This window comes from Nicotiana tabacum, chromosome 19 (genome assembly GCF_000715075.1).
Source record: "Nicotiana tabacum cultivar K326 chromosome 19, ASM71507v2, whole genome shotgun sequence".
NCBI lineage: Eukaryota > Viridiplantae > Streptophyta > Magnoliopsida > Solanales > Solanaceae > Nicotiana > Nicotiana tabacum.
In genome coordinates, this window is record NC_134098.1 from 48,829,012 (window position 1) to 48,899,961 (window position 70,950).

At 38.5% G+C, this 70,950-nt stretch overlaps 5 protein-coding genes and 1 pseudogene across 8 annotated transcripts; 2 read left to right on the top strand and 4 right to left on the bottom strand.

Annotated features, from left to right (window-relative positions):
- The first annotated feature begins 5,718 nt into the window (after positions 1 to 5,718).
- Positions 5,719 to 16,274, top strand: LOC107803771 (WD repeat-containing protein WDS homolog). 2 transcript variants are annotated; one of them, XM_075237724.1, is made up of 6 exons: positions 5,719 to 6,805; positions 7,327 to 8,060; positions 8,988 to 9,089; positions 14,868 to 15,011; positions 15,105 to 15,503; positions 15,825 to 16,274. In XM_075237724.1, the coding sequence occupies exons 2-6, from the start codon at positions 7,413 to 7,415 to the stop codon at positions 15,990 to 15,992; spliced, it is 1,461 nt and encodes a 486-aa protein (XP_075093825.1). In that variant the 5' UTR covers positions 5,719 to 6,805; positions 7,327 to 7,412; the 3' UTR covers positions 15,993 to 16,274. The 2 variants fall into 2 exon arrangements, with proteins under 2 accessions (XP_075093825.1, XP_075093824.1); XM_075237723.1 differs by having other exon boundaries at positions 14,868 to 15,503.
- Positions 16,275 to 17,063: 789 nt separating this feature from the next.
- LOC107791839 (uncharacterized) lies at positions 17,064 to 17,520 on the bottom strand. The gene is made up of 2 exons (XM_016613977.2): positions 17,405 to 17,520; positions 17,064 to 17,286 (listed from the first exon to the last, which is right to left on the bottom strand). The coding sequence occupies exons 1-2, from the start codon at positions 17,518 to 17,520 to the stop codon at positions 17,064 to 17,066; spliced, it is 339 nt and encodes a 112-aa protein (XP_016469463.1).
- Positions 17,521 to 27,928: 10,408 nt separating this feature from the next.
- Positions 27,929 to 32,635, top strand: LOC107791841 (alcohol dehydrogenase class-3). Its single transcript, XM_016613980.2, has 9 exons — positions 27,929 to 28,161; positions 28,363 to 28,499; positions 29,180 to 29,226; positions 29,342 to 29,667; positions 30,566 to 30,648; positions 30,730 to 30,805; positions 31,597 to 31,754; positions 32,015 to 32,176; positions 32,279 to 32,635. Exons 1-9 carry the CDS (start codon positions 28,128 to 28,130, stop codon positions 32,393 to 32,395), a joined length of 1,140 nt encoding a protein of 379 aa, XP_016469466.1. The 5' UTR covers positions 27,929 to 28,127; the 3' UTR covers positions 32,396 to 32,635.
- Positions 32,636 to 33,430: 795 nt separating this feature from the next.
- On the bottom strand, positions 33,431 to 35,408 carry LOC107791842 (ammonium transporter 1 member 4-like; annotated as a pseudogene).
- Positions 34,616 to 44,379, bottom strand: LOC107791843 (uncharacterized). Of its 3 annotated transcripts, none has more exons than XM_016613982.2 (9): positions 44,099 to 44,379; positions 39,368 to 39,580; positions 39,073 to 39,264; positions 38,791 to 38,991; positions 38,536 to 38,616; positions 37,314 to 37,452; positions 36,397 to 36,486; positions 36,196 to 36,303; positions 34,616 to 34,753 (listed from the first exon to the last, which is right to left on the bottom strand). In XM_016613982.2, the coding sequence occupies exons 1-8, from the start codon at positions 44,201 to 44,203 to the stop codon at positions 36,224 to 36,226; spliced, it is 1,101 nt and encodes a 366-aa protein (XP_016469468.1). In that variant the 5' UTR covers positions 44,204 to 44,379; the 3' UTR covers positions 34,616 to 34,753; positions 36,196 to 36,223. The 3 variants fall into 3 exon arrangements, with proteins under 3 accessions (XP_016469468.1, XP_016469469.1, XP_016469467.1); XM_016613983.2 differs by lacking the exon at positions 34,616 to 34,753 and adding an exon at positions 34,779 to 34,850; XM_016613981.2 differs by lacking the exon at positions 34,616 to 34,753 and having other exon boundaries at positions 35,831 to 36,303.
- A 1,789-nt stretch (positions 44,380 to 46,168) lies between these two features.
- LOC107791845 (uncharacterized) lies at positions 46,169 to 54,796 on the bottom strand. Its single transcript, XM_075237725.1, has 3 exons — positions 54,096 to 54,796; positions 48,361 to 48,447; positions 46,169 to 48,284 (listed from the first exon to the last, which is right to left on the bottom strand). The coding sequence occupies exons 1-3, from the start codon at positions 54,453 to 54,455 to the stop codon at positions 46,524 to 46,526; spliced, it is 2,208 nt and encodes a 735-aa protein (XP_075093826.1). The 5' UTR covers positions 54,456 to 54,796; the 3' UTR covers positions 46,169 to 46,523.
- Between the last annotated feature and the right edge of the window lie 16,154 nt (positions 54,797 to 70,950).

Consider the following 70,950-nt stretch of genomic DNA (forward strand, 5'->3'; position numbering starts at 1 on the left):
TGATGGCTCTCAGAGTTTTCTAAGTCACCCAGCACAATGTTCTTATCCCCCTCATCATTTAGGAGTTTATGGAAGTACGTTTGTCATCTCTGTCGAATCAAAGCCTGGTCCAACAACACTCTACCTTCCTCATCTTTGATGAACTTCACTTGGTCCAAGTCACGGTCCTTTTTCTCTCGCACATTGGCTAACCTGTATAACTTTTTATCCCCCTGTCTCTAAGTTCTTTATACAAGTGCTCAAATGTAGCGGTCTTGGCAGCAGTAACTCCTAACTTTACTTCCTTCTCAGCCACCTTGTACCGCTCCTTGTTCGTCTCCTTCTCCTCCTCGCCTATGCTTTCCCCAAGCTTCAGATAAGCCATTTTCTTGATTTCACTTTACCTTGGACCTCAGTGCTCCACCATCAGTCCCCTTTGCGACCCACTAGAAAGGCCCTTCGAGACCCAAAACACCTCCCTAATGCAATTCGCAGTCGCGGTCCACATACCACTCGCGTCCCCACTGCTGAAAGATATTTCAAATTAGTGTTTGGTTATATATTTAATATGAATTTTTTAAGACGAGTTTCAAAATTTTCTGAAGATGCATTTCAAATTTGAAAATGTGGTTTTTACCACTTTTTAAAGTAAAAATTTTTTTTTTTTTGCAAAACTATAATATTTTTTCAAGTGAATTGCATTCAAACTATAAACTTTAGGTCGCAAGTTAGTATCTGTCAAAGCCTGACTTCACATTCAGAGATCTGAAGTTTGAAAATTTAGACCAACGATTGGAAATTCAGAGCCAAACTCTAAAATTTTCGGTTATTCTTTCTTCTTTAAAGAGAAATATACATGAATGAGCACTTTTTTAAAAATATTTAAGAAAATATTAGCAATCTTTATTTATTACATAAATGAAAGATTTATTTACATTTAGAGCATATCTTAAAGATAAGCAAATAATTAATGACCATGGAAAAAGGCACAAATCATGGGATATTTGGCATTTTTACACTTCTCTCATCGTCAAAAGAAATCAGATCTCTCCTCTCTTCGTATTATCTCCTTCTCTCATCTTATTTTCTCCAATCACTCCATCTATCACAATATGCAATCAATTAGGCATGTATATTTCTCTCAATCATTTCACAATATTAAAACATATGAATTTTTGGAATTCGCTCAATTATTCAAAACAATCACGAAGATTTTGCTCAATCATTCCGAAAATTCACAGAGATTTCGCTCCCCTCTTCTTATCCTTTCGCTTAATTGTTTGGGATTTCGCTTAATTTTGAAGAATATTCACAGAGATTTCGTCCATGATTTCATCCATTTGCTCAATCAATCCCTCCAAATAAATCTACAATCCGTAGAAATATATATATTTTTAAATTATTTCTATTAGGCTTTCCAAGTGTTTTTTCATAGAATCTGCAATAATGGCAAAGTTAAAACAAGAACCGAAGACAAATTTGAAGAACAATTTGGGTAGTAGTTCAAAATTGGATGTCCCAGCTGTTAAGGCTATTAGGGTTACCTACTCTGATTCTACATCAGACAATGATGGAGATATCATGCCTCTTACTCATTCCAGTTTTGAGTTGTTGCATGAAACTCCTACAAGGAATGCGAACCAAAGGCGACTGAGAACAAAGTGTTCATTTGAGAAAAATTGTTGAGCGACGGGAGGAGCGCGTGGCAGATTTTTCTAAAAGAATTCCATATTTCACTCTAAGAAATTATAATCAAGTTGCAAAAGAGAATGTTGTTGCATTGGATACAAAGAAGCATAAAATGATAAGAAAGTTTAAGAAGAAGAAACGGAAAAAAGATATAGAAGATGAATTTGAGGATATAGAATCTCCCTCTGTGAGGCACAAAAAAAGTAGAAAGGTTGATGAGGCTAGAGAACCGACACTGAATCTGAAAGTATTATATGTTTGTATTACAAATTGATTAAACATTATTTATACTTGGTATATTTATCGAACGTATTTCTAGTAGGTTCGCACTTGGCATGCTTGTATATCGGCTGTATTTCTATGTTGTTCCCAACCATAGAGAGTAATCACTTATTGACATCTAGAATATATACCGGTACATGGTATTGGATAAATTGTGATTACTATGTCTACCAACATAGTAATAAGTATGATAATATAGATTTATTTCATGTATAATTATTTGTGATGTATAACGTATATAAATTAGGGAAAAGGTCCAAAATTGCCCCTATACTATACTATATTATTTACTTCTACTACCTGTTATACTATTCGTCCAATCTAGCCCATACCGTTAATCAACTTTTAAAAATTGCCCCTAACCGTAATGGATCTACACCGTGGTAGCTAACCCCCTCAATTTTTTCCATGCCAGCTGCCAAGTCACTCGACCCCATCAAATTAACCCCCACCCCCAACCAAACCATTCGTATGACAAGATGTAAAAATAAGAAATTCTCCCATATAATTCTTAATAAACATCCTTAATCTCATGAAATCTCGAATTATCCAAGGCCCAATTTGTGAAACCTCAAACCACATAACTTTGGTTGGCACAATCAACAAGAAAATTATAGAAATCGAAGTTAGAACAATTGGGCAATCGGATTATAATAGCACAATTGAGAGCAACCCCGAAAATGCTTGCGCATTTGGCGTAGAAAAAATTCGGATTGACGATTAAACGAATCATTGTTTGAGTTGCATCCGTAGGATCAAAATGTTGTCTGGTGAGTTGTGCAACACACTAAGTTGAGAAGCTTTAGGGAGAACCTAAAATTCGAAAACTCTATAACAACCATTAACGAACCTTGAAGCTCCGAATCCAATAATCAGATTTCCGCAAATCGAAGTTATTTCGATTGGATATTATTCCAAATAATCAAAAATATTTTGTAGAGTTCATATCCATATTTTGGAGCTGATTCGTGAAGATTTAGACCATTTTTGAGCTGAAAATTCAGCAGTTCGACAAAATTGCACTTGCAACTTCAGTTCGTTAGTTCCAAACTTTATATTATGGTTGGTAAAATTGAATGGCTATATTACATATTTATTTTTGAGAATCGATTTGTGTTCTAACTGAAATGAGATTTGAATTCGTCAACTATAGTGAATTTTGGGAACTTACGTTGTTGGGTGTTCGAAAGTTCACATCTGTTGGTTTAAAATTTAAAGTTGCAGACCAAATTGCTGTTAAATTTCTTTGTAGTTCACTTTGTGGAGCTGGGGGTGCCGCCGGAACAGTGCTCCATTCTTCAAAGCTTGATTCGACCAATTGTGGCATTCAAAATTATTAGAAACTTTGATAGGAGGGGATTATGATACTTGACACATTTTTTGGCATTGGTCATTCTGGCCAGAAGTCGTCAGAGGCCGATTTCGCCGAAAACTCGATGGTTGTAATACATATATTTCTCTTAGATATATTTTCGTAGGCACATGTTTCTTCACATAGGGATGGAGATAAATAATTATAATTTTGCAAAGTGTGTTCGGAACCACCTTGAACGGCGACCAACTTCGACTTGGAGGTTTTGGAGTGAGTAGGTCTGTGAGTTAAGATTTAAGAGAGGGAGAATAAGATGAGAATATTTTAATAAGAAAGGGGTAGGTTAATTAGTGGGACTTGCTGACTTGGCCGATGACATGGATAAATATTAGAAGGGCTGGGTGCCACAGTGGAGGAAGTTAGGGTTGTGGGTAATTATGCAAACTTTGTTAACGGTACAGATATATTTGGACGAAAAGTATAGCAGGGGACAAATTTAAACCATATACCATATTAGAAAGGCAATTTTGGACATTTTTTCTATAAATTATACCCTCAATAATTAGACTATTTTAATGGTATAATAGCTTTACCTACATTTTATATGAGTGGAGATAAATTATACACTCAATAACATGGTATAACAACTTTACATATATTTCACATGACTACCGATATTGGAAACCTTCATACTAAACCCAATTTAAACCAAAACATTGGATACAAGCCTATATAAATATCTTAGTGAATTTCATGTTGGATATCTATTTGTTTTGCCTCTAATTCAGTATAATAGTTTTTCTAATATATATTTGTTTAAGCTGTAAAACAGTTATACGACTATTAAATGAATAATTTTTTTATATTATTATTTATTGCAGGTTTGGAATTTTTATTCCAAATCACAAGATCATTCTAAATTGAAGACTGGTGCTAACAACAATATTTGCATTGTTCAAACATTAATGAAATATCTGAATTCGAGACAATTTGCAATGTTCAAAGAAACTTGTTTTGGATACTTCCTTGATTTGCCAATTGTAGCTATGCAATCCCGTTTGATTCACCTCTACTATTGAGGGAGGTTGTTTATGATAATAGAGATGAACTGTGGCTCTACTTGAATGATAGTAATATATTGTTAACCATTGGCAAATCTGAAAAAGATTGGAGTTTGACTTGTTTACAACCAGATTTGAGCATGTACCGTCGTTACCCTGCTCTTTAAATGTTATACACAATGAATAATAAGTGAAAGATACTTTTTTCCTTTTCAACTCCACGTACAAGCTTAAACTCTAGTCGTCGTATATTTTTCATGGATGGAAAATACTCTTTCACGGAATATCCAATATCCATCATATAAATGTTCGCGTAAACTCCAAGTATCTTTGATATCTCCGAACGAATCGTTTTAAAATCCCAATCCATATCAATCAACATCCCATCAACGCTAAAATTCTTAAACTTGTGTTGTATATCCCATTCACCGCTATGTTGAACCAAAATTATGATTCTGTTATCCATGGCAGAAGAAATATACGTGATATTTCAGCTGTTTGCTTCCTATTAGTTGCTTTTTACCTCTTTATATAATAATATATGGCATATGAAATATATGGAATACGACCGTTACGAATAAGAAGATTGTCCGACACTAAGGATGTTAATTATCTTAATTAAGGAGAAGTAGCGTAACTGAAACTTTGACTGATGCGTGATTTAAGGTACAATGGTAAAAGAATTTTGGCTAGGAATATAAATATTTAGCTGCCATGTGTGTAAAAGACCTAATGCTGCTACATCACCGAAATTTTTTCTATAATTTTGCCTAATTATGTTTTTTGCTATAATCTTTAAATATGGGCATAAAAAGGGTTATTTGTGCATTGAGAAAACTACCCTCTATAGCCCCTCAAAATTTTAATAGCCCATGTTTTCCCCCCGTTGACACGAAATGGCTATCCGGCCCAAACATATTACATCTAATAGCCCAAAATATTTATTTTATATATTTTTTTGTATAGTGACCGTCTATTTTATATATTTTTTGTATAGTGATAGTATATATTGTATATTTTTTGTATAGTCACAGTCTATTTTGTATATTTTTTGTATAGTGACAATCTATTTAGTATATATTTTATATAGTGACAGTCTATTTAGTATACTTTTTGTATAGTGACAGTCTATTTTGTATATTTTTTATATAGTGACAGTCTATTTTGTATAATTTTTATATAGCGACAGTCTATTTAGTATATATTTTGTATAGTGATAGTCTATTTTGTATATATTTTGTATAGTGATAGTCTATTGTATATAAATTGTAAGTGGCAGTCTATTTAGTATATTTAAGTATAGTGATAGTCTATTTTGTATAGTGACACTTAAAAAATCCACTGTCACTCTTTACAAAATATATACAAAAATTATACAAAATAGACTGTTACTATACAATTTATATACAATAGACTTGTTATTCCAAATTTAATTTAAGTGCGTTACTATTTTTAAATTTTCAGAGCAAAATCTGAAATCACTTTGCATAGTTCTAGGATAAATCTGAAACAAAGCCCTAGCATCACTGTATCGGTCGGCACGATACATAGCACCGATGATAGCATTACACGTGAATACAGTCGACCGTGTGTTTGAGAAAACGACGTGACGAGCAACGACAGTTGCGGATTCCAAATCCCCGATGCGAATAATAGACTATAAGGCGATTGTGAAGGCTAAGCCGGTGGGCGCTCAGTGCCGACGTGGTGTCGGGAAGGCGGGAACGAGGGTTGTTAGGTGAAGGCGGTCCCCTCGGGAGTGGATCACGACAGAGGGCGTTGATTGGTGGTTCAATACGGAGGCGGCGCTTGCGACGGCGGCGTTCGGCATTGGTTTCTTCGGCTGAGAAAAATATGTATGATCGCTGAGGGAGAAGGAAGTCGGGGTTTTGAGGAGGTGGTGGTTGTGGTGTTGGGTGAGGATGAACGGATAATGTGATTTGAATTCTGACAGCGGCGGAGGAACGACGGAGAGAGCGGAGGAGGATGCCATAGAGAGGGGGAAGAGTGGCAGTGGTCTTGGGCTGGCCCTTTAATTAGTTTTAGGTTATTAATTGTATGATTTATTTTGTGGCTACCTATTGTCATTAATTTTTCCCGGATAGTTACAAATGAAGTTTGCTCTTGTGCATTCGCCCTCCACCTTCTTGTTTATGGCCCACTTGAAGTCGGTCCAAGAAGTAGTAGCATGGCCCCATGTCTGAGAGGTCCAATGGACGGCCAGTGAGTCCCGTAAAACCAAAAAGTATATAACGACGTCGTTGACAGACTCTGGAAGTAGCTACCATCCATCCACGTGTTCCCCTGCTTAAGTGATCTTTTGTCTTTGCTGCCTTGTTTTGTCTTCAATACAATTACGATTTAATCTTTTCGATCCTCTCTCTACATTCACTAGACTAGATTCCCCATTCTTAGCCTGTTATTCTTAATACCGTCATTACTGATTCCAGTTAAGCAGTTGCACTTTTTGAATTTTCATCAGGTACATATTTTATTTTCTTTGCCCCCTTCAGTTTTTTTTTTTTGATGAAGTAATCTTTGCCCCCTTCAGTATGCCCATTTCTTCGGTGTTAATTATTTGCAAATCAGTATTTTCTTCGATTTCAACAACTTAGACATACTAAGTTGGAAATGTCTTCGTTTACTTTATTTTTTAATTGGTTTCGTAAAATGGTGGGCGGAAGTTCTTTTCATAATGGGTTTGCAGCTGGTCTACAAGTGAAAAAAGGGTAGCTTTAGAAATTGGGTGTTAGTTAATTGTAAATCAACCTTGTTCTGTTCTTTCCGTTACTTATTACGCTTTTCTGCATCTTCTTGTAGTGCTTCTGAGTGTTTCTTGTATTGCTGGATCATATATTCTTGTTCTTGGATGAACTTAACCTCAGTTGCTATTCAACAATTTGATGGCATACTTAGTTGAAGATTCTTTGTTTACCTTATTCCATTTATCTCTGGCTAACTTTAGTGGTTCATTTCTGATTTGGGTTTCTAAATTGGTGGCAGCACATTTTCTCGAGTTTTCAGTGGGTTACAAGTGGAAAATAGGGTAGTCTTTTAGAATGTAACTGGTTGTTGAGGCTGTTCCAATCATGGAGAATCCGTTGGAGAATCTTGGGTCAAAACACCTAATAAAGAAGCATGAATTTGTGAGGATCATTATTCAGTGTCTCTATTCTTTAGGCTACAGAAAGTCTGCTGTTTCTTTGGAATCAGAATCTGGGATTGCCTACAAATCTGATGAACTTGAGTCCCTCGAGTCGCATATTCTTGATGCTAATTGGGATGCGTGTATTGACTGCCTTAATAGACTTAATGGCTTGACCAATGAGACAAGAGCGTCGGCTTTGTTTCTTGTTCTCAAACAGTGTTTGTTAGAGTATTTGAATCGTGGGGACGACTCTTCAGCTTTGGAAATCTTACAGAAACAGATATCTGGTTTACAAGTGGCGAAAGAGAAGGTTCATAAGCTTGCTTTTGGATTTCTCTCCTTGAAGGAGTTGGGGTTGGGTAAGGTAGATCTTGATGTTATTTCTAATTTGCGAAATTTTTTGCTGATGGAACTTGAAAAAGTACTGCCGCCACCCATTACATTGCCCGAACGAAGATTAGAGTACTTGGTTGAAATGGCTGTATGGTCGAAGATAGATAACTGTGTGTATCATAATTCAGTTGATGCAATTTCACTCTACGAAGATCACCATTGTGATGGAAGTCAGTTTCCAACAAAGACCACTCAGGTGAGCACTGAGAGGACCATGTATTGCCATAGTTTTTGAAGATTGCATCTGATCTTAAAAGTATAATGTTATCTTAAGTTACTTTCATTTTGATCCATTAATATTTTTGCTCAATAGGATATCAGATTGTCACGCTTATTGACTTACAGTTCAATAGCTTAATTTTTACTTGCCATTTTAACCCTGAAAGTAAACCTTCAATAGCTCAAAAGTGGTTCTACTGCTACCTTATTGCTAATCTTGGAAAAATTGTTTTGCAGAATACCAAAATTGAAAAGGAAAGTAGGACGGTTATATGGGATAATTTCATTAATTCCCAAGTGATACACTAGGATATTTGAACTAGTTTGCCCTACTTTTGGGCTCCTTTCTCTGTTGACCTGAAAGGGCTTGACAGAGGGCTAACACAGTGTATCTAAGATGTAACTTAGCTCGTAATGAAGTTCTTTTTCCAGTGCTATAATTTGTTATTTTAGATAAGTTTGGAAAGATCCAAGACTAAAGAAGCCACATTCCCAGCAGTGCTGTGTATCCTGAAAAGGCCATTTACTTATTTCATTAATTTTACTATCTTTTGTTGTGAATGTCGGATCATGGTCTCAAATAAACTTCCGACATATAGGCAAATTTGTAGAATGTTAGTAGCCTCGCAATTCTGTGGCAAATATTGCTTTATGACTTGCTAATTATCTAGTCACAATGAAATTGCGAATGCTATTAATGGTTTTCTATTATAGTTTTTTTTAAAAATTTATTTGATAAGGAATGGTTTTCTATTCTAGAATCGCTTAATCTGTGTGGAGTTAATGAAGATTGGACTTATCACACCGTGATCATGAGTAGTTTCTCTCATTACTAAATTGTTGTCATTGTTCGTCTAGCTTCTCTCTAGGAGAGACGTGTTTAATGTCTTTATCACTGTTGCAGATTCTGACTAACCACAGGAATGAAGTCTGGTATGTGCAGTTCTCGAACAATGGAAACTACTTGGCATCATCATCAAGTGACTGCACGGCCATCATATGGAAGGTGTGTTTCATAATATCACAATTAAGTTTGCTATGCTAGTCTTAAAACTCCAGGAGTTTACTCCTACTGCCAATTTGGGTTATTCCTGTAAATTGCTTAGTTGTGCTGTTGAAAAACTAAACCTAAATCATGGATAGAGGATATACTTGTTAAGGATCACTCCCCTGCAGCTTTGAAACTCCATAAGCTAGGAATTTGTCGAGTTAACCTATTTACGTTGTTTGAGTAAGTGCTTTCATGGAATAAGCAGGAGAAATTTATTCATGTCTTTTTGCAAGATGAATTAGAATTAGAGTAATAAGATTGAATGAAACCAAATTAAACAGAAAAAGTTACTTATTCTGCTTTCTAGATAAATGCTACCAAGAAATCCATGTCTTAGTTGCAGGTCCTTTATGCATTCTTAAAAGCCTATATAAGAAACTTTTTTTTCTTTGGTCAATTGAATCTTTTATCAAGAAATTGTACTCTGAGTGAATTTAGGTTGTTCACTTGACTGTTACTAGCAGGAAATAATCTAGTCAAGATTCTTTTTCTGAGGAGAAAGGTAGGGAAGTGGTTTCCTAGGTTGCGCGGACTTTTCAAGATGCTGTCGCACCCGTGTTAGATCGTCCAAAAATACACTACTTTTGAAGGATCCGACACGCACCCGACACCATCTTTGGAGAGTCCGAGCAACATAGGACTGGTTTCCAGGTTTATGCTTCGGCTAAAGAATTTACCTGTCCTCCGCTATAATTCTTTTTAAAAAAATTATAGCCGCAAAATCCTAAATGAACACCATCTATCAAAAAGAAGTTAGTTCTCTCTCTCTCTCTGTGTGTGTGTGTGTGTGGGGGGGGTGAATTTAGGTTGTTCACTTGACTGTTACTAGCAGGAAATAATCTAGTCAAGATTCTTTTTCTGAGGAGAAAGGTAGGGAAGTGGTTTCCTAGGTTGCGCGGACTTTTCAAAATGCTGTCGCACCCGTGTCAGATCGTTCAAAAATACACTACTTTTGATGGATCCGACACGCACCCGACAACATCTTTGGAGAGTCCGAGCAACATAGGACTGGTTTCCAGGTTTATGCTTCGGCTGAAGAATTTACCTGTCCTCTGCTATAATTCTTTTAAAAAAAATTATAGCCGCAAAATCCTAAATGAACACCATCTATCAAAAAGAAGTTAGTTCTCTCTCTCTCTCTGTGTGTGTGTGTGTTTGATAGATGGTGTTCATTTAGGATTTTGCAGCTATAACTTTCTTATAAAGAAAATAAAGCCTTATTTCTTTAGTAGCTTAATGGACCGGGGATGTGAATATGTTGGAGTGGTTATTCCATACCCCAGCTTCAAATTGAATGATGATTTATGATGGCTAAGTACAAAATTAAAGAGACTGAAGTTGGAAGACTGAATACGTATAACTAAAGAAAAAGATTACGTACTCATTTACTTAGCAATTATCACCGGAAAATGAGAGTATCATCTATCTTCGATATAGCCTTAAAACTATCAAGTAGGATGAAAATCCAAAGTTGGTAGTTATCAGCAAACATAGGCTTATAATTTGACTATTCCACCTATTACCTCCTATCTCCCACCGACACAGGTACCTAGTACTCTACTTACCAAGGTTTATGTATATGAGAAGAAATCATACCTAGCATTTTTTTATCAGGTAAGATGGAATTCCACTAAAATTGCATCCAGTAGGTGCTGAACATTACATGTTGGTGAACCACCAAAAAGAAGAGTTAGCTCCTGAACAATGATATTATACCTAGCGTTTTTTGCCTCTGCTAGGATTTGGACCCTGGTTCCCTATAGTTTATATTCCACATTATTGACCGCTAGATCACAATCTTGGGTGCACATAGTTTTATAACTAAATCTCAGGAGGGAGAGGGGAAGTTCTCAATCCTGCGTTGGATAATAGGTTCAGTGTAATCCAATCTAAAGGTAGTTGCCACAATTTAGTTTCCCACTTAGCTAAATGTTAAAGTCTGACTTGCAAATTTTGCTAGCATACTCATGAGGAAATATTTTAGAGAACACGTAAATGATACTTGGCAATAAATTTTTAATTGTATGTCTCCTTAGAACTTATTTCTTTCGATAAAGATTCTTTTGTGTTTTTTTTGGAGGGGGGGGGGGTTAAGCTGCATCTCATAGGTGTATCTTGAATTGCGACGACTAAGTTGCAGAATTAACATTTTGTCAAGCAATAAAGTGCAACTTTTCCAGCAAATTCGTGCTCTCAAGTTGCCTAAATAGGGCTACATTGGTGCACTCATAGACGAGGATGGCAAAGTATTGATGGACGAGGCACTTATTAGGAGAAGATGGGAGACATACTTCCATAAACTGTTGAACGAGGAGGGGGATAGACGCATTGTGTTGGGTGAGTTGGAGCACTCCAAGAGTCGGCGGGATTTTGGGTACTGTAGACGGATTACGGTAGAGGAGGTGGAAGGGGCGATGCATAAGATGTGCAGGGGCAGAGCGACGGGGCCAGACGAAATTCCGGTGGAATTCTGGAAGAGCGCGGGGCGAGCAAGTTTGGAGTGGCTCACTGGGCTGTTTAATGTTATTTTTAAGACGAAGAAGATGCCCGAAGAATGGAGGTGGAGTACGATGGTTCCGCTTTAGAAGAACAAGGGTGATATCCAAAATTGCAACAATTATAGGGGTATCAAGCTGTTGAGTCACATTATGAAGGTTTGGGAGAGGGTGGTGGAGGCCAGGGTGAGGAGGTGCGTGTCTATTTCCGAGAATCAGTTTGGATTCATGTCGGGGCGTTCGACTACGGAAGCGATTCATCTGGTAAGGAGATTAGTGGAGCAGTACATGGAGAGGAAGAGGGATTTGCATATGGTGTTTATTGACCTTGAGAAAGCGTACGATAAAGTCCCGAGGGAGGTCCTGTGGAGGTGTTTGGAGGTTAGCGGCGTTCCGTTAGCGTACATCAGGGTGATTAAGGAAATGTATGATGATGCTAAGACTCGGGTAAAGACTGTGGGTGGTGACTCAAAGCATTTCCCTGTGGTGATGGGGTTGCACCAGGGATCGACTCTTAGCCCGTTTTTATTTGCCTTGGCGATGGATGTACTGTCGCGACATATCCAAGGGGAGGTGCCTTGGTGTATGCTATTTGCCGATGATATAGTGTTGATTGACGAGACGCGAAGCGGAGTTAACGTCAGGTTGGAGGTTTGGAGACAGACCTTGGAGTCTAAAGGTTTCAAACTGAGTAGAACCAAGACAGAATACTTGGAGTGCAAATTCAGTGACGGGACCCATGAAGCAGACGTAGAGGTAAAGCTTGATGCTCAAGTTATCCCCAAGAGAGCGAGTTTTAAGTATCTCGGGTCTATTATCCAAGGTAACGGGGAGATTGACGAAGATGTCGCACATCGCATCGGAGCGGGATGGATGAAGTGAAGGCTCACTTCCGGTGTTTTATGTGATAAGAATGTGCCGCCAAGACTTAAGAGTAAGTTTTATAGAGTGGTGGTTCGATCGGCTATGCTGTATGGGGCTGAGTGTTGGCCAGTCAAGAACTCCCACGTGCAGAAGATGAAAGTAGCAGAGATGAGGATGTTGAGATGGATGTGTGGGTGTACCGGGAGAGATAAGATTAAGAATGAAGCTAGAGTGGGAGTAGCATCCGTGGAGGACAAGATGCGGGAGTCGAGGCTGAGATGGTTTGGACATGTTAAGAGAAGAAGCATTGATGCTCCTGTTAGGAGGTGTGAGAGGTTGGCCATGGAGAGTTTGAGAAGAGGTCGAGGTAGGCCTAAGAAGTACTGGGGAGAGGTGATTAGACAGGACATGGCGTTGCTTCAGCTCACTGAGGACATGACCCTTGATAGGAGGGTGTGGAGGTCGAGGATTAAGGTAGAAGGTTAGTGAGCAGTTTTTAGTTGTTCACCGATAATCTTAAAAAACGCACGTCCCTTCATATTCTTAGATTTTTATTACGTTATGTGGTTTTGTTTGCCTCAGGTATTGTATTCCCTGTTGCTATTATTTGGCACTCCCTTCGTTCCAATTTATGTGAACCTGTTTGATTGGGCACGGAGTTTAAGAAAAAAATGAAGACTTTTGAAATTTGTGGTCCTAAACAATTCAAAAAGGGGCCCAGAATATTTGTGTGGTTATAAAAGCTTCTCATTAAGGATAGAATTGTAAGTTTAAGCAAAATTGTTTCCAAATTTAGAAAGGGGTCATTCTTTTTGGAACGGACCAAAAAGGAAATAGGTTCGCATAAACTGGACCGGAGGTAGTTCTACTTATCCTTTATCTCTCCCTTTTTCTTTTCTCTTCCTTCTTTCTTCCTTCCTTGCTTTCCTCTTCTTTTTCTTACCCTTCCTGAGCCGAGGGTCTATTGGAAACAACCTCTCTACCTGCATTAGGTAGGGGTAAGGTCTGCGTATAGACTACCCTCCCCAGACCCCACCTGTTGGGAACATACTGGGTTTGCTGTTGTTGTTGGTGGTGCACTCATAGCTGGTCAATCTGTTGTCCTGAAATTTTGAGGTGTTAGAGCTAAGTGTTCCCGTTATATTCTAATTTTCAAGTAAAGCTTGACAGCAGTCATGTGGCCAGTGGAAAGGCAGAGATAAGTCTTACGATCAATCTTAAAGTGATCAAGCATTACCAGCATTATGAAGCTAAACTTTGATTTATGTATGATTATATTCCTTTTGTGCCATATAACAATCCTAGGCACTAAGGCTGAAAATAGTGTTGGATGGTTCCTATATCCCGTCCCTCTACCATAAATTGGTTGGCCGGGTTAGCTTAACGGAAATTGTTAAGGACAAATTTAGCAGCCAATACAAATGGGTCGAAGAATGTTGACCGTCATGTGCTTCGTAAAGGGATGGACCCCAAAGACATTGGAAAGACATCAATAAGGCTAAATTATTTTAGATCTTGTCGTTGTTATTATTATAAGAATAATAATCATTAACATTAATTTTCAGCAGAAACAATAACATTGCGCTTATGATTCCATGAAGACCTTCTTCATCAGGAATAAGTAGACTTCTCAACCTTTTCTTAGTGCATGTACTTTGTAACATTGTTAGACGTATGTCACAGTCATGTGACTGATCCGAACAGATTTTGGGAGACATGACATCTAGTTTTGATATTTCTGACAGTAACTAAGCATTTGGTTTATAAGTATCCTTGGTGATTGTGTACATATGGCTTGGTCAAGATATTTTGTCTTAAACCATGGATAATTTCTCTTAGATTCTGATAAATTGCTATTTGAATTGACGGTGGCCTGTGTGACACTTTATCTCTGTAAAACCTATAAACTTACAAGCAGTGCTTTTAAAAGCCATCACTTTCTCGGCTTGCCGCCTAAAGTGATGAAACAATGCGAAACAAGGGGTTACCGCTTCATGGGTGAAGCCATGCGCTTTAGAGAAGTTTGCGCTTCAAATACTATAGCACAAAATGATTCAAAGAGAATCCGTCGCTTTCTTTGAATCATCAACTTTTTTGGAGTTGGATTAATATCAGCGTTAATGTATATTAGATGCTAAAGTTAGTTGCATTTTTATTGTACTAAATTCATAGATTTTTTATATTTTTAATTTCAAACCGACGGATTTTTTTTGGCACTTTTGCTTTTAAAAACGCTTTGATTTCACGGGGATACAGCAAGTTTCTGGGATGAGGGTTAATGATCGTGTACAACATAACTATTAGCTCATATTCTCAAGGCTACAAGATTTTGATTGACCATTATTTCCTGAGTTGGATTGATTATTACTTTCAGGTACTGGATGATGGGAACCTGACCCAGAGACATGTGCTGCAGAGCCACAAAAAGCCAGTTTCTTTTGTAGCATGGAGCCCTGATGATACAATGTTGCTAACCTGCGGGAACATGGAAGTGCTCAAGCTCTGGGACGTGGAAACAGGTACATGCAAGCACACATATGGCGGTGATGGTTTCATTGTCAGCTCTTGTGCTTGGTTTCCTGATTCTAAGCGATTCGTCTGTGGCAGTTCGGACCCTGAAAAAGGCATATACATGTGGGACTGTGAGGGTAAGGAGATCAAATCGTGGAGAGGGCAGCGGATGCCGAAGGTTTTAGATCTTGCTGTTACACCTGATGGAGAAAAACTTATCAGCATATTTTCTGACAAAGATATCCGAATATTGAATGTGGGGACAGGTGCTGAACGTGTGATTCCAGAGGAGCATCCAATCACATCCCTTTCGTTATCAGGGGATGGTAAATTCTTCATAGTAAACCTTAATAGTCAAGAGATTCATATGTGGGATGTTGCAGGCGAGTGGTTTAGCCCCATGAAATATAAAAGCCACAGACAACATAAGTACGTGATACGCTCCTGTTTCGGAGGATTGGATAGCACTTTCATTGCCAGTGGTAGTGAAGATTCAAAGGTATGCTTGTTCTTTAATCCCCACCATCAAAAGAAGAAAAAAATAATACTACAAATAAGCATGAAATTCCAGAACTTCAAACTTTAATGTGAATGATTTGTTGGAGACTACTTTTCTTTAAGCTTAATAGTCTCATGCCATATGTTGGCCTTTTGTCCTAGACTGCATTTTTTGCAGCAAAGGCGAGCACACACTGTTTGCGAAGTAGCTACATCATATCTATGCATGATTCAGCATATTATTTTTCATGCCGATATTTGGTAGAGCCAATTCCTTCATTTTGTATATCGATGCAAGGAAATGATGTTTGAGTTGTAACAGGTGTATATATGGAATCGTCGAGGTTCAAAGCCTATTGAGATCTTGTGTGGCCATACAATGACTGTGAACTGTGTGAGCTGGAATCCTAAAAGGCCTCATATGTTAGCTTCAGCGAGTGATGATCAAACTATTCGCATATGGGGGCCTAACGTTCAAAGTAGACAGTAATGAGTAAGCTGTTGTATGTAAATGGGATTTTTTCTCAGTTGAGATTTTCGTTTGCCATGTAAATCTGATAGTTTTCCACTCAATATTTTTCCAAATTTTGGCGTGTCGATCCCCTGTAAATTGCCACGGTTGATTTTTTCCCCTATCCCTTCCAATAGGGTAGGTAGTGAGAAGAATTTTGAATCCTTGTATTTGTACAAGGGCAGGATTGATTTCCCACCCTGCTCCATTTTGGATGCTAATAAGTTCCACTTTTATAATGAAGAGTATGAACTATGAAGACGTTGGTTAGCCTATGAAATGCTGGGGAAATTTCTCCCTTTATTTTTCTTCTTTACACAGTTTCATGAAATCAACAATCTGGAAGCGATTTTTCTGTCTCAGTTGAAGTTTGTAAATTGTAGTTTCATTTGATGAAGAAGTGGCGAAACTGCATCCCCATTTCTTTAAAGTGTTCTCAATCAACGCGAGTACTACTACTATTTTCCTTTCCAAACTTGTACTTCCTTTCATAGTTGTACTAGTGTTATCCTCTTGTTTCACTTTTTAGATCGTTATTATTACTGGTTTTATTTTTTCCAGCAGTTATTACTATTTCGCTTTCCGTAGTTTATTATCATAACTAACGTTTACAAGTTCCGTAAGGTAAGTTTGTTGTACATTTCATATGCACTTACTGGGGATTTGAAATTCAGACAATTATGCGACTAGGTGAGAGCTATGTTCATGCAGCAATTTAAAACAATAAAAATATATTCTATAGTAGCAAACTCAAGCCCATCAATTAAATGTTAATTTGATTCACCAGCTGCACCATACACCTTATTCAAGCAAAAATCATCTTTGTTGATAAAGGGTAATGTGCTTATCTGATATGATATAAATATGAAGGAGTTGACCAGTCAAAGAAACATTTTAAAGTTTTCTTCTTTTTAGGAAAAGGAGATACCAGTGTAGAGTTAAAATAGAAATTGTAGTGTTTGCAGGCTACTACACAAGGAGGTTTACCCGGTGCGCATCAAGTGTAGCGGTCGCGGGTTTCCTCCTAACAAAAAATAATAATATCAAGGTTTAGGAGGATGAAGAAGAATCAAACTTGTAGTGTTTATCAACAGCAACAGACACATCCCAAGTACAACTAAGTCCTTTGGGAATAATCACAAGATCCCCTGCTCCAAACTCCACTGATGTTTCTGTTGAGTTCTTTGGGTACACTTTCACTTTCCCTCTCAACAAATAACATGTCTCTTCTGCATCAAATTTTAATTGGTATTTCCCTGGTGAACAACCCCATCTGTTTATATAAATCAAATGAAGAAAAAGCAAAACTCATGAGTCTAATAAATTACTTCTTTAATGAAATAGAGACAACAAAAGTTATATATAAACCAATCAAGAATATATGTACTCACTTTGGCCAAGATTTTATGCCTAATTCAGAGAGTTGGGCTTCTGAAGGGTTTTCCTGGACGATGATTCTTAGATTTGATGACGAAAAAGAGTCTGAGTTGGACTGATCAGCATCCATGAGAAGAAAAAAAAAAACCAAATTAAAATTATGAAGATGAGTGATTCTTAGATTTGATGATGAAAAAGAGTCTGAGTTGGACTGATCAGCATCCATGGAAAAACTATGCGTAATCTTATAAAGTTATTTGTAAGGTAAAGGAAGAATCTTTTAAAAAGGGATGGGTGCTTTGTTCGGTTTTATATACTACCTACTTCCTTGTAATGTAGGAGTAGTAACATTCTTTGACTTATTACATCCAACCATGTCGCCTCTCGGGGTCAGAAAATAATTGGAATTTTAGCTGCTTAATTCTTGCACTGTTATTGTTATTATCTGTTGAGAAAATTTTATTATTATTATTATTATTATTATTATTATTATTATTATTATTATTATTGTTGTTGTTGTTTCTTTTTGTTGTCACCGGTAATTTCGATCTTAAATTTAAATTGGCTTGTACTTGTGGTTGCCTCAAGTTTAGATCATTTTACTTAAACAAGAGTGGGTTGCTCTAGTGGTAAGCACCGTCCACTTCCAACCAAGAGTTTGTGAGTTCGAGTCACCCCAAGAGCAAGGTGGGGAGTTCTTGGAGGGAGGGAGCCGAAGGTCTATCGGAAACAACCTCTCTACCCCAGGGTAGGGGTAAGGTCTGCGTACACACTATCCTTCCCAGACCCCACTAGTGAAATTATACTGGGTCATACGTCCTTGTTTGAGAAAAAAGAAAGAAAATGACAATGTTCTAACGTAAAAAATATCATCTCTTAAACTATTACTAGTATTTCATTGTACTAAGATATGGTTTTCGGAAACCAATCCTTGTGTAATCAGAGTCTGATAATTTTAAAACTATTCTCTTCTCTCTTTTTCTTTCTATTTTTAGCATGAACTGGAAAGATAAAAATTAGAATAAAAAAATAGAGAATCCCATTTTCATCATTACTGTATTTCTTTTTCCTTGAGATGACATTGTAAAGATTGTGAGCCCTTCCCCAAAGGAACATATCAGTAGCTAACAGATCAGTAAAAACTGATATAGATCGAGTATAGGATTCCCCTGGTCAAAAAGTTGACCAGAAAAATATAACTTTTATTTTTGTTTCCGTTCAAAGGCCAGAGAGTTAAGGAAACGTGGCAAGATTATATTAGACGATGCAAACATCCGTTTGACCAGGGTATCATGACAAGTTACAATGTTAATTTACAAGGTTTAACTTCACCTAAAAGTTAACAAATAGGAAAACGAAGTCTGAACACCTTAATTTTAGTTTTTAATTGTTTATTCTAGCATCAACGCCTTTTAGTTTTTAATTGTTCAAACGAGTAGCATGTTTCGAGTATTTTATTTAAGTGGTGGCATGCCGCATGTTCCAAGTATGAAACATTAAATTTTAAGGGGACCAAAAATACTCCTAACGTATGAAAAATAACTCACAAATACCCTTATTGTATCTTTTGGTCTAAAAATATTCCCAACCTTTGTTTTTGGCTCATGGATACCCCTCAAACTAACGGCCTAAATCTTGGTCAAATTTACCTCTTTAAAATAGCCACGTGGCCTATTATGATTTGCCGCATTTTTTAATTCAGAATTAAAATAAAAACCCACTCATTTTCTAAACCCGCCTCGCTCTTGACCCGTTAGTTTTAGTAGATTCTCTTTCTCATGCTGCTAATATTGTCTAGGAAAGCTTGTCATATGGGGTGTCTATTATTCCTCTAAAATCGAAAAGGCTTGGGGTCATTGATAATCCAAAACCATGCAAAACTCCCAGACCAATATACGATTCAAATTTATCCCGCAAATGCAGTACTAATATCTTTTTTACGATACTAATGATTATTTATCAGTATGGCTTTTAGACCGTGGAATCGACCATTTATGAGCAAGCCTTTTGTCCGCAAATGATGACACTACCAGTATTGTCACAAAAGAAAGTCCTACCTAGCGACTTAGGAGATACACATTTCGTTGATCTTTGTGAAAAAGTACTTTAATTTGTTCCATAAAATAAAGCAAAATTCTATAGTTGTTCCTATTGGGAATTTGCAGTTTGGTGTATGTAGGCATATGCCTTGCTTATGAAATCAAATATCAAAACCATTTGCAGGCACTTATTCGATCACAGCAAGACAATAATGACCACTCACTTTTACTCTAATCTGGTGCCGGAAGGATCGGGATTCAAGGGTTAAAAAATGGGTCAAGAGCGGAGCGAGTTTAAAAAATGAGTGGGTTTTATTTTAATTCTGAATTAAAAAACAAGGCAAATCATAATAGGCCACATGGTTATTTTAAAGAGCCAAATTGACCAAGATTTAGGCCGTTAGTTTGAGGGGTATCCATGAGCCAAAAATAAAGGTTGATAGTATTTTTAGACCAAAAGATAAAAGGAGGGTAGTTATGAGCCATTTTTCATACGTTAGGGATATTTTTTACCCTTCTCCTAATTTTAATCACAGATGGAATGTAATCTTTTACAACTTATACTAACATCCACTGCGAAGTGCGTATGGCACAATATTACTTTACAAATACCTCCCCGTTTACTACAGTCAGTTCCACATTATGCTTAATTGGCCAGTCTTTTGTTTTAACAGTTTTTCCTTTTGTGGACTGCTTTTTGAAATTCTTTATGTAATTATAACTAGGCATATACAGATTTTGAGACGTACTATATTTGCAATTGTTATGTAAATTTACTGGATGTGTACCGTGAGCGTAACTGATAGCTAACATGTATAAAATCACCCTCCGATATATAGTAGGATTATCAAAAAAATACAGGGAACAAACTTAATAAAGGTTAACACTCTGCAATTGTAACTTCAAGTTTCATTGGTCCTTCACAAAGCCGGAAAAGCTAAAGGGGCATTTGCATCTATACCTAGTTTTTGGGTCAACTTTTAACTTATACCCGCTTTGTAAAAAAATTGCAAGCGTACCCATTTTTCGGGTAACTTCAGACATACAGGCCTGAAGTAGCAAAAATTTATGTCCGAAGTTTGAACTTCAGAATGTTTTGCCTGAAGTGTAGCAAAACTTCAGATATTTTTGCCTGAAGTTTGGCCTGACTTGCAAAGGCAATCACGCAAACTTTAGCTCATAGTGCAATGGCAAACTTTAGCTCAATAAAACTACAACATGTTTTGGCTGAAATTTTTATTTTGTAATTGTTGAACTTCAACATTCTAGGAGTTGAAGTTTATTTTGTAATTGCTGAACTTTAGCATTCTAGGGCTGGAGTTTGTTTTGTATTTGCTGAACTTCTGCATTCTAGGAATTGAAATTTTTGTTTATATTTACTTAACTTCAGCATTCTTAGAGCTGAAGTTCTAAGTCTGCACACAAACTTCAGCTCTGAAGTGCAACCAATGACTAATAAGTCTAAAGTGAAAAATTGTACTTCAGATGCACTTAAGGCCAATAAGTCTGAAGTGAAAATTTGCACTTCAGATGCACTTAAGGCCAAAAGGTCTAAAGTACAACCAATATTTTTATGCACTTAAGGCCAAATAGGCCTCAAGTGCAAATTGCCCAGAAACAGAAATTTGTTCTTCGAATTAAAACAATCTAATTTACGATTTAATACCTAAATCTACTCCAAATGAGCTCAAATTTGAAATATAACCTCCAAATATCATCAGGAACAAACTCCAATCATTAATTTATCAAAATAACAATAAATCTAATGAACCCATTTTGCAATTGAGAAAAAGAAGAAGAAGAAACCCTAAGCAATAACAAAAAATAAAGCATCATAACAGGTCACCATTGTAAAACATCATAAATTACATTAAAATATGTTCACATCCATCATATAAAATCATTGTCACCCGAAGAAGAAGAAGGAGAAGAAGAAGGAGAAGAAGAAAACGAAGGAGGAGAAGGAGGAGGAGGAGGAGGAGGAGAAAGATGCCTCAAGTTGTTTAAAAAATGGGTACAAGTTAAAACTTTTTTTAAAAGTGGGTATCGATTAAATGGGGGCGACCAAATAGGGCACCCCGTGTAATTTTTACAAAGCTAAAGCCTACATGAGTTGTTACTATAATATTAGATAATTACTACAGTGGTGTTTTTATTAATGTTCAATAGGAGTATATTTTCATAAACCACTTTAGTATAGAGCCTAGCTACTATTTAATTGCTACTAACTTGTATCACTTGTATTCAAACGCGCAACGAATACAACCTATGTCAATTGTATTCGTTCGCGCAACGAATACAATGTGTCAAAGCGAAATACAAGGGATAAACTTGTATCGCACAACGAATACAACCAACGCAAAATAAAAAAAATACAGAAAAATAAAATGCCCTTGTTGAGAGTCAAACTCAAGACCTCCACTAACTAAGCGGGCGCTCTAACCAACTGAGTTACTTCTCTTGTTTCAGTTCAAAATAATTAATCTCTTATTTCATAGATTTGCTATAAAATTCAAATATAGCTAGAAATAATTAATTTGTTGTGTTAGAACATATAAATTCGAGGCAGAAAATGGAATTTGAGGAAAATCCCTAAGACTAAACAAAAGATAAATGAGCGAAGAGTGAGAGATATTTTCTATTATTTGTAAAATGAATTATCTGTACAAAATGTAATCAGCTATCCCTTTTATTTTCTATAATACAATGAATAATGATATGCTTAATATTAAAATAAACTGGACCGGGTCAACACTTATTGTTGGGCCTTCTCTTCAGTTCTTCCAGATTGAGCCTGAATAGGTCTTTGGGCCACATTTATGTTTACACCCCCCTCAAGCTGGAGGGTGAAAACACTCCCCACTTGGACAGAATATCTCGATGAACAACACCATACAAAGACTTAGTGAATAGATCAACTAGCTGCTTATCAGAAGGAACAAGGTTCAAGGAAATGTGACCGGACTGAAGACAATCACGAAGAAAATAGTAGTCAATGTCAATGTGCGTTCTCTGCTCGTGAAATGATTCTTTGCAATGTAGAGAGCAGCTTGGCTGTAGCAGTGAACAAGAACATGAGCAGAAATGAACAAGCCAAGATCACCAAGCAGTCTGCAAAGCTAAGACAGTTCAGCTACTACCATCCTCAAAGCTTTGTATTCAGCTTCAGCAGAGGAAAGGGATATGGTAAGTTGTTTCTTACTCTTCCAAGAAACAGGACTACCCCCAAGTGTGATGAAGAAATAAGTGACACTCTTTCGAGAGTTATCACAAGCAGCCCAATTAGAATTAGAGTATGCCTTGAGAGAGAAATATGCAGACCTAGAGAGAAGAATACCCTGTCCAGGGTCAGACATCAAGTACCTTAGGACATGAATCCCATCCATCATATGAGGAACTTGAGGCTTTGGAGGAACTGACTGAGATATTGCACTGAAAAGAAAATATTTGACCTAGTATCGGGGAGGAAATTCAGCTTGCCAACAAGCCTCCTATATGTGCTAGCATCAGCCAGAGGCTAACCCATGTCATCCAAAAGCTTGGCAGAAGGGTCGAGAGGAGTGACAAAAGGAGTAAAATGGTCACAATGGAATTCAGACAACAAATCAGAAGTGTATTTATGTTGGGTCATGGGGTAGCCATCAGGATGTTGACTAATCGCATGACAACTCTGATACCATGTTAGAACATGGAGATTTAAGACAAAAGATGGAATTTGGGGAAAATTCATAAGATCGGACAAAAGGGAAATGAGCAAAGAGAGAGAAAGATATTTTCTATTATCTGTAAAATGAATTATCTGTACAAAATGTAATCAACTATCTTTTTTATTTTCTACTATATAATGAATAATGAGATGCTTAGTATTAAAATCAGTTGGATCGGGTCAACACTTACTGTTGGGCCTTCTTTTAGTTCTTTCAGACTGGGCCTAAATAGGTCTTTGGGCCACATTCATATTTACGTGCTAAAAGTATAGCTACAAATAGTAAATACAGTGTATATGTTTGACGTGTCGCGTAATTTTCTTAATAAACTACAATAGGTAGCTATTCAGCAAGTGTTAATTTACTTTTGGGTTGAAATTGAAGAGCCCAAATCTAAGAGGCGAGAGTACTTAACGAATTTCAAGATGCCAAAATTTCATGGTAAAAATTTAATAGAGCCCCCAATTTGCACTCTCTTATTTAACTTGTATCTAATTTTGTAAATTTTCTTAACCTATACCTGATTTGAGCAACTTCAGATAAAATACTTAGAGCCCGTTTGGTTTAATTGATTAAAAGTAGCTGATAAGCATCAAGTGCTGAACTGATTTTATAAATAATCAGTTGCATATTTGGATAAAAACGATGAAGCTGATAATAAATTGTTGAAGTGTTTGGTAAAAAAATACTGATACACTACATTTTTTTCTGTTAAAATGACTCATATGCCATTAAAGCTGTTTTCACTAATAAGAAGCTTATTATTACAAAATTTCTAATCGTAAAATAATCCAAATACAAATTACCTTATGTCTCAATTTACCTTCAGTTGTATCTATTAAATAAAAATATTTTATAATTATGCCCCATTTCTTTATGATCCATAACTTGTGAATAGCAAGATTTCTCAATTTGACAAAACTTGTATATCAAATTAATGCCCCAATATTATTTTCGCAGAAACTTCTTAAAGAAGACACATCTCCAAATGATCCTATTTGAGAAAATTTCTATTTCAAGAAGGGTAGATGGACCATTACCTTTGGTAATGAGTTTACACCAACTTTACATACTGTCACAATTTTAAAAGATATAACAAATTTTTAGCACGAATTCCAATATTACAGCTGTAGTAGTATATTTATTGCACACAATTCCATTAAAATGAGAATATCAATTATTAATTCCTAAAAATAAGCAAATTGAATGAAAAATCAATAATATTTTGTATGAAATTCATGTCCTTTTCTCTTTATCTATTAAATTTTCTTCTTTTTCTTCATCTTTCCTTCTTTACCTGTTGGGATTTCCTTCTTAATTTTGTTTTCCACCGAAGCCAATAGATCTTCTAATTTTGTTCCATTCTTTTTTTTTTTTTAAAATTTTCTTTCTTAAGTTTTTCTTTTCCTTCTTTCGTCCTTTTCTAAGCATAAAGATCTTACTTTGACACTAAGACGTTAATATATACGTTAACGTAAACATAAAAAATACATGTTGAATCAAGACATATAAAATATACATAAAAAATTACACCTGCAATTAAGATGACACTTGACATATGAAATATACGTAAAAAAATATTTCTTAAATTAAATTAAAATGACACTTAAAATATAAATATACAAAAGGTATACATAAGAATACATCCTAAATTAAGACAGTACTTGACATACAAATATACAAAAAATATATACATAAAAATACATTTTGAATTAAAGTGGCACTTGATGTACAAAATATAAAGGAAGTATAGATCAATATATCTTGAATTTAGGTGGCAGTTCACATATGAATCAGATTTTCGAAAATGGAGCGAAAAAGATGAATGATGGAAAAAGAGAGAATGGAGATGGAAGGTGGCCGTGGTTGAGGGGGAGAGAAAGGAAAGAGAAGGGGAGGCTGCCATCTAATGAACAAGGAAGGGAAAGGGGAACATTAAGGATCCCTTAATTTGTGGGTAAGTTTATTATTAGAATATGTGAAATATGTTATAATTGTGAATACATTTGTTCTTTCAAATTAACTAAAAGTAATATTATTTTTAATATTAATCTTATATAAATGTTGTACAATGTAAAATCCCGATAACGATAACTAACGATCACAAAGATGCAGCCTCAACATATATATAAATGAGGAAATGGAAAAGGTAACTTGGCACCTCTATTTGGCCAAGGATCTTATTTATCTCTTTTCTTCTTTTTTTCCTTTTCCCTTTAATTCTTTTCATTTAAATTGTTTAATAATTGGAATTTGATCATTCTCTATCCTATTTATTACATCTCATTATCTTAAACCTTCAGTTAACCATTCTTCCCATTCGTAATAAATACGCTCAATATAATTATTAATACTCTTATTATCCATTCTATTACAATTATTCAATATACACTTATTATCTATTCTATTATAAATACGTTACACTTTCCTTTTCGATTACTCAACGTAAGTTATTGGTTACTATAAATACAAAGCACATCTTCTTCTTTGCATTACTTTCATCTCTTCTTCTTCATTGACCATTTTTCTCCTTTTCATTCGAAATTCTTTTTACAATTTATTTTGTTGACTTTTTCTTCCCATTGTTGGTGTTTTTGCCAGAATTATTTGTCATACACAAAATTGGTGCATAACTTCTATTGGTTAGGGAGTGAGGAAGAGAAGAACATATAATGAACACTACCATTAACTCTATCATATATATATATATATATATACTAGATGGCATGTGCTCGTGCTATACGGGCGTATGGCCGATCAAGCAGTTTGCTTTAGTTGTTCCCGTAAAATTCTCATAAGATTTTGGATGTCATAAATAAAATATCTTTATGAAGCAAAAGCACTGAACTTGAATCCTCGATGGTAACTCAACCCCATGACATGTCACATGATATACATTATTCATGTTTAAGGCAGCAACGGATGACAGAAACCAAGAACCTCAAAGTGCAATATTAAGGTATTTATAAAAAAAAATATATCATTAATTTAACCGCGTAAAGCGCGGCCAAAATTACTAATTATTAAATACTATAAGGCCAAAAAAAAGGATATGCTACTGAGAATTATAGGACTCGTTTGAAAACCATTTTGTAGCATTTTAAAAAGGGATAACTAATAAAAAAGAGGGATATTGTGGTTTACATTGTCCTATTAAATCAAAGTTGGAGACATGATCTAAACATGAGTTGTAATGCATTTCTTTAATTTATTGTTGTGAGATCATGTAACTGTTTGACCACATAAAATATCGTCTACATTTGTTGTCGTACTTTTGGATCGCCATAAGAGGCACATGTATCCTTTTTAAAAAGGAAATCTCCCTTTATAATTTGATTTGATCACGTTTAAGTGAAAATTTAAGGTAAAAATATACATTAATTAATATATAATTTATTGACAACAATATATATATAAAGGTATATATTATATATTTATTGAGCTGGTGTGAACATGGAATATGTGTAAATTTATTTCATTAATTGAGTCAGGACTTAACTGATGTAAACTTATATTCTTCATTTTAACTATTAACATTGGTAAAACTGACTCTTGTTTAAATAAAAAAATGCCAATCAACTTCAGCTATAAAGGTATAATTTCACATTATTACTGGATATTTTATGAAATGCTACTTGCTCCTTATTTTTCAATTGTAGAATAAAGTAGATATTTAGAACAAAAATGATTAAATAAACTTCCTCGCGACCTTCCTACTAGCCAATTATTGTAAGTAGGAAACAAAAATGGCAAAAGGGATTCACTGAAATTATCTCCACAAGACCACAAATAGCTCACTGGAAGATGAATTATAATTACATCCCTTTTGAAGTAAACATACTTCTATAAAATTAATTAATATGCTTAAAACAATAAAAATTACTCAAATTGCTAGAGTGGACAACCAATTAATCGAAACATTGGCAAGAATGGGCATGGTGCGAAATGAAGTAAGTAATTTTCTAGTCTTTTGTCTCTTTTCGTTTCTCGAGCAAGTGTTTTTCGGAAATAACCTCTCTGCTCCTTCGGTGTAGGGATAAGGTATGCGTACACATTATCCTCCCCAGACCCACTAGTGAAATTTCACTGGGTCGTTGTTGTTGTAGTTTTCTAGTCTTTTGATGCCCTACTCCTTTTGTATTAAAATACTATATAGTGCAAGATTTGAAAGGGACGAGATTCATTAAAAACAGTTCCCTTGTCCCGAAATGTTAATTGATAAAGTAATATATTCTCCTAATATATACTATTCTTTTTCTTCCTGGTACACTTTTCTTTTTAGTTTATCCTAATAAATTAAAGAATGTTTCACTTTTATAATCACACAAACTTATTTTGGATTACATATGTTATAAGTGTTCATTTTTTCTTTTCATTTAATACGCCACATAAATTAGGAAGAAGAGAATATATTTATAGTCTATTTAGCCAAACTTCTCAAATGTCTAAAACACTTTTTTCTTTTTCAAGAAAAGTGTTCTTTTGTTCAAAGTTGAGGTGTTGGCCAAACTTCTAGGAATAAAAAAAGTATTTTTGAGTAGAAGCATAGGTATTTTTTGAAAAACAGAAAAAATAGCTTATTCCCAAAAGTTTTTTTTAAAAAAATACTTAGAAGTAGTTTATAAAATCTTGGTCAAACACTAATTGCTGCTCAAAAGTGATTTTTAAATTGATTAGCCAAACACAAACTATTTTTCACAAAAAATACTTTTCTAAAAATATTTTTCAAAATAAACCGAAAGCTTGACCAAACATGGTCTAGAAAAGGGGAAAAAGAGAGCAAAGAAAGAAAATAATTGCAAGTAAGGAGGGGGGATGAGAATTGAAGTGGGCTGGGCTTTGACATGGGAAAGAATGGCTTAGTAATAATTGAAGTTAGAAGCTCCTATATAGAATCGGATCTATTTGAAGTGCCACTCATCCCTCAGAAAAATACTGTAGTATTTTCTCTCACAAATTGATTCTGTGGTCCGAATTGGAGTTCCTAAATCATGGCTACACAAGGTCAAGTCATCACCTGCAAAGGTACTTTTTCTATATTCTATGTATTCAATTCTCACTTTAAAGCAATATCAAAGGCGGATCTAATATTTAAACCAGTATATACACACTACTAGTATACCACTTATAGAAATGTATGTTTGTTACTCGCAATTTTTATGCTTTGTGTGAACCCTAAGTATTGAGCTTTAATTTGTGATTATGGATTGTGAAATGGGTGTATAGCTGCGGTGGCCTGGGAACCCAACAAGCCTCTGGTGATCGAGGATGTGCAGGTGGCTCCGCCGCAAGCCGGTGAAGTCCGTGTTAAAGTTCTCTATACTGCTCTCTGCCACACTGATGCTTATACCTGGAGTGGCAAGGTAATCTTATATTATATCCGTATGTATTATTTTCTCTTGTTTAGGAACTGCCGATTTTACTCTTAAGTGCTCAATCAAACATATGGAACTATGGTTATGTGAGTTGCTACGAGCATAGTCAGTCTCAAGCCTGATAAAGGTGTAGTTATGTGGTCTAAATGTGATGAATCCTCGGGGAATACCTGTCGAATAGAGTAGAATGGATGCAAATTATTCATAAAGTTAACCACAGCTGGTTTGGTCTTTGGGATCGTGGCATAGTTGGTTGATGGATTAATCATCAAATGGAGTTGAAGAGTTCTGCATTCCTGCAACAATGTTAATTTGCTTTTGAGTGGCTAATAAGTATTATGAACATATCATTACATTCTTATGATAAACAATAAAATTAGTGCAAAAGTATTTTTCCCTATGGAATTTTATTAAAACATGCATTTTCAGATTTTCTCTCTTCCTCTAAACATTTATGCTCAAGGATATCTTGGAATACCAAGAATTTGTAGCCCTTTCCTTCTTATTTAGAAAATTGCATCCCCAATTCGTAATGTTTCTGTGGAAATTGGTACTTTGGGAAACAATAAGGTTGGAGTCAATGGTTTAAGATCATTAGTTTATTGAATTAATGGTTGTTGTTTGTTATTGTCAGTCACTACCTGACACGTGTTTCTTTCTCCTTGAAGGATCCTGAAGGTCTCTTCCCATGTGTTCTTGGTCATGAGGCTGCAGGGTACGTGCTCGCTTTATGTCATAGCATTTTTATTGAACATTAGCTTCCGTTGAAGCTACACAAGAGTTTTGTCTGGATGCCCACTTTCTTGCTCTTAGCCCTCTAAAATTTGCAGGATAGTAGAAAGTGTCGGTGAAGGAGTTACTGAGGTTCAGCCAGGAGACCATGTTATACCTTGTTACCAGGCAGAATGCAGAGAATGCAAGTTCTGCAAATCAGGAAAGACCAACCTTTGTGGTAAAGTAAGGGCAGCTACTGGAGTAGGAGTTATGATGAACGACCGCAAGAGTCGATTTTCTATCAACGGAAAGCCAATCTATCATTTCATGGGAACTTCAACCTTCAGTCAGTACACTGTTGTCCATGATGTTAGTGTTGCAAAGATTGACCCAGTAGCTCCTCTGGAGAAAGTCTGCCTTCTTGGATGTGGTGTTCCAACTGGTAACTCTTCTTGTGGTTTCCTCCAATCTAATTCATAAAACTTCTTCTGTAGTATCTCTGATTTAATGCTGGCTCTTACTCCATTTCCAATCTGTTCTTTATCAATAATATATACAACTACTATGCCTTAGTTCCAAATAAGTTGCACTCGGCTATACGAATCCTCACTGATCATCTTACTCCATTTAAACTCATTTCAGGTTAATATTATACAAAATAAAAAAAATAAGAAAAGTAAAATTGAAAAGTACTTCAAGATCTTTATTTATCAATAGTTTATTAGTGCGATAAATTGTTGGATTGGTCCTGTATTTACTTCATCATTATTCTATTTCTTGTTCTTATTGATTCCCCAATCTCTTTCATTTTTTGTTATAATGATTGCAACACCTGACACCAGTCAATTGAGAGCAACTTCCGGGACCATGTAATGCATTCGAGGGAAGATAGGATTTTGAGATAAAACACATCAAAATAAAAGCTAAAGAAAGAGAAGTAAAAGAAGAATGGAAAGTTAACAAGGAAAATCAACCAAGTTATCATAGTGGGGCTCTTAGTATAGATGTTTGATACAACGAGGATGGTAATGCATATAAATATATTGTTAGGGAGCAGATCGTCATAGTAATTTGATTTATATGAGTTGATAGTGCCTTTTGGTTGGTTTAACCCAAACGTCCATCTTATCTATCCTTTTAGTTGAAACTTCAACGCTGGTTTATTCCCTAGATTAAAAGCTGAGGAAGAAATCATAAATCATAGATTGCCTTTCTTACTATGTTCGTTTGTTCCCTTTCTTTTGCCAATACCTTGTGTTTTATTTATTTTCAATTAATGGCTAATGTGCACTCTTACCATCCCCTCCTTGTATTTTACATTGGGTATTTGCTGTCTTTAGGTCTTGGAGCTGTTTGGAACACTGCAAAAGTTGAACCAGGTTCCATTGTTGCTGTCTTTGGCCTGGGCACAGTTGGTCTTGCTGTAAGTTCCTAACAATTTGATTGTGTGCCAATAATTAGGTTCCTTTAATATATTTATGTAATCTATCAATTTGCTTGTTAGGTGGCAGAGGGTGCAAAAGCTGCTGGTGCTTCGCGAATTATTGGGATTGATATTGACAGCAAAAAGTTCGATAGAGGTACAGCTTCATCCACTCTCTCTAAGATTGTGGACTAGTTGAACTTTTAGGATTAGTAAGGATTTGAATAGGCTCCAAGAATCTTTTACAGAAGATTTGTCAAAATCTGAGCTACTCCTAAGATTGCTATCTTGAGAATTCAAACACAAGTTACTAATGTTCATCAAAATCTGATAAATGATTTCATTTTTAGATGTATATATGTAGACATATTTGTAGATATATGTTTATATATATGTTTGTCAGAGCAAATATCACTATGCCATAGTGGTAAACTGTGTAGAAAGCTCCCTTATGGGATGGAATATAATGGTAATGGAAAAGCAAAAGAAGCCTTGCAATAATTCCTTGTCTTGATTGCCCTCAACCTTTCTACAAAATAAAATGCATCAGCCACTCCTCCAACTAAGAAAGGATGCCAACCATTACCTTTAGGCCTTAAGGCCTTGTGCTTTCAACCCCTATAGGTGCGTCACTTCAATGCGCAAGCTCAATATCATTCTATCACCCCCATCAAGATTGATTTCAATTCAACCTTTAAAATTTTGAAAGCAAGAGATAATATTCCGTACCAAATCATGCCTCCCCACTAAATATATTTGACGCTTATGCCAGACTGGAAATCATGCTGAAAAGACGTCTGATTAAATTTAATCTGATTCAAGAAATAGCGCTCCAATCAAACTTGAGCAGCACAACAGTTATTATGCTTGTGTCATTAATTTTATCCAGTTGTTTGGTGTATAATTTGTCACGTCGTCTCTCATCATATATTAAACTGTCGTATGCAGCCAAAAAATTTGGTGTGACTGAATTCATCAACCCCAAAGAGCATGAGAAACCAATACAGCAAGTCATTGTGGATCTTACAGATGGTGGTGTTGATTACAGTTTTGAGTGCATTGGAAACGTCTCGGTTATGAGGGCTGCTTTAGAGTGCTGTCACAAGGTAAACTATGCTAGTGTCTTATCAATAATATTGGGATGGTAGTTGGGGGGGAGGGGTGTTTGTTTCGTTGCATCTGCCTCACTCCGCTTGAAATCGCTCCGTTACCCCGTCCAACCTTCTCTTTATCTTTTGAGCTTCTGTTCGCTTTTCACGTTCTGTATTCATTTTCCCTTTTTAATATCATCCATGCCCCAACCTCCGTACAAGATACTGAATACTGATACTGATGCTGAATGTGTCCGATCTTATTGAAATTGCAGGGATGGGGAACCTCGGTGATTGTGGGTGTTGCTGCATCTGGTCAGGAGATATCCACTCGTCCATTTCAGCTGGTGACTGGCCGTGTTTGGAAGGGAACCGCATTTGGTGGTTTCAAAAGCCGATCCCAAGTTCCTTGGCTCGTGGACAAGTATTTGAAGAAGGTGAGTTTTGTCTTTCCTCTTCTATATGTTTCTTCATTTCTTTTCCATTTAGTTATTGCAATTCCTACACCTTTCATTCAATCAATGCTTCCATACTTACAGGAAATCAAGGTGGATGAATACATCACTCATAATATGACGCTTGCGGACATAAACAAAGCTTTTGACCTGATGCATGACGGAAGCTGCCTCCGTGTTGTCCTGGATATGTTCGTATGAAGTCTTTATGTTCTTTATGTTGCTGACTTGCTGGTTTCATGCTATTGCTCGGACAGTATTTCTCTCTCCTTCCCTAAGTATCTGTGTGGAATAAAAAGAAAGTGGAAAAAAGAGTATCAAGAGGGCAGAGTAACTCTTTTAAAATGGATGTTTTTTATTATGTTCTGGTGGTCTATAGTACATCTTTCAAGTTAATGCTCTACTTCCAAGACTGAACCACCATTGCTGATTTTGGACAAACTCTGGCATCTTTGCATCAACGGATCCTCCCTATTCTAAAGTACAATATCTTATCCCCTGACACGAAGTTTAAGAAAAAAGTTTGATTATTGATATTTGTGATCCAAAACAAGCGATTATAAATCATCTCAATAAAAGTAACATATTTCTAAATAAAAAGTACTATGGTTTTTTGTTTGGAACAGATTATGATACATAAATTGGCGTAGAAGGAATATCTTTACTGTCATACTATCAAGTTATCAACGGATCCTCCCTATTTTAATGTACAATGGACCCATAAAATGACATGGTTGTTAAAATAAGAAGGAAAAATGAAAACGAGAAAATGTATTGTGCAGAGTGCCAAAAGGTGCTTTGTAGAAAGATAAAGAAAATGAGGAAAGAGGGCTTTCTCTCTCATGATCGGTGCATCATCTAGCGTCTATTTTAATTTTCATTCCTTCCACGTTCTGCAGAGTGCCAAAAGGTGCTTTGTAGAAAGATAAAGAAAATGAGGAAAGAGGGCTTTCTCTCTCATGATCGGTGCATCATCTAGCGTCTATTTTAATTTTCATTCCTTCCACGTTCTGATGTTTACTTGTTATTCATTTACTAGTAATTTTCAATATTTTGGACGGAGTTTTATAACAAGTCCACTTCATTAATTTGTTCATGACTAGCTTATTGAGATTCTAATTATAAACTCAAATGCCAATCGTAAGGTGCGAAGATTGCTTAGTTCTCGTCTATTTTTTGGGTAACATTGTCCCCTCCAAGGCTCAAAATGTACTGTCGCTGTTAGACATGCAAAAGTTTGTTCAAAACTACTCATATGCATATACTACTGCAATTCTATGTACAATAACATGTTTTCATTTCATCTAAACTAGTGCAGCATGATCATCACCTAAACTAAACTATTGCTCTACCAGTCATCTCCAACTTGGGAGCCAGTGTCTGCTCATTGTTATCGTCGTTGTAATAAGCATAACCCCCATGACTAGTGAGATCCATTCCTGCAATTTCATCCGCAAAAGATTTAGCTTATGTAGAATCCAGAACAATGTCCCCATTGTCACACTCACCCATCCCACAATCACAACTATTTGCACTACATGTGCTGCTAATATCTTTGCTCCTCCACCCCTTAGCGATCCATATCTTTGTCTGGATATATCTTGTTTATGTACTTTTTTTCAGTAAATAATGCTGTGAAAATAATATCCCATATACCACAACCACCGTGGAGTTGTGCTGCTTCTAGTGGATCGTCGTATTGGAATTTCTCCGCGAGCTTGTTGCAACCAATGAGAACCCAAGCTGCAACAAATCCACAAATTATGGCTGCCCATCGATCCACCACAGAGCAGCCTCCTGTGATTGTCGCGAAGCCACCTAGCAAACCGTTGCAGACGTCCGTTAAGTTCCAGTGGCCAATGAGTAACCTGTTAGATGAAGAGGAATATTAGACCAGACAAACACTAGTCTTTCTTACAAAGGTATATGAAGTATAAAGAGAATATTTTTAATGGTGGTGTCTGGATCAACTTGCATGTATCTCAGGAGAATATTGTGTGCAAAACACTTGTGTACACAGTGAACTTTAGCTTATAAAAAATAACATAAATGTTATGCACTTAAAAATATATATATAGATCAAAATCATCAACTAATCAAAAGACACAATTTCAGGAAATTCAAGATCATTGTCCTTTAACATAACCTTTTTCCAAATAATGTTGTTAAAGCAGCTGTGCATCCACAGAGAGTGGTAGTAACAGCAGCTCTTCCAATAGCACTCCATTGTCCATAATATGACCCATTATTTCCATAAGCCTTCAAAATATTCATGAAAGAACCAGGATTAAAACCATAACAAAAAAGTTCCAAGAACAACCAATGTCCCATTATGTCCTTTCATTGCTACTGGTTTTCCTTCATGATCAAATCTCCCAATTCTTGGACCTTCAATTAAAGCACCCCATAAACCTGCAATTCCACCTACCATATGAACAACCCCTGAACCAGCAAAATCAATTATCCCTGACCCAAATAAAAGATTCCCATCATTTCTTCCTGGGCTGGCCCAACCATCTCCAGACCAAAACCAATGGGCTGTAATTGGATATACAAAGCCTGTTAAAAATGAAGAGTACATTACATATGAGATAAATTGGGTACGTTCTGCAATTGAACCACTTGTTATTCCTGCGGCAGCAATTGCAAAACACCACTGGTATAAGAAATAGCCAAAATCTGAACCCTCTGAAGGGAAATTCTTGAGGCCAAAATTGTGATGACCAATGAAACCATTTGATGGGCTACCAAATGCAAAGGCAAAACCAAATAGGTAATAAAAAAGACCACCTGCCGCGGCATCAATAACGTTGGTTAACATTTTATGTTAATTGTATTTTTGGCTCTAACTGAGTCAGAACATAACATTGCAAAACCAAGTTGCATTGCAAAGACTAAATAGGAAGAAAATAGTAAAAAAGTAGTGTCAACTGCAAAGCCTGTGTCAATGAATTTATCAGAAACGTTGTTGAACTGGTGGCAAATGTACTCGGCCGCGGCGGTAGCGTTGGTGGCGCCACCTAAGAGGGGGCTGAGATCCACGGAGGAGCACATGGGAGCAGCCATAGTACTAAATACTAATGATGTGTATGTGAATTATAAGAGGTAGAGTTTCTGTGGTATATATGGAGTGTGAAAGATTTTCAAGAGTGGAAATCGGAGAAAGGTTAATTGGAAACGAGATTCCTGGAGATTCTTGAGGCAGAATCTTAGATCACTTAAACAAAGAATCAAATTTTACTAGTAAATTGGTAGGTAAATTACCACGGAGTTTTACTTTAACGCATAACATTGAAAACCTTTTCTACTTAAAAATCAACTGATTGCTTCATTCTCTATCAGAATATAACTTGACGTATAAAAAGATTATTGATCTTACAAATCATTATATCAAGTAGAACATACGGTTCTTTTAAATAAGTTACTATCTTGTAGATTAGCAAATTATTAATTTTATCACGTCAGTCCCTAATCAGGACAAAATAGAACTGTTAAATAGTAGAGACTATAAACTCTGTCTATTGTATTAGTTTTTGGCAGATATACCGTATTTCTATTGCACGTGGCAGAATGAAGCCATTAAGTTGGATGTTTGTTGAAAAATCAATTAAAGTAGTAAAGACTAAAGAGCAACGATAAGAAACATTTGATGTTATTGCATATCCAAGTCTATGTTGCCAACACTAGTGACTAGACATAATTTTAACCAGTCTAGACTTCTATATGATCACAACTACTCTCTCTCCCATAATGTCCTTTAATAAATGAATAAAACATGTTTCATTTTGTTAACAGGTAAACACCAACACAATTCCCCTCCTACCCCTAATTTTACACCTACAAACAGCTGAAACCTTAATGATTTGCACAGCTGCAGTCTACAGAATATGAGCAAGAATCCTAATTCTCTCTACTCTACATGGACAAAATCAACTATACCAAAGTTACATTATCAAAGACTTAACTAACGGTGTATTGTGCACATGTCAATAGGAACTCACAAGGGACTTGCAACTATACTCCACAAATTCATGCAAGTTCTGGAGGAGCCCAATTTCCCGATTTGAAGTTTTTATGGAAGCTGGAGTTCCTTGAGACAACCCAAAATACTACAACAAAAGATAAGAAAATAATCTTACATTAGATGAGCGCGATGGGACGGCATAAAGTGCAAATACATCCTAGGAAATAAACTCGCATACCAGGGATTCCAGTAACAACAAAACTCGGTTCCTTTAGAACATCATAAAGTGTTCTTTTCTCATTAATATTGACCCATCTAGGAGCATCCGCTGAAAAGATCGAGTGAAGAAAAATAAGAACGAAATTAGTCCATAAAGGCAAAAGGGAAAAGACAAAGCTTAGTGACATGGATCAAGATGCACCACATTTTTTACAGAAGCAGTGGCGGAGCCACATGTATTCAAGGGGCGTCGGAAAATTACACTGTGTAGCTACGTAAATTTTTTTTTAATATATATATACTACATATTGACACCACTTGGCTTCTTTATGGGTCTACTTCTTTATATTTTGACCCCCCATTAGTGAAAAATCTGGCTCCGCCACTGAGCAAAAGAGGTACACCATCTGAACCAAGACTGTATTATCTACCACTAGACTAAGGTCGTTGAAAGTAAAAGCAACTACTGCAGAAACACTCTACTTGTACATTTGAACCAAGACTGTAATACCTACCGCTAAAAAGTATGCCATTGTTTATAGGAGAGGAGATAATTGTACCCATAGACATATAAAGTCGACAATCAAGTGCAACTCCACATTTTTTAAAAATAAAAAGGTGCAAACCCATATCAAAGGAAAGCCGAGACAACAGTGATGGTTTGGAGAGTCTAACTTTCATTATACTCAATAAACAAGCAAAAATGTGATAAAGTCCAAGTATTTTGGAAAAAGAAGGCTAAACCAAACCATGGAAACCCCTTCAGCGGACCACCTAAGACCAGCACACACTATAATCTGCACTATGTTTCGAATTAGTACAAGGGGTCTCTTGTTTCAGACACTAGGCAGAAAATCTACTAAAGATTGCAATAGTCTTGAAAGTGGAGCTTCCTCAAATTTTCATCTGTCCGAATATAGAGATGGGGGAGTGTACCTTGTGAAATGCTATCCTTGGTTGAACTCTGTGCAGAACCGTTCTCCTCATTACCAAAGTCTTCCACATGAGAAGCAGCTGTTCCTTCCAGCAGATAGCGAAGAATATCTCGCTTGGATAAACAGACTCCAGCACAAGCCTGCTCAATCACAAGTTCAGAACAGAGAAGCACATTACATCCGCTTGAACTGGTGGCACTAAAAAGGAAAGCATTAAGAGCTCGTTTATTTTGACGGATTGAATGAAATAATCATGGTATAAGATTTGGTACTGTTTTATCCAATGTCTGGATTGTCTTTTGAATCATGTTTAACTAATCATGGTATAATTGGTGTATTGTTTTATACCAAGACTAATGTGGTATAACAATACCATGATGCAGTTATACATGGATAAAATATTCAAAATGCCAAAACTACCCTTGTGGGTCTCCTAAAACCCTTCTCCAAACTCTTATACAGTTTAAACCAATCACAAGTTTAAGTTATACACTATATATACAATTTTTAATACAATGAACCAGAGGCTCGATAAAAAGTAATCTCTGTATTACAATCCCTGCATCATTAATCCTTATATTACAATCCTAGTATAACTTGTTTTTAAACCAAACGACCCCTAAGAGCTTATCAACTACCCTGATGATATATTTCAAGACCCAAAGGGGCAGATGCCCCAGCCTCCAACATTGCGCCACTACAGATCTAAAGCTCCTTCACCCCATTGACTGTGGTGACTACATGCCCAATTTCACAAAAGAATTTCTCAGAAGGTTTGCCTTTTCATGAAGTAGAATAGATAAAAAAGTTCTAGGGGGATGCACCAATTAGACCTCTTACTTTAAATTTGACAATAAGATCAAACGGAACCAAAAAGCATTTGTACCTATGCATCTTTATCTAATGGAACTCAAACTTGAAAAAATTCTATTCCAAATTTCCAATCATATTAATTTCATCAAATCAAACCACAAAATTCAATTAACATCATCGTAGGTGATTTTTTAAGAAAACTTCATTATAATGAGATTCTTTCTAATTTAATGTGCCAGATTTTGGGCACACAGCAGTATGTTAGACACCAATGTAGAGCAAAACCATGTTCAATGGTGCCCAATAGGTGCTCGTATTACGATTATGTATTGGAATGATTCTCTGTGTGACATGAAAAATAGAAACGTAAAAGAATTGTTGCCACCAGAGATGATGAAACAGTTATATACCTCATAATACAACTCAATAGCATCACGAGTGTAAGCATTTTCTTTATCCCATGACAGAGGCGGACAACCTTCTGAAAACATGTATGGAAGCTAAGGATGACCAAAATCCTTCATAATAATGGAAAAACAATAACTTGCTTCAGTTACATAAGAATGATTAGTCAAATTGGTGTTAAGCAGAGAGAACGACATTTGGCTTAAAAATTCGTATTTATTATTTGTATATCTATATATAGGAGGTATAGCAAAGGATATCATATCAAGATGAGCTGAAAACATGTCAGTCTCACAGAAGTCCTCTATGAAGTCGCTGGACATAACCTCTGGATACAGCAGAAGAACGGGCCAATGAAGAATATTATTTCTGTCTAATGTTGGCTTTTTTCGTCCAGTGAGTTCTTGATACATGGCCTTCCCAATCTTCAATTCTCTAGTTTCGAATGCAGAAACAAGGGCCTGTATAGTTCATATTAAGTGGTGGGAACCCACCAGAATGAAGAATTGTTACTATATGCAGATAAAACTATAGTTTTAGACCTTAGCAGAAGATACTGCTTTAGACACTTCAGCATCACGCCGTTCCTTTTCTGAATTTTGTATATCAATCTGCCTAGCAAGCTTCTTCAGTTCTTCATTAGATGACGACAGCTGAAGACCTCTCTCACAGAACTCTTTTGCTTCAGCCAACAGATTCAGAGAAAATGATGCCTTTGCTGCTCTATAAAGTGCCTATGCATAAAGTACAAGACATGTCACATACTCCAAGAACATGCAGCACTTGCAGGAAACTATGGCCCATAATACGACACATGATGCATATTGAAAAGCATACCTTAAAATTACTTGGATTTAATTTGGCTGCGTCTTCTGCATCCTGGAGTGCACGTCTATAATTTCCCAAGAGAAGATTGACATGAGCTCTGTTTGAATAGAGAATTGACTGTTCAGTATCACTTAAAGCATTCTGATTTATTGCCCTCGTATAGCAATCAATAGCATCCGAATAATGCTTCTTGCCTGTCTTGACATATTCATTGCCTTTTTCCTGCAAAGTTGGTAGGACAAGAAATGTTTCACTTTCTCATAATATTTTGGACAAAAACAGGCGCTGCCCCACCCCCCGCCCCCCCCCCCCAAAAAAAACCAAGGAAAGCATAAAGATAGGCAAGTTAGACAACATAAAGGCTGATTCAAGCGGCAGATATCCAAAAGGATGAAAATGATAGATGTGGTGAAGTGCATATAGCTGTCCAATGAGGATATTGCTAACAATATTCTACCATACAACAACAACAACAACATACCAGTGTGATCCTATAAGTGGGGTATGGGGCGGAGGTGATGTACGCAGACCTTACCCAACCTTGTGTGAGGTAGAGAGGTTGTTTCCGATAGACCCTGGCTCAAGAAAAGCATTTTCAAAACAGGTTTGAAAAATACAAGAGTAAAAAAAGCTACGGAAAACGGCCAAATATATCCCTCTACTTTCATTTATTGTTCATTCCTATCTCCTGTTATACTTCCTGTTCATATATACCCCTGCCGTCCAACAAAGTTCTATATTAACCCCTACTTTAACGGACATGACATGTGGCGCCGACCGATTGAAAGAACAAATCCCCTCCCAAAAAAAATCAATCAGGCCTAAAATATGACCCATCCGACCCAGTTCCCCTTTTAACATTTTACCTAAAATTAAAACTCATTTCTTCTTCCCCTCCTCCTCCCTTTCCAACAACCATTACAATGAGCTGCAATCTTCTTAAAAAAAAGAATGCATCAGATCGAAACTGTAATTTCCAAAACATAAAGCATCAGATTTGGCGAGTAAAGACCTTTTCAAAAAAGATTTGGCGAGTAAAGAAGGATCAAACACGTAATATATACTAATCTTCCAATTTTTCAAATAAATTAATACAAAGCATGAACTAAAAGACTAAATCAAAATCAGACAAGCCTAGCAAACAGATAATTGAAAGAAGGAAATAATCCAATTCAACAATAAAGTCAAAAACTTTACATAAAATAGACAAACACCCATTCAAGAGAATTAAGAGTAGTAGCAACGCCTATTCATCCAATGAAATCTCGATGTTTACAGGGCTCTAAAATCGGACAGTCAGTGGAGGAAGATTAGCCCATTGAGAGTGTGAAAATTTTAAAAACGACATCGCATTGTGCGCCCATCGTTTTCTCTACCTCTTTTTCGGAAGTTACCTACCCGGGAAATGACCACCATCACTGGAAAAACCACAGATCCTCCATCATTTTCGGTCAATAACTGACCCTGTGTAGCCCCATTCTCTCCTCTACTCCCCTTCACGGCCCCCAAAACCCCACAAGATGAAGGAAACGACTATCAATAGTCATCAGAGAAATCTCAGAGCATAAGTGTCAAACGCTTCTCTTTTTCCTTTTTTCGGGTCAAAGAATTCTTTAATGTGGTACTTTGGTCGTGGGTTTTAAGTGGGCATGGGTTTTTTAAGATGTGGGTCGGGTCTTGTGCTTAAATGGCACCACGTGTTATGTCCGTTAAAATTAGGGTAAATATAGAACTTTGTTGGACGACAGGGGTATATATGAACGGAAAGTATAACGGAGTATAGGATTGAACAATAAACAAAAGTAGAGGGATATATTTGGCTCTTTTCCGAAAAAGCTAAGATAAAAATAGTGAAGAAAAGAAAACTAATGACAACAAATAGTAACGATATCCAAAGTAAAAGAAACAACAATAGTACTCCCTCTGTTTCAATTTAGATGACACACTTTCCTTATTAGTTCGTTCCAAAAAGGATGGCACATTTCTACAATAGGAAATAATTCAACTTTAAACTCTTCATTTTATCCTTAATAAGAACTTTTATAACCACACAAATGTCATGGCCCCACAAAGCTTTTACCCCTTAAGCTTAACACAAGTTTCAAAAGTCTTTTTTTTTAAACTTCGTGTCAAGTCAAACTACCTCATCTAAATTGAAACGGAGGGAATATTAATTTTCTTATAACAAGTTATTCTAATAAGTTTTTTTTAACTGATAGTATAGCTAATCCGATCCATTTAGCTTCCTCTAGAATATTATTGATCCTTCGCAAAAATTGTTATAGGAATACTGTATTACGAGGAATATAGGTATTTGACCTCCATGCTCTCCTAGCTAGGGTCATGTCCTCGGTGAACTGAAGATGTGTCATGTTATGTCCTGTCTAATTATCTCTCCCCAATTCTTCCTCGGTCTACCTCTACCTCTCCTTAGACCTATCACCGCCAATCTTTCGCACTTCCTCATTGAGGCATCTGTGCTCCTCCTCTTCATGTTCCCGAACCATCTCAGTCTCGCTTCCCGCTGTCCCCCATGGAAGCCACTCCCACCTTGCCCCATATATCTTCGTTCCTAATCTTACCTTTCCTATTATACCCACACATCCATCTAAGTATCCTCATTTCCGCTACTTTCATCTTCTAAACGTATGAGTTCTTGACTGGCTACTATACCACATACAACACAATTGGTCTAACCACCACTCTATAAAACTAACCTTAAGTTTTGGTGACACATTCTTATCACATATGATACTGGATGCAAGCCTCCATTTCATCCACTCCGCTCTAATATGATGTGTGACATCATCGTCGATCTCCCCATTTCCTTGGATTATTGACCCAAGATACTTGAAGTCCTCTTTTGGGGATGACTTAAGTATCAATTTCACTTCAACATCACAAGTATCAATTTCACTTCAACATCCGCCTCATGTGATGCATCACTGAACTTGCACTCCATGTAATCTATTTTAGTCATGCTTAACTTGAAACATTTAGACTCTAGGGTTTGTCTCCCAACCTCTAGCCTATCGTTAACTTCATCGCGTGTCTCGTTAATCAATACTATAGCATCTGCAAATAACAAACACCATAGTACCTCCCCTTGAATATATCGTGTCAATTCATCCATAATCAAGGCAAATAAAAACAGGCTAAGAGCTAATCCCTAGTGCAATCCCATCTAGACTGGAAAGTGGAAAGTGTTCTGAGTCTACTCCCACTATTCTCACTCGGGACTTGGCTCCATCATACAGGTCCTTAATCGCTTTAATGTATGTCACAAGCACACCTCTAGACTTCAAGCATCTCGATAAAACCTCCTTGGAACTTTATTATGTGCCTTTTCTAGGTCAATGAACACCATATGTAAGTCTTTTTTCCTAGCCATATACTGCTCCAACAATCTCCTTAAAAGATGGATGGATTCCGTAGTTGATCGCCCCGGCATGAATCCGAATTAGTTCTCGAAATCAGACATATCTCTCCTCATCCTCTCTACCACCCTCTCCCACACTTTCATAGTGTGGCTTAATAGTTTAATACCCCTATAGTTATTACAATTTTGAATATCACCCTTGTTATTGTACAACGGAATCATCGTACTCCACCTCCATTCTTCGGGCATTTTAGCCATCCTAAAATGACATTAAACAACCCCATTAGCCACTCCATACCTACTTTTGCCTTCTTTCTTTCAAAATTCCACAAGAATCTCGCCTGGCCCAGTCGTTTTCCTCCCTCTCATCTTACGTATTGCCCCCTTAGCCTCCTCAAACTTTATACACCTACAATACCCAAAATCTCGACGACTTTCGGAGTGCTCTAAATCCCCCGACACAATATTACTGTCACCCTCTTCATTCTAGAGTTTATGGAAGTATAACTGCCTTATACGTTTAAAGGCTTCTACCATAATAACCCAATATGAATTTTAGAAAGACTAGGATATTCACTCATATTGCAGATAAGAGAATCAAACATGAAAGTCATAGACAAACAACATTTTCTTTTTTGATAATCATGGTGTTCGGGTCAGCTTACACACACCTCGACTAATTGCGCATGGTACCTCCTAGCTTCCACTAGCAACAGGTACCACGTAACTCTATACACCAAAGCTTGGACAGATGGGAAGAAATCAATTTATATAACACACTTTCCTTATTAGTCCATTCAAAAACAAGACACATTTCTATATTTGAAAATAATTTAAGTTTAAACTTTTTATTTTATCCATTTTTCCCTTAATGAGAAGCTTTTATAGCCCTACAAATGTCACGGTCCTACTAAGCTTTTACCCCTTAAGCTCTAGGACGGTAAGTTTAAAAAGTCTTTTCCCTTAAACTTCATGCAAAATCAAACTAACTCATAAATTAAAACGGCGGGAGTAGTATTTTTATCTCCACTGGGATTCAAACCTGAGATGTCATGGTTCTCAATCTGCTTCGTTGATCACTAGGCCACACCCTTGGGTGCTAGAGAAAGGGCATATTTAAAATGTGCAACCAGAAAAAACACATATATGAATGCTATGGTTGGTTGAACTTGGAAAAATTAAGTGTCAAAAGAAAATAAAATAACGGAAAATGAAAGTTTGTGCGGACACCACTGTTTTAAATTAAAAAAATTCAGCGAAAAACTTTTGAGGTAAGCATTTCCAGTGTTTAGTTGGATATAAAAGTAGGAAGAGAATACAAACGAAGTAGAGTTGTAAAAGTAGAGTATACGAATAAAAACCTTAAGTTCAACAGCGGTAGACTGTTTGAGAGCGGAGATAGCATCGAGGTCAGCCAATTCTTTCTCAGTTTTTGGTTCCGAACCTGCCTCCATCCATAACGCCATCCTTATTGTTTGATTGACGGAACTTCTATTCTATGTAGTATGTACTCGGAGCTGAAATGGAGACGCAGAGTTCAAAACTGAGATGAACAGCGGTGAGACCTCAGGCTCCGGCAAGACAATTGGGTCGAACTTTCTCGAAGACTCTCTTAATAAATGGGCTTCCGGCACTTCCATTTGGATCGTTTACCAGTATGAGGCCCCGATAAAGTAATTTGAGTTTCTTTTTTTTTTTTTTGGGAAGAAATTTAAGATTAGACTGCTTTATAATTGCTAATTAAAGTCATAAAATTAAATAAAATTTAATCACTTTTTCATGCGAAAATAAAATTTGAACAAAAATACTCTTAGTTAAAGTTCAGAAAATTTTCAGCATTATGCTAGAGTTTGAATTTTATATATGAAATTCCAACATAATGTGCTGAAATTCATAACGTGTTGTAATTTCAGCATAACATGCTGGAATTTATATGCAGAAGTTCTATAATCTAGCATATTTTTTCGTGTCTCAGCTAAAGGTATTCGTGTCAAGATTTTATCTCCATATTAAATAGCGGATATATTTTAATTACTTTGCAAACATTACCTATTTTTTAATTACTAGTTTAAAAACTGGCTTTCCCATAATCCCATGGTATTTTGGCTCTTTTTTTCCACCCCCACTAATTCGAACCGCATCGATCCATTATATATAACCCATTAAGTTGACTTTGCAAAGGCTATTAAGGACCGGGCGAAGAATGAAAGACGCCTGTTAAAGCCCATAGGATAAGATTTGCAGATGCAATCATGAATCGAACCTGATCAAAATATTCAGCTGCCAATGGACAAAGCCCAAAGAATGACTACACTGCAAATGAAGGATTATAGCATTCTCTATTAGAATTTTTTTTATTTTCAGGGCTCACACTCTCATAGTTATGCTAATTAATATATTTTCACTATCGCTTTTCTCTCTTTTATTTTGAAAAAGACTTGCTTTTTCTTTACAATGTTGTACTTTTACAAGTCTATCAAAAAATTTGACCGGATATCTGTTGGTTTCAAGCTTTCATACATTAGCAGATCGTTTGGCTTAAAAATAAAGTATGCGGAGATTAGTAATACCAGAAATTAATATAACGTCACGTTATTTGGTCACGTTATTTCTGTCTTAAGTAATCAATTGACTAGATGATCTCCATAATCTAATTAGATAGAAATTTCACATCATGCTATCAAGAACCTGTTATTTTCATAGTACAACTACTATCCAACCAGTGCCGTTTCTCTTTTTTCTTTTTATAGCAGTGGTTATCCGAGTTAACTTGCAAGTACCTGTTACCAGAGGCGGAGCTAGGTGGGCAGAAGGAGGTTGCTAACCCTCTTCGCCCAAAAATTATATTATGTATATAAAGTCAGTACATATATTAGATGTTGAATCCCCTTAGCTTTTTCGCGTGTTTACCTTTATAATTTTTTGAATTTCCTTAGTGGAAATCCTGCTTCCGCCACTACTTGCTACCTCCCACTAGCACAACTACCATGGAACGATTTCCATTAGAGCTTAGACAGATGACGCCATATCACGTTCACCGTCAGATTAAAGAAAAATTCTCAACTGTTACAAAACTGGTAGCAAATGAAACCAATGAGGTCCAAGTCGAGCACCGGTATAGTACCATGTACAGGTGAAATCTTAACTGATGCAAACTGGTAAAAACTGGTAGCCATAAAACCAATGAGGTCTAAGCCAAGCACTAATATCCATAAAAATTAACAATTATAGATCAGCTCTTCAGTAGAGTCAGTTTTTGGTAAAAATAGCTGCTATTAAGATAGCTTTACATAAGAAATTAGTACCATGTTCAGGTGAAATCTTAATGCAAAACTGCTAAAAACCAGTAGCCGTAAAACCAATCAGGTCTACGCCAAGCACTGATATCCATAAAAATTGACAATTGTAGATCATCTCTCCATTGAAGTCAGTTTTTGGTGAAAACATCTGCTATTAATATAGCTTTACATAAGAAATTAGTACTACCATGTACAGGTGGATGAAATTGGTCTCTTAGATGCAAAAGCAGTTTACACCAAAAGAATATTTAACCCGTTAACCCTACCTCTTCAAAACAATATGTACTCTTCTACCCTTAAAGGGGAGAAGCATTCCTAACTTTGTTTTCAAAAGAAAAAACTTTGAAGGAACGAAAAGGCTATGTTTCATCAAGAATACCTCCAACATTTAAAAGTCAACAAAGAATCCAGAATCTACAGGAGGAACTTCAGGGGACAATATGTTGAATCCTGTGGAAACTGGTGCCTCTGAAGGTCCAGAAAATAATCAATCATCAAACTGAATGTCCAAATCGGGTGTGCTTTCAATTGACTGAGAAAATCTACTTATCTCCGTTGACTCTGCAAGGTTAGGATTATATACCTTACCCAAATTGTTAGTTTGGCTAACATGTGTTTCCCAACCAAAGTCAAATTCTTCGAAACTTAGAACAAAAGCATTTTCGCCTTGATATCCATGTTGGGAAGTACTTTGGCTATCAGATGATGAAATTTGCTGTCTACATAGTTTAGGCTGGCAAGCAGAAGTGTTCTCGTGCCTGCTTCCAGAGGCGCTTCCTGTCCTAGCAGGGGAAGGCAAATGGCCATTGCAGGGGATTGAACTTCTAGATGAGGTTCCATCATCTGGATGATTGGACAACTGGGACACCGAAGATTGCTGAGGCAAATTGTTAGTAGAGTTTCCGGCTGCATACAGTTGAGAGAACATTTGGGCTTCAGATGATAATGGGTTATTGTACATATTACCCACCTTTGACTGGGAGGATACTGCATTTTCAGATGAAATAAAACTTTCAAATTCACTTAGAACACTAGGAAGTGTAGATAAGTGAGGTTGAGAAGGTGATGAATTAGCATAGGGTAGAGAGAATGCTGGAGCTTCCGAAGACGCCGAATTTGCACATACACTAACTTGTGGCTGAGAGGGTATCTGAGGTTCCATTGGTGCATAATTTGCAGATGCATCCACAAACCTAGACTGCCTAGGTAATTGAGGTTGGAATAAAACAGCATTAGCATCAAGCATGCCAGCACTGGGCTGGGAGGATATCTCAGGTTCCATCAGTGCATAATTTGCAGATACACCCACAAGACTAGGCTGCCTAGGTAATTGAGCTTGGACAAAAATAGGATTAGCACCAGCTATGCCAGCACTGGGCTGAGAGGGAATCGCAGGCTCCATTGGTGCATAATTTGCAGATACACCAACCAGAGCAGGCTGCCCATGTAGTCGATGTTGGGAAGAAACAGCATTAGCACCACGTATCTCAGCATTGGGCTGAGAGAGTATCTCTGGTTCTGTTAATACATAATTTGCAGAGGCACGCACAAGACCAGGCTGCTTATGTAGTTGAAGTTGGCAAGAAACAGAACTAGCACCAAGTATACCAGCATTGGGCTGGGAGGAAGCGAGATATTTATTCGAGCCTACAGGCACCCTGCCATAAAGCTCTTGCCACCTAGCCACTGAAGAATGATTTCCACCAAATTGAGGCACAGAACTAGCACTGGATGAATTATAGCCCGATCTACCAGTTGCCAAAGCCTGTCCAGATGACCCTGCCCTTTTGAACGCTGTTCGGATAGTAAAAAACTGGGGACCCATGTGACTAACATTGTGCCTTTTGTCCCTTGGACTAACGTTAATGCTTGCATTGTGCAACTGTTGAGAGACAACACGGCTATGAAAATTGTCTCTAAGATCAGTAAGTCGCTGTCTCGCTAAATTCGGTAACCCAGGACTGCTTGACATAGAACAAGGACGAATTGGGGCTTGTCTAATTCTTTGGTTCTGTGGCGGATAATTAGGTGATTTCCAAACCAAACCAGGAGCTTGGTTAGATACGGGCGGGTGAACAGACACTGAAGTATTAGGGCCTGGAGGAACCAATAAAAGCGGTATATCAATTTTCCTTGTGCTTTGTCTCTGTGATTTCCAATACTTCTCCTTGTCAGTAGCATGACAATGGGCAACACCAGTGCACCAGTAGACACATGGAGCAAGTGTGTCACAAACGTAACAATGGCACTGAAATTAAGAGAATAGTGATCAAGATTACAAATTTTTGCACAAAAAATGGACTTCAAACAAAGGATATAATTACCTGATCACAGTGCCTTTCATGTGGAGTAGAACCAAAGGGAAATTTAGCACAAAGATGTCGTGGATGTGGATAATCTCTGCAGGCAATCTGAAAAAAGTAAGACAAGCAGAAGAAATCAATGGCAGAAAAACATCTCCAAACTCCCAAGTGAAAGAATGTAAGCCATATATTGGACAATTGTAAAAATAAATTCTGTAAAAATGTACATGGAACAAACAAGGAGAATTTTCCATTCGGCACTTCTTACTCCACAGAAAATTGCAATGATGCTGATTACATTAAGTGCATTAGCCATTGAATAAGTCATCATTGTGTCTTTGTGCATGCTCATAGTGGACACAGCCAGCCTTCATCATGTGGAAAGACCATGCAGGTGAACTATTGCATAAACAGCTATTTCAGTATCGACTACAAGTTAAGCAAGCTCGATAGAGGGACAAGGTAAGACATGACTTATGTATTGGTCATTCCCCCAATTACATGGGTTATCTTACTAAGATGAAGGTGCAGACAATCTCATCTCCAGAATGGAAAAATTGCCGAACAGGGGCAGGGGATGTAACCTTATCCACATAATTCATATTGAGGAAAGAAAAAAAGTCAAGAGGTTTGGCAGTCAAAACCGAATTGATTTAAGGTTACCTTGTTGAAAATAAGAGCGGAAAAAGGAAAAAAAAAGGGGGGGAATCTAAAATAAAGTTATTCATCGAATCACGTAACTCCATGGTATGCTCTGATTCACCATCTAGCTAACGTGATAGGGAGACTACTATCACTCAGTCAGTTTCACTTCCTAAGAGAACGTTACATGGAAATGGTACAGTTAAAAGTTAATCAAGCTTCATGTTTGACTTTTTGTAAGAAACACAGTTTATAGCAGAGAGAGAAGGCAAGAGTGGACAAAATCCTAACTGATGTAAGGTGCCTAACTTGTATACAATTTCCTCACTACAGGGGTTGGAATATTACAAAATGTTGTATATAAGTGAAATCCAACAGTATGACAATGTCCGTTATGAATTTCTAGGGTTCAACTAGAGAGATGATGATATGTCCACACACATCAGGAATAACAAACAGGTAAGGGTGCAGTTCAATTCATCAATGCCATTCAGGCATTCACTACCAAATACATAAATGGAAGAAGCAACATGATAGACATTCCATGGTATATGTTATTTATCTGTCTGTTCTAAGCTTATCTCTTTGAAGCATAAACCTTAAAGTCACTGAGGCTTGAGCCAGCATTATGGAAACCTCTGAACTGACTTCCCACCAGATAAATGATAGAAGCTTCTTGTCGAGATAAAGGACCCCATCCTTTAAGGGATCCATTTAACTGCACCCACTTCGGTAGAGGAAATATCAAAAACACATGTTCTACATATGGTGTTGTCATCTGGTGCTGCAACTGTAGTCCAAATAGAAAATCAAAATCAACCACCATGATTTCTAGTGTTAATTAAGATAAGTTCCTATAGCTAAGGAATCATCTATTACCTATGTGGCACAAACAAGTCAACTCAAGTCTCTTGCCTCACCAACTCTTTGTCTCATACCTACTAGATTTTTTTATTCAGAAGCCTAAAACTCTAAAATCAGTAAACTTGCCAAAGACTTTGATTGTTCTATCAATTTAGCAATACATATGTTCTTGTGCAGGAACGAGGTATGATATGGAGGCATGAGTGGACAAGGGCTTTACTTCTCTCTGCTAGTTCATCTTCCATGCGCGGCCACTGATGTTCACTCCTCCACTTATCCATAGTCGTGGACATCCACATCTTTCAAAACTTCAGTGAATGTCTAGTGACCCTTGCTAGCTTGAAGGGAAAAAAAACACATCCTCTCTGAGATGAGTTAATAATCGTGCATATCGATTTGAACTTGTTCATACTAATGAATGGGTTCTGAGTCAAGTTAGTGTCAGATTAGTTTTTTTTTTTTAGATGACCGAGAAAGTCGTCCAACCCTTAAGACCAACCGCAACCCTCAGAACTTGGGGATGATGGGTCTGCCGCTCTACCCTTCTCTACTTAAATAGCAGGCTTAGTTTACATGGCGCAAGGATCAATCTTGTAGTGTCTTTATCGGCGCCTATTTCAACAAGGACTACGCTCTGACATAGGATTTCTCTATGCCGTAAGAAAAGTATTTACCCTCTCCCCACTTATATCTTCTTAAGTTTCCATCGTTATCTTCTTAGTCTATTTTTAGGTCTACAAGTGTCCCAAATGGAAACATGTGATGATTGATAAAGCACCTGCCTTTTTTATGATGTAAGTTTTTGATAAAACACCTGCCCTATATGTGAATAAGTCTTTGAATTAGTACCATTACTGGCTGAACATAGCTATCATTGGTAACATGTACATATTAGGCCAAATGGACAAGTTGATCAGCTCAAGGCTAATCTTTTGAACGAAGAATACACTCAGGTTTATGGATAGGATGATGTCTATTTCTCTCCTGTTGCTAAGATTGTATCTATGAGCATTCGTATCTGTGGCTGCCATGAGACATTAGCATGTTTATCAACTTGATAGAAAACGTGCATGGTGGCTTAGAGGAAGAAGTCTATAAATGAGCAAACACCTTTTTTGTTGCTTAAGATATAGCCTGGTTTAGCATGTCAACTTCATTGATCATCTTTATGATTTGAGACAATCTTCACGAGCATAGTCCGGACACTTCAGTTCTGCAGTCATCAATCTGGATTTGTCCTTAGTAAACTGGATCATTTCACTTCTGTTGACACAAGGCACAGGGTTTGAGTCTATACCTTGTCGTATATGGTTGTCAGAGCTAGAGATGAACAAAAAGAGATTGAGGCGCTAAAGAGTCAGCTCTTTACTCGCTTTCAAACCAAGAAATTAGGAGGCTTAAATTTCGCCTCAGCATAGACGTTGTTCAGTCCAACTAGAATGTAGTCATCTCTTGCTCTAGATTTTGGATAAAACTAGTATGACTAACTGACGATCAATGAGCACACTTCGGGAACAGGGGAGCCCCTATCAGAACCAGAACACCATAAGTAATTAGTAGGGAAATCAAATTATTGCCCGGATATTTCATCTGAAGTCAGTGTCGTTAGTGATTAGTCAATTTCCACAAGATCCTAAATGATAGTCACGGGATGTTCCTTCCATATAATTTTATACAATGATCAAGGAACCAACAAAATTTTCTATTATGCAAATGGAGGATAGGTCGGATCTCCATCTAACAGGTGGTCCGTGTGCAGCTACATCGTATTAAATGGCGGAACGTAAATCTTTTGAAGAAGTAAGATGCAAAATGTGGTTCAAAGCAAAGTATAGAACTATGCCCTTGCAAATATGTGAAATTAGGTGGTCGAGCAGTTACTCGAGTTAAAATTTGAAAAATTACAGAAAAGGAAATGTTTTGTGACAATCAAACTGCAATGTGCATTGTGTATAATTCAGTAATTCCCGAAGAACTAAAACACATTGAGATCAATTGTCATTTTATACGTAAGAAAATACTACTCAAGATTATCTCTACCAATTTTGTTATTTCAAATGATCAGTTTGCAGACATGTTTACCAAAGCACCCCGAGGTCCAAGAATCGAGCACAGGTGCGTAAACTTGGAGCCTATATTTTTACGCTCTAACTTGAGAAGGATCATTAGAAGACATCCACATTGAATAAGTGATAACATGAATAAAGGTCAAGAAGATTAGCTCACCCACATGGAGATTAATGGTAAAGTCAAAAATACCTAATAAAAAAAAAAAACCAAAGTCAAGGAATGAATAATCACAATTAAAGTATAGCCCCAATAATTTATTACATTTACACAAACTTTTAGGTTTTGTATAGGATTACACCAATAAATAGGTGTGCTTTGTAACATAAGGATCATCAAGTAAGAATTCTCTAGGTTCTCTCTAGATTTCTCTCTTCTACTCTAGTTTCTCTTTCTTGTTTCACGTCCCATAACAAGTCTTTTATTTAATAAGCACATCCCTTAACCAGTCTTTTATTACTTAGGCAAGATGATGAAGCTACCATGAAAATTGTGATACTAAAAGTTCAAGAAAAATTCAAAGTAGCAACCATACTGACCCCCTAATTGATTGTAGGAGTAAAAAATAGATATACCACTTATCGACTAGTAACAATCATGTTAGCTTATCATCCAATAAGAACCTTATAGCCATAACTGTAAAAATATTGATTTTGAGGAAAAAGCCGTAACCAACATAAATAAACGATGCATCTCACTTGTGCTTTGCCTTAATAACAATGTGTTTTTCTTAAATGAAGAAGAGGTGGCATGACAATGTTAAAAAAGAAGCTTACCCTGACATGAAAAAGTATACTCTAATTCGAGAAATGGTTAAAGAAAGAAAGAAATTGAGATAATCCATAGTGTAACAAGCTAGAAAATTAATAGAAGCTAATGGCTATGGACAAGATGGCAAGACAAATTTTTTGCACAGTCAAATGATATATGTTATTTTTATATCCCAATTATGTCCAGTGACTATATTCACCTGCAACTAATATAGATGCAAAACTTCATACTCAGAGATGTCGGGGAGGTAAAAATAACACTGGCTTGGCTGTTAAGTTTATATGAAAAAACAAATAAGTCCAAATTACTTGTGAATTGAAACAAATTGGCACCACGAAGAAACATATCATGTGTCAGGATCAACACAAATGCATAGTAACAAAGAATAAGATTAAGGAAATACAGAAAGAACATCTCTACGTCTATCAATACGATACCACTAGTTAGCTAATGCAGGTAAATCATAAAGACAACCCGGTACTTCCATAAAAGAGAGCAAGTTTGAAAACCCCAAACTCAATGTTGGTTTTAATTAAAAAGAAAATCAACATTGGAAGATTCTTTTGCCGATAATTGTTCAAAATCTCAGAATGCATACCAAGGTTGACATGTGCTTTCTGGTTTTACGCAAGGTTGAGCGCTTTGCCTCGCTTAGAAGGCGCTTCAGTGTCGTCATCAAGGCTTTAAGGCATAATTTTCCTTGCCAATGAGCGTAATCCTAAAGAGGCGACACTAAACATATGACTCTATCTTCGCCTTTGATAACACTGGCCTCTCTTCCCACCTCCCCCCAGGCATTCTCCAATGGACCTTTGTTATTTTGCTTTATTCTCCAAACATATGACCTCTAACTTCTCAACCCAAAGTATCTATCTATCTATATATATATCCCTCCTACACAGACATTACATAGTGACCCCTCTCATTTTCTCCGCCTAGTGACCCGCCCTCCCCCGTTTTCTACCTTTACGCCTTTCTTTGTAGCCTTGTTATGATATATGCATAAGGAGGTATCTCAATTTAAGATCTTTATGTGTTTGAAAGCTAGTGAACTTCAATAGGGTTTTAGATGGAGAAATTTCTTTTTCTGTTCATTCACAGAATTAATAATTAGAGGATTCTTCCATTTCCATATCACCAAAATAAATTTCCGGCAAATGTTAGAAGCTAATAGCAAAAAGTCTAACTGTAAAATCAGAAATATCAGCTCTTTTGGAACACTACACAGTCATAATCTTTCCATCTATTCTTTTATATTTTATTTCCTTTGCCATTTTGTTACTAAACTAGAACTTGCCAGCACTGAATCAATACACTACAAGAAGGAAATAAGCAAACAAAAACGAAAATAACATCAATTGGGAAAATATCAAAAAAAGGTGCTATCTTTGCAAAAAGAATAAATAAATTACCTGACCCTTTTCGCTAACAACAAGCAAATCATCAGAATCATCACCACCTCTCTCGTTCTCAACTTCAACAGGCTTATCTGGGTCTTCCTCCAAAACTACACAATCATCATCATCATCATCGTCAGGCTTAGCAGTAGCATTACTTACAGACTTCAAATTTTGCTTCGATGGGTTCTTAATAACTTCCCCCACTACCAACACATCGTCAGAAGAATCGTCCTTTCTGCATCCATCCCCTTCATCCAAAAGCTCCATTATCCATGAATAGTCATCGCTCCTTTCGCTGTCACCGCCGCCGTCCACTTCTTCATCGGAGCTTATATCGAATATCACTCTCTCCGGATCAACCATCATGCCCATTGACCCGTGAATCGAATTTCCTCAATTTCTTCAATCCCCCCAAAATGTCACACGTTTCTCATTGCCCAATTTTCAAACAAAATAATCAAGATTTTGTAAAATAAAAATAATCTAGGGTTTTAAATAGAACAACAAAGAGAATACTAAGGTTTGTGGAAAATAACTCGGAAGTGTACACAGGTGAAGAGAAAGTGATAAATTAAAACCCTATTTTACCCAATTTAAAACAAATTTGAAAAGAAATTTTTTTGGATTATGGAGCTATTTTGCTCATTCTCACTCCTCTTCAGTTATTTTTTTACTTTTCTGCGCTAAGTCTTTGGTTGGTTGAGTCATGACTTGGGGGGGGGGGGGGAGTACGTGTAGGGAAAAGTAAATAAATTACGAGTTACGTTTACCGTTTCTTAATTTTGTAGGCGAAAGTACTTGGTACTTTAATGATTTCTAGTTTATGGGCATGTGGATGTCCAGTCATATACTACACGATTTAATAAAATAATATCAAATTATTAAAATAAATTTTTAAATAAGTAATCATTCATGGAAAAATAAAGTACGTATAAGTTTTTGTGAATGATCAATGGATCTCCATCGTATGATGGCTTGTATGTAACGGGGTGTGGGGACAAACAGGCCACCACTTTTACTACTCGATCGATCGTTTTACTTTCTAAAACCCGTTCCTCTAAATGAGACTCCCCGTATGTGCTTTTACTGCTTCATGACTTGCGGGGATGATTAGTTCGGGTTTGGAAGAGTTCGGGTTGAAATCGGAACACTTGGTTCCTTAATATTGGTTTTAAAAGGGTAAGTTTGACTTGGGTCAACATTTCTAGTAAATGACCTCAGAATCGGGATTTGACAGTCCCAATTGGTTCGTATGATGATTTTGGACTTGGGCGTGTGTTCGGATCGGGTTTTGGATGACCCGGGAGCGTTTCGGCGCCTAAAGTTGAAAGTTGACTTATTGAAGGTTTTAAAGTTCTTTAAATTTGGTTTGAAATAGATTTTGGTGTTATCGAGGTCCGTTTGGGATTTCGAGCCCGAGGATAGTTCTGTATGGTGATTTAAGACTTGCACGCAATTTTTGGTATCATTCCGAATAGTTTAAGTATGATTCGACGCGTTTCAGAGCAAGTTGGAAGAACTTGAAGTTCTTAAGTTGATACGATTTGGTTTGGGGTGCGATCTTTAGTTTTGGTGTTATTTTCCGCATTCCGAGGGTTCGAGCGAGTCTGTCTCATGTTTACAAACTTGTTGGTATGTTTGGAAGAGGACTCGTGTGCTACTCGGATGTAGCACAGATCGAGTTAGAGCTTGAAAGGGGCTGCTGGTGCACCAGTTCTGGTATGCCCGCACCTGCGAGCTTTTGGCTGCAGGTGCGAGCTCTTGGCCGCAGAAACAACTTTCGGTGTGTGGCCAGTGGCCTGCAGAAGCGGAGGAACATGCGCAGAAGCGGCCTCGCTTCTGCGATGAGAAGTTTGCGGGTGAGAGAAGGCCACAGATGCGCTCCACTCTTTGCAGAAGCGGGAGCCTGTCCGCAGAAGCGGAGTGTGCTAGCCTGGGCTAGGACCGCACCTGGCCATGTCTTTTCCGCAGGTGCGGCGCCACAGATACGACCCCAGGTCCGCAGAAGCGGAAATGCTGGAGACAGTGAGATCCATTTAATACGGGACTTAGGCCATTTTGGATTCATTTCTTTCATCTCTTGGGCGATTTTTGAGCTCTTTGAAGAGGGGTTTTCACCTAACTATTGGAGGTAATTAATTTCTATCCAATGTAAGTTAAATACATAGATTATGGGTAGATTTTAACAAGTAAAATTGTGAAAATTAAGGGTTTAGTTGAAAAACCTAGGTTTTGATAAAAATGGGATTTAACCACAAAAATGGTTATGGAATGGGATGAAAATTATATATTTGAGTTCGTGAGGTTATGAGTAACAACTATCTTTGAAAAATTCCGGAATTCGGGCACGTGAGCCCGGAAATGAATTTTAGGAATCTTCCAATTTGGGTTGGGTAATTACTCTAATAGTTAAATTATGAACTTTTAAACATGTATTGATTAATTTATATAATATTTGACTAGGTTCGGGTTGTTTGGCATCGAGTTGAGGATTTAAAGCATATTTGTGGAATCGAACGTGAGCTTGAGAACGAGGTAAGTTTCTTGCCTAACCTTGTAATAGGTAACTCATCCCCTTAGGTATATTTTTGTTGTGAATTACTTATGTGGGGAGCTACGTACGCACTAGGTGACGAGAGTCTGTGCGTAGCTATATTCCATGAGATGTTTGAGTAGTCTTAGATTTACACCGTGCCTTGATTGCACAATCATGTTTGTTATGCATATTAATTATCTTAATTAAAGCTGAGATTTGGAATTTTAAGGTTGAAACTCTCCAATTTAGATTTCATATTTTTGGGAAGAATTGAGGAATATATATAATAATTATGAGAAATCCATGTCCACTCACGTCGCAAGTATTCTGCGAGCGAGGTAAACTTCTCTCTCATGGGAGCGGGCCGTTCGCCTTGGCAGGTTAATAGATGCATTTATAGTTCGTGTCGTTCGACCCTCGGCAGTGCACATAGTATATTTTTGGATCGGGCTGTACGACCTCGGCATAAATCGTGCGTGATATTACTCGGAACTTGATTACACTTAATATTATTTCATGGCTTGTGAGCATATAATTCATTAAATGACAGAAATTGAATTGGTATTAGTAGGTGTTGACTAAAGGAAATTCTTGGAATTTTATCATTAGTTAAGGAACCATTATTATTATTATTATTATTATTATTATTATTATTATTATTATTATTATTATTATTATTATTATTATTATTATTATTATTATTATTATTATTATTATTATTATTATTATTATTATTATTATTATTATTATTATTATTATTATTATTATTATTATTATTATTATTATTATTATTATTATTATTATTATTATTATTATTATTATTTTCATGTTCCATACCTGTTTATAATTCCTGCATTTTATTATTGGCTCATAGTAAGTGTCGATGTCGACATTTCGTTACTACTTCTTCGAGGTTAGACTGGATACTTACTGGGTACATGTTATTTATATACTCACGCTATACTTATGCACTAACCATGGAGGACCTGAGGCAGGTGCATCTGGTATTCATCCCGGTGCGCAACCTGATACTCCGAGACTTAGTGGTGAGCTGCTTCTGAGTCCATTTTGCAGCACCTGAAGTCTCTCTTTTGTATTTACTTTCTGTCTACTCTACTTCAGACAGTAGTTAGTATTTTGTATATTCTACTAGTAGCTCATACACTTGTGACACCATGTCTTGGAATTATGCTAGTAGACATTTGATAATTTATTTTTGGTATTTACTTCACTACACTTGACTTATTAACTGCTCACACTTTATTTTTATTAATTTCTCACCTCACTTATTTAATAATTAAATTCAACCATTTCTAAAATGTTAAAAGGAATAAGTACATGGCTAGTTCACCCTTGGCTTGCCTAGCGGTGACGTTGGGTGCCATCACGACCTATAGGGAAAATAGGGTCATGACAACATGGTATCAGAGCACTAGGTTCACGTAGGTCTCACAAGTTATGAGCAGGCCTAATAGAGTCTTGCAAATCGGTGCGGAGATGCCTGTACTTATCTTCGAGAGGTTATAGGGTGTTAGGAAACTACTCTTTCTTCATCTCCTATCATGCAGTTGATGTTGTGCTAAGTATCTTTCTCTTATTCTCTCACAGATGGTGAGAACACGCGCGACAGATGTACCCGATCATGGAAGAGCTTCTCCCCCTTGTTCTAGAGGCCGAGGCAGAGGCCGAGGGAGGCCTCCAGCCCGTGGTAGAGGATGAGGACGTCCCAGAGTTGCTCCAGCTATGCCACCAGCGGATCCAGTAGAGGATCCTATTATTGAGGAGCAGGGCAAGGTGCATGTAGCGTAGCTAGCCCCAACGGATTTCATGTCCGCGCCAGGATTTCAGGAGGTCATGGGCCGTATGATGCGGTTCATGGATTCTATGACTCAGGCTGGTTTATTTCCAGCGGACCTAGCCATATCTCAGGTGGGTGGGGGAGCACAGACCCCCACCACTCAGGCTCTAGGGCACGCAACTATCGTATATCAGACCCCAGGCGCACAACCCGTGGGCGGAGCTCAACCAGTTGTAGTAGTTATACCTGAGCCCAGACTAGTTGCGACCGACGAGCCACAAAATCTATTAGACAGATGGACCATGCTACATCCTCCTATCTTTAGAGGTGAGCGACATGAGGACCCCATGACTTAATTGATCGGTGCAGGGACAGACTACACAACATGAGGATATTGGAGTCCCACGGGGTGGACTTTCCCACCTTTCAGCTGGAGGGCAGACCCCCCCGTAGATGGTGGCGGTCCTATATTCTCGGCAGACCGGCAGGTTCTCCTCCCATGACTTGGGACCAATTCACATGCCTCTTCCTGGATAGATATATTCCACCCTCTCAGAGGGAAGATTTGCGATTTCAGTTTAAGGAGCTTCAGCAGGGTCAGATGTCAGTGATCGACTATGAGGCGAGATTCTCTGAGTTGTCTCGCCATGCTCTTATGATACTTCCCATCGACGCAGAGAGAGTGCAGAGGTTTGTTTCCGTTTTTCACTCTGGTATCCATGCCACTATGACCCGAGAGGTTGAGATGGGGACTTCTTATGAGCTAGTTGTGGAGATAGCTCAGAGGATCGAGGGTGTCCATCAGCGGAGCCGAGAGCAGGCAACGAGGGATAAGCGATTTCGATATTCTGGAGAGTTCAGTGGTGCCCTGGCTAGGGACAGGGGCAGTTCATGAGGGGTTAGTCTAGTAGGCCCATATATCCAGCACCGTCGCCTTCTCGGGGTGCCCTAGTGCGGCCCTATTTCAACACTATGCCAAAGAGTTTCTACCGCCCACCTGCTATTTAGGGTTCCTCCAGTGGGTATTCAGGCCATCAGGGTCAGACTTCAGGTTAGCAGTCCACCGTTTCGAGGGGTTGTTACGAGTGCGGGGATCCTGGCCACATGAATAGGTTCGGTCCCAGACTTCTGGGCAAGGCAATACAGCATGGTCATCAGCCTATGATTACGGCACCAGCCATTCGCCCGCCCAGAGGCGGAGGGCAGGTGGGTAGGGGCCATCCTAGAGGTGGAGACCAGTCAGGTGGCACCTCAGCCAGGTTCTATGCTTTTTCAGCCCGACTAGATGCAATGGCCTCAGATGCCGTGATCATAGGTATTATTTCTGTCTGCGGTAGGGATGCTTCCGTACTATTTGATCCAGGGTCAACATATTTATACGTTTCATCTCTGTTTGCTCATTTCCTGGGAGTTCCTCGTGAGTCCTTGGGTACTCCTGTTTATGTGTCCACACCAGTGGGCGATTCTGTTGTTGTGGATAAGATCTATCGGTCGTGCATTGTTACTTTCTGTGGTTATGAGACTAGAGAGAATCTTCTGTTACTCGATATGACCGACTTTGAGATCATCCTAGGCATGGACTGGTTATCTCCATATCACGCCATCATTGATTGCCATGCCAAGACCATTACCTTGGTGATGCCAGAGTTGCCTAGATTGGAGTGGATGGGTTCGTGTGTCAGTGCATCTAGTCGAGTTATCTCTTTTCTAAAGGCTCGATACATGGTTGAGAAGGGTTGTTTGGCTTATCTATCTTATGTTCGGGATACAACTACAAAGACTCCGGCGATTGATTCAGTGCCCGTGGTCCAGGATTTCTCCGATGTGTTTCCTTTTGATCTTCCAGGCATGCCACCGGATCGTGATATCGATTTCTGTATTGATTTGGCTCTAAGTACCCAGCCTATCTCTATTCCAGCGTACCGCATGGATCCGAAAGAGTTGAAGGAGTTGAAGGAACAACTTGAGGAGCTGCTAGCCGAGGGGTTCATAAAACCGAGTGTATCGCCTTGGGGTGCACCAGTGTTATTTGTGAAGAAGAAAGATGGGACTATGCGGATGTGCATTGATGCCAGTTGAACAAAATTACCATTAAGAACAAATACCCGTTGCCACGTATTGATGATTTGTTTGACCAGTTACAGGGTGCCAGGGTGTTCTCTAAGATCGGCTTGAGATCAGGGTATCATCAGTTGAAGATTCGTTATTCGGATGTTCCAAAGATGGCTTTTCGGACTAGATATGGCCACTATGAGTTTCTAGTGATGTCATTTGGGTTGACTAAACTCCCCGGTGGCATTTATGGATTTGATGAACCAGGTGTTTAGGGCATATATTGACTCATTTGTCATTGTCTTCATTGATGACATTTTGATCTACTCGCACAACATGGAGGAGCACGAGCAACATTTGGGAGTGGTACTTCAGACCTTGCGGGAATAGAAGCTATATGCTAAGTTCTCCAAGAGTGAGTTCTGGTTAGATTCTGTGGCATTCTTGGGGTATGTTGTATCATGCATGGGTATTAAGGTGGATCCCAAGAAGATCGAGGCAATTCAGAGTTGGCCTCGTCCTACCACAACGACCGAGATCAAGAGCTTCTTGGGGTTAACATGTTATTATTGTCGGTTCGTGGAGGTCTTCTCATCTATTGCAACACCTTTGACTAGATTGACCTAGAAGGGTGCTCTTTTCCGATGGTCCGATGATTGTGAGGCGAACTTTCAGAACCTCAAGACCGCCTTGACTTTAGCATCAATGTTAGTGTTGCCTTCCAGTTCAAGGATGTACACTGTGTATTATGACGCTTCACGCGTTGACCTGGGTTGTGTATTGATGCAGGAGGGACGAGTTATTGCATATGCTTCACGTCAGCTAAAGCCCCACAAGAAGAATCACCACATACATGATTCGGAGTTGGCCATGATTGTTCATGCTCTTAAGATCTGGAGGCATTATCTTTACGGGGTGTCCTGTGAGGTTTACACCGATCATCGCAACTTGCAGCATTTGTTCAAATATAGGGATATCAATTTGAGGTAGCGCAGGTGGCTTGAGTTACTAAAAGATTATGACATTACCATCCTTTATCATCCGGGCAAGGCGAATGTGGTTGCGGATGCCTTGAGTAGAAAGGCGGAGAGTATGGGTAGTTTGGCATTCATTTCAGCAGAGGATAGGTCATTAGCTTGGGACATTCAGTCCTTAGATAATAGACTTGTGAGGTTGGATATTTCAGAGCCCAGCCGAGTTCTTGCATGCGTCGTCGCCCAGTCTTCACTATTCGAGTAGATTAAGGCTCGCCAGTACGACGGTCCACACTTATTGATTCTCAGGGAGACTGTACTACAGGGTGGTGCCAAGGAGGTTACTATCGATGAGGATGGTGTTCTGCGACTCCAGGGTCATCTATGTGTCCCTGATGTTGATGGATTGAGGGAAAACATTCTAGAGGAGGCACACAATTCATGATATTCTATTCACCTAGGTGCTACGAAGATGTATTGCGACCTGAGCTAGCACTATTGGTGGCGGCGGATGAAGAAGGACATAGTTGAGTATGTAGCGAGGTGCCTTAATTGCCAGCAGGTTAAGTACGAGCATCAGAGGCCAGGTGGCCTACTCCTGCATATGGTTATACCTGAGTGGAAATAAGAGTGCATTACTATGGATTTTGTAGTTGGGTTACCGCCGACCTTTGGGAAGTTTGATGCAGTTTGGGTCATTATCGACAGGTTGACCAAGTCGGCACACTTCATTCCGGTGGTGACCACGTATTCTTCAGAGAAATTGGCTTAGATTTACATTCAGGAGATTGCTCGGTTGCATGGTGTGCCTGTTTTCATCATATCAGATAGAGGCCCTCAATATACTTCGCATTTTTGGAGGGCAGTACAGAGTGAGTTGGGGTCCCGGGTAGAGCACCTTTCATCTGCAGACCGACGGGCAGTCGGAGCGGACAGTTAAGATCTTGGAGGATATGCTCAGAGCATGTATGATTGATTTCGGAGGGCAGTGGGACCGATTCTTGCCTTTGGTTGAGTTTGCTTACAACAACAGTTATCAGTCCAGCATTGAGATGGATCCCTTTGAGGCTTTATATGGTCGGCGATGTCGTTCGCCCATCGCATGGTTTGAGCCCAGCGTGGCTAAGTTATACGGTACTGATTTGGTGAAGGATGCCTTAAAAAGGTAAAGTTGATTCAGGAGCGACTTCATACATCACAATCCAGACAGAAGAGTTACGCGGATCTGAAGGCACGTGATTTATCATTTATGGTGGGCGAGAAGGTTCTCTTGAAAGTCTTGCCGATGAAGGGAGTCATGAGGTTTGGGAAGAAGGGCAAGTTGAGCCCAAGGTTTATAGGTCCATTTGAGGTGTTAAGACGAGTTGGGGAGGTTAATTATGAGCTTGCTTTTCCTCCCAGTCTATCAGTAGTTCATCCAGTCTTGCACGTGTCTATGCTTCGGAGGTATCATGCTGACAAGTCGCATGTGTTAGACTTCAGCACGGTTCAGCTAGATGAGAGCATGGGTTATGAGGAGGAGCCAATTGCCATTGTTGACAGACAGGTTCGCTAGTTGAGGTCCTAGAAGATTTCTACGGTAAAAGTTCAGTGGAGGGGTAAGCAAGACTAGAAGGCGAGTTAGGAGACCGAGGGGGACATAGAGAGCAGATATCCACACTTATTCGGCACTCCAGGTATGATTCTAGACCCGTTCAAGGATGAAAGTTTGTTTAAGAGGTGGAGAATGTAACGACCCGACTGGTTGTTTTGCTTTCTAGTTCCCTGTTCCCCTAAATGAGACTCCCCGTATGTACTTTCTACTCCTTAATTTCTTAATAAATGGAATTTAATTACTTGAAAACTAATTAAAAAGAGCAATCATATGGTTAGTTTACCGTTGGCTTGCCTAGCGGTGATGTTGGGCGCCATCACTGCCTATAAGAGAAATTGGGTCATGGTAACATGGTATAGAGCACTAGGTTCACGTAGGTCTCACAAGTTATGAGCAGGCCTAATAGAGTCTTGTAGATCGGTGCGGAGACGTCCGCACTTTTCTTCGAAAGGCTATAGGGTGTTAGGAAACTACTCTTTCTTCATCTCTTATCATGCACTTGATGTTGTGCTAAGTATCTTTCTCTTATTCTCTCACATATGGTGAGAACGCGCACGACAGATGTACCTGATCATAGAAGAGCTGCTCCCCATATTGCTAGAGGCCGAGATAGAGGCCGAGGGAGGGCTCGAGCTCGTGGTAGAGGATGAGGGCGTCCTAGAGTTGTTCCGGTCATGCCACCAGTGGATCCAGTAGAGGATCCTATTTTTGAGGAGCAGGGCGAGGTGCCTGCATCGGATCCAGCCCCGATTGATTTCATGTCCGCACCGGGATTCCAGGAGGTTATGGGCCGTATGTTGCGGTTCATGGATTCTATGACTCAGACTGGTTTTTTTCCAGCAGACCCAGCCACATCTCAGGTGGGAGGGGGAGCACAGACCCCTACCGCTCAGGCTCCACGGCATGCAGCTGCTATCAGACCCCGGGCGCAGTACCCGTGGGCGGAGCTCAGCCAGTTGCAGTAGCTATACCTGAGCCCAGACCAGCTGCGGTCGGCGATCCGTAGAAGCTATTAGACAGATGGACTAAGATACATCCTCATGTCCTTGGGGGTGAGCGACATGAGGCCCCCCAGGATTTTATTGATCGGTGCAGGGACAGACTGCACAACATGAGGATATTGGAGTCCCACGAGGTGGACTTTACCACTTTTCAGCTGGAGGGTAGGGCCCGTAGATAGTGGAAGTCCTATCTTCTTGGCAGACCAGCAGTTTCTCCTCCCATGACTCTGGACCAGTTCACACGCCTCTTCTTTGACAGATATATTCCACCCTCTCAGAGGAAAGAGTTGCGATTTCAGTTCGAGAAGCTCTAGTAGGGTCAGATGTCGGTGACCGACTATGAGGCCAGATTCTCTGAGTTGTCTCAATATGAACTTATGATACTTCCTACCGATTGAGGGAGAGTGCAGAGGTTTATTGCAGGGTTGCACTCTGGTATTAAGACCACTATGGCCCGAGAGGTTGAGATGGGAACTTCTTACGAGCTAGTTGTGGAGATAACTTGGAGGATCGAGGGTGTCCGCCAGCGGAGACGAGAGTAGGCGATAAGGGATGAGAGGTTTTGATATCCTGGAGACTTCAGTGGTGCCCCAGCTGGGGGCAGGGGTTAGTTTGTGAGGGGTTAGTCTAGCAGGCCCACATATCCAACACCGCTGCCTCCTCGGGGTGCTACAGTGCGGCCTTATTTCAGCGCCATTCCAGAGAGCTCGTACAGTCCACAATCTATTCAGGGCACCCTTAGTGGGCCTTCAGGCTATCAGGGTCAGACTTCAGGTCAGCAGTCCGCCGTACCGAGAGGTTGTTTCGAGTGCAGGGATCTTGGTCACGTGAGAAGGTTCTGCCCCAATCTTAGGGGCAAGGCAGTGTAGCAGGGTCATCAGCCTATGATTACAGCACCAGCCGTCTGGCCGCCCACAGGCGGAGGGTAGGTGGGTAAGGGCCATCCTAGAGGTGGAGGCCAGCCAGGTGGCACTCCAGTCAGATTCTATGCCTTTCCAGCCATACCAGATGCAATAGCCTCAGATGCTGTGATCACAAGTATTATTTCTGTCTGCGGTAGGGATGCTTCCGTACTATTTGATCCAGGGTCAACATATTTATACGTTTCATCTCTGTTTGCTCATTTCCTGGGAGTTCCTCGTGAGTCCTTGGGTACTCCTGTTTATGTGTCCACTTCAGTGGCTGATTCTGTTGTTGTGGATCGGGTCTATCGGTCCTGTATCGTGACTTTTTATGGTTATGAGACTAGAGCGAATCTTCTGTTGCTTGATATGGCCGACTTTGAGATCATCTTGGGCATGTATTGTTTGTCCCCATATCACGCCATCCTTGATTGCCATGCCAAGACTGTTACCTTGGAGATGCCAGAGCTTCCTAGATTGGAGTAGAAGGGTTCGTCTGTCAGTGCATCTAGTCGGGTTATCTCCTTTCTGAAGGCTCGACACATGGTCGAGAAGGTTGTTTGGCTTATCTAGCCTATCCAGTGATTGATTCAGTGCCCGTGGTATGGGAGTTCTCCGATGTATTTACTTATGATCTTCCAGGCATGCCACCAGATCGTGATATCGATTTATGTATTGACTTGGATCCAGGCACCCATCCTATCTCTATTCCACCGTACCGCATAGCGCCGAAAGATTTAAAGGAACAACTTGAGGAGTTGCTAGAAAAAGGGTTCATCAGACCTAGTGTATCGCCTTGGGGTGCACCTGTGTTATTTGTGAAGAAGAAAGATGAGACTATGCGGATGTGCATTGATTATCGCCAATTGAACAAAGTTACCAATAAGAACAAGTATCTGTTGCCGTGTATTAATGATTTGTTTGACCAGATACAGGGTGCCAAGGTGTTCTCTAAGATCGACTTGAGATCGGGGTACCATCAGTTGAAGATTCGGGACTCGGATATTCCCAAGACGGCTTTCGGACTAGATATGGCCATTATGAGTTTCTAGTGATGTCCTTTGGTTTGACTAATGCCCCGACGACGTTTGTGGATTTGATGAATCAGGTGTTCAAGCCATATATTGATTCGTTTGTCATTATCTTCATTGACGACATTTTGATCTACTCACGTAGCATGGAGGAGCATGAGCACCATTTAAGAGTGGTGCTTCAGACCTTGCGGGAATAGAAGCTATATGCTAAGTTCTCCAAGTGTGAGTTCTGGTTAGATTCTGTGGCATTCTTGGGACATGTTATATTAGGCGAGGGTATTAAGGTAGATCCCAAGAAGATCGAAGCAGTTCAGAGTTGGCCTTGTCCTACCACACCGACGAGATTAGGAGCTTCTTGGGGTTAGCAAGTTATTATCATCGGTTTGTGGATGGCTTCTCATCTATTACATCACTTGTGACTATATTGACCCATAAGGGTGCTCCGTTCCGATAGTCCGATGATTGTGAGGCAAGATTTCAGAAGCTCAAGACCACATTGACTTCAGCACCGGTGTTAGTGTTGCCTTCTATTTCAGGGATGTATACTGTGTATTGCGATGCTTCACGCGTTGGTTTGGGTTGCGTATTGATCTAGGAGGGGCGAGTTATTGCATATGCTTCACGTCAGCTGAAGCCCCACGAGAAGAATTGCCCCGTACATGATTTGGAGTTGGCCGCGATTGTTCATGCTCTCAAGATCTGGAGGCATTATCTTTATGGGGTGTCCTGTAAGGTTTATACCGATCATCGTTGCTTGCAACATTTGTTCAAGCAGAGGGATCTCAATTTGAGACAGCGCAGGTTGCTTGAGTTACTAAAAGATTATGATATTACCATCCTTTATCATCCGGGAAAGGCGATTATAGTTGCAGATTCCTTGAGCAGGAGGCAGAGAGTATGGGTAGTTTGGCATTCATTTCAGTAGAGGAGAGGCCACTAGCTTTGGGCATTCAGTCATTGGCTAACAAACTTGTGAGGTTGGATATTTCAGAGCCTAGCCGAGTTTTTGCATGCGTCGTCGCCCGATCTTCACTATTCGAGCAGATCATGGCTCATCAGTTTGATGATCCATACTTGTTGGTTTTCCGAGAGACGGTATTACCGGGCGGTGCCAAGGAGGTTACTGTCGATGAGGATGGTGTTATGTGACTCCAGGGTCGCCTATGTGTCCCTAATGTTGATGGATTAAGGGAAAATATTCTAGAAGAGGCACACAGTTCTCGATATTCTATTCATCCAGGTGCTACGAAGATGTATCGCGACCTGAGGCAAAGTTAATGGTGGTAGCGGATGAAGAAGGACATAGTTGAGCATGTAGCGAGGTGCCTTAATTGCCAGCAGGTTAAGTATGAGCATCAGAGGCCATGTGGACAACTCCACCAGATGGTTATACCTGAGACAAAATGTGAGCGCATTATTATGGATTTTGTAGTTGGGTTGCCGCGGACCTTGCGGAAGTTTGATGCAGTTTGGGTCATTGTCGACAGGTTGACCAAGTCGGCACACTTCATTCCGGTTGTGACTACGTATACTTCAGAGAGGTTGGCCCAGATTTACATTCAGGAGATTGTTCGGTTGCATGGTGTGCCTGTTTCCATCATATCAGATAGAGGCCCTCAGTTTACTTCGCATTTCTGGAGGGCAGTACAGAGTGAGTTGGGGACCCGGGTAGAGCTCAACACAACCTTTCATCCGCAGATCGATGAACAGTTCATATCTTGGAGGATATGCTCAGAGCATGTGTGATTGACTTCAAAGGGCAATGGGATCGATTCTTGCCTTTGGCTGAGTTTGCGTACAACAAGAGTTATCAGTCAAACATCGAGATGGCTCCATTTGAGGCTTTATATGGTCGGCGATGTAGTTCTCCCATCGGATGGTTTGAGCCCAGTGAGGCTAAGTTATATGGTACTGATTTAGTGAAGGATGTCTTGAAAAACGTAAAGTTGATTCAGGAGCCACTTTGCACAGCACAGTCTAGACAGAAGAGTTACACGAATCAGAAGGCATGTGACTTATCATTTATGGTGGGCGAGAAGGTTCTCTTGAAAGTCTTGCCGATGAAGGGAATCATGAGGTTCGGGAAAAAGGGCAAGTTGAGCCCAAGGTTTATAGGTCCATTTGAGGTGTTGAGATGGGCCGGCGAGGTTGCTTATGAACTTGCTTTGCCTCCCAGTCTATCGGGAGTTAATCTGGTCTTCCACGTGTCTATGCTCCGGAAGTATCATGCCGACAGATCGCATGTGTTAGACTACAACACGGTTCAGGTAGATAAGAGCCTGGGTTATGAGGAGGAGCCAGTTGCCATTGTTGGCAGGCAAGTTCGCTAGTTGAGATCCAAAAATATTTCTGCGGCAAATGTTCAGTAGAGGGGTCAACCAGTCGAGGAGGCGACTTGGGATACCGAGGAGGACATGCGGAGCAGATATCAACACTTATTCGGCACTCCAGGTACGAATCTAGACCTGTTCGAGGATGAACGTTTGTTTAAGAGGTGGAGAATGTAACGCCCCGACCGGTCGTTTTTCTTTCTAGATCCCTGTTCTCCTAAATAAGACTCCCCATATGTGCTTTTACTATTTTATGACTTGAGGGGATGGTTAGTTCGGGTTTGGAAGGATTCGGGTTAAAATCAGGATACTTAATTCCTTGTTATTGGATTTAAAGGGGCCAAATTTGACTTGAGACAACATTTCTAGTAAACGACCTCGAAATCGGGATTTGATGGCCCCAGGTTCGTATGATGATTTTGGACTTGGGCGTGCGTTCGGATCGAGTTTTGGGTGACCCAGGAGCATTTCGGCGCCTAAAGTTGAAAGTTGGTTTACTGAAGGTCTTAAAGTTCTTTAAATTTGGTTTGGAGTATGTTTTGGTGTTATCAAGGTTCGTTTGGGATTTTGAGCCTGTGAATAGTTCTGTATGGTGATTTAAGACTTGCACGCAAAATTTGGTATCATTCCGAGTAGTTTAAGTATGATTCGGCGCGTTCGGAGCAAGTTGGAAGAACTTGAAGTTCATAAGTTGATTCGATTTGGTTTGGGGTGCGATTCTTAGTTTTGTTGTTTTTATTCGCATTCCGAGGGTTCGAGAGAGTCCGTCTTATCTTTACAAACTTGTTGGTTTGTTTGGACAAGGCCTCGGGTGCTACTCGAACGCTGCACGGATCGAGTTAGAGCTCAAAAGTGGTTGCTGGTGCACCAGTTCTGGTGTGCCTGCACCTGCGAGCTTTTGGCTGCAGGTGCGAGCCCGCAGGTGCGAGCTCTTGGCCGTGGAAGCGGTTTTGGACATTTGGCCAGTGGTCCACAGAAGCGGAGGAGCATGCGCAGAAGCGGCCACGTTTTTGCGATGAGAAGGCCGCAGATGCACTCCACCCTCCGCAGAAGCGGGAGCCCATCCGCAGAAGCGGAGTTAGCTAGCCTGGGCTAGGACTGCACCTGCAATGACTTTTCCTCAGGTGCGGCACCGCAGATGCGGCCCCAGGTCCGCAGAAGCGGAAATGCTGGAGGCAGTGATGTCCTTTTAATACGGGACTTAGGCCATTTTGAGTTCATTTATTGCATTCCTTGGGCAATTTTGGAGGTCTTAGAGAGAGGGATTCACCTAGCTATTGGAGGTAAGTAATTTCTATCCAATGTAAGTTAAATACATAGATTATGGGTAGATTTTAATATGAAAAATTATGAAAATTTTGGGTCTAGATGAAAAACCTAGGTTTTGATTAAAATGGGATTTAACCACGAAAATGGTTATGGAATTGGGTGAAAATTATATATTTGAGTTCGTGAGTTTATGGGTAACAATTATCTTAGAAAATTTCCGGAATCCGGGCACGTGGGCCCGAGGATAAAGTTTAGGAAACTTCCAATTGGGGTTGGGTAATCACTCTAATAGTTAGATTATGAACTTTTGAATATGTATTGATTAATTTACACAACATTTAACTAGTTTCGGATTGTTCGACACCGAGTTGAGGCTTTAGAGTGAATTTGAGGCAGGAAAGTGAGCTTTGAGACAAGGTAAGTCTCTTGCCTAACCTTGTAAGATGGAATTTACCCCATAGGTGATTTAAATTACTATTTACTTCTAATTAAGGGGGCTACGTACACACGAGGTGACGAGAGTCCGTGCGTAGCTACTAATTATGCTTATGTCCGGGTAGTGTAGGACCTGAATCATGAAATATTTGTAATGTGTGCACCCTACTTGTTAATTAAAGTGCCTAAATTATATTGGAACTTGATAAAAGAACAGTAAAAGACCGAATTTCACTTACTTGAGCTTTGGCGGGTTACTTGACCATTAATAGAAATTGTGCTTGTTCGTATATTAGCGTTGTAATAGCTTTTAAATCGGATGTTCATAAAATATCATCTCTTCTTGTGGACCGAACGCCTCGGCAGTAGAATAGATACATCTATGGTTCGTGCGTGCTCGACCCTCGACAGTGTACACATTATTCTAGATCGGGTCGTACGACTTGGGCATAATCGTGCGTGATAATACTCGTAGCTTAATTATATTTGATATTATTTTTTGGCGTGAGAGGTTAAATTTTTTTTTATAGATGACAGAAACTGACTTAGTTATTTCCTGCTTGTTATTGAGATATTATTATTATTATTTACAAAAACCATGCTCATTTAAAATTTCTGTATTTTTATTGTTAGCCCATAGTAAGTGTCAATGTCGACCCATCGTTACTACTTCTTCGAGGTTATACTAGATACTTACTGGGCACATGTTTATGTACTCACGCTACACTTCTGCACTAACCGTGCAGGATCTGAGGCAGGTGCATATAATGACCCAACCAGTCATTTTTCCTTCTAGATTCCCGTTCCCCTAAATAAGACTCCCCGTATGTGATTTTACTATTTTATAACTTGCGGTGATGGTTAGTTCAGGGTTTGGAAGGGTTCGGGTTGAAATCGAACACTTGGTTCCTTAATATTGGCTAAATAAGGCTAAGTTTGACT

What these genes read in the sequence shown, in the direction of transcription:
- LOC107791845 (XM_075237725.1), bottom strand. Translation starts at nt 54,455, where the DNA reads ATGGGCATGATGGTTGATCCGGAGAGAGTGATATTCGATATAAGCTCC. An exon ending in TTGTTAGCGAAAAGGGTCAG is followed by an intron (nt 48,448 to 54,095) that starts GTAATTTATTTA and finishes TACTTTTTTCAG; the next exon opens with ATTGCCTGCAGAGATTATCC. An exon ending in ATGAAAGGCACTGTGATCAG is followed by an intron (nt 48,285 to 48,360) that starts GTAATTATATCC and finishes TCTTAATTTCAG; the next exon opens with TGCCATTGTTACGTTTGTGA.
- LOC107791843 (XM_016613982.2), bottom strand. Translation starts at nt 44,203, where the DNA reads ATGGCGTTATGGATGGAGGCAGGTTCGGAACCAAAAACTGAGAAAGAA. An exon ending in CTACCGCTGTTGAACTTAAG is followed by an intron (nt 39,581 to 44,098) that starts GTTTTTATTCGT and finishes CCAACTTTGCAG; the next exon opens with GAAAAAGGCAATGAATATGT. An exon ending in CAAGGATAGCATTTCACAAG is followed by an intron (nt 36,487 to 37,313) that starts GTACACTCCCCC and finishes CGATCTTTTCAG; the next exon opens with CGGATGCTCCTAGATGGGTC.
- LOC107791841 (XM_016613980.2), top strand. Translation starts at nt 28,128, where the DNA reads ATGGCTACACAAGGTCAAGTCATCACCTGCAAAG. An exon ending in CTTATACCTGGAGTGGCAAG is followed by an intron (nt 28,500 to 29,179) that starts GTAATCTTATAT and finishes TTCTCCTTGAAG; the next exon opens with GATCCTGAAGGTCTCTTCCC. An exon ending in TGGATGTGGTGTTCCAACTG is followed by an intron (nt 29,668 to 30,565) that starts GTAACTCTTCTT and finishes TGCTGTCTTTAG; the next exon opens with GTCTTGGAGCTGTTTGGAAC.
- LOC107803771 (XM_075237723.1), top strand. Translation starts at nt 7,413, where the DNA reads ATGGAGAATCCGTTGGAGAATCTTGGGTCAAAACACCTAATAAAGAAG. An exon ending in TTCCAACAAAGACCACTCAG is followed by an intron (nt 8,061 to 8,987) that starts GTGAGCACTGAG and finishes TCACTGTTGCAG; the next exon opens with ATTCTGACTAACCACAGGAA. An exon ending in GTGGTAGTGAAGATTCAAAG is followed by an intron (nt 15,504 to 15,824) that starts GTATGCTTGTTC and finishes GAGTTGTAACAG; the next exon opens with GTGTATATATGGAATCGTCG.
- LOC107791839 (XM_016613977.2), bottom strand. Translation starts at nt 17,520, where the DNA reads ATGGATGCTGATCAGTCCAACTCAGACTCTTTTTCGTCATCAAATCTA. An exon ending in GGCATAAAATCTTGGCCAAA is followed by an intron (nt 17,287 to 17,404) that starts GTGAGTACATAT and finishes TTATATAAACAG; the next exon opens with ATGGGGTTGTTCACCAGGGA.